Consider the following 72,089-nt stretch of genomic DNA (forward strand, 5'->3'; position numbering starts at 1 on the left):
AATTGATGTAAAGCATGACAGTGTTGGCACAGGTGGATATGCCACCACTGTCTGCTGAAAATACCGACTCTGCTGCATAGCCTGCACGTAAGCAGCATTGCAGGCCTGCATGACACTAAGCTGGAGATCAGGAGTAAGGTGTTCCAACATGCCCTGTTCAATTTGATTGAAAAAATGATGTGCTGGCCTCTGGAGGTCGGCTTTCACTTGGTCAAGGCTGTTGGTGACCTCCTGGATACGTGTATTCATATTGTTTATGGCACTATCCAGTCGGTCACCCATCGCCTTGAGTCCATCATGAAAGACCGAGCTCAAGTGCAAAAACTCGGGCATGAGTGACCTGTCTGAGGCCCTCTGCCGCTGCCGGGAAGAGCCCAAAGAAAAGAGGCAGAGGACTGGGACAGGGGAACACTTGATGGACCAGCTTCCTGGTCTCCAGTTTGTGTGGCAGGCCCACTTGCTGCAGCGCTGCTGGATGGCTGGGACGGGTCCGTGGCTGTCTGATGAAGGACCGCTCCAGAACCAGGGTCAAGAGTACTGCTCCATGTGCTGTGAGAAAAGTGGAAAAAAAAAATTAATACTAAACATTTACAAAACACCAACTCCTGTGGAATAGAAACATACAGATTACGGCAATGCAACACAACCTAATACACCCCCCAAAAAATACTTACGTTCTCTGGGCAAAGACCGGTCTCAAAAATGCCAAAATGCGGTGGTATTTATATTTTCGTATCCTTGCTCCCGAACCACTAGGAACCCAGCTCTCTTGACGAAGGTCTTTGCTGAAGCAATCCTTTATCGAACGCCAAAGTGTTTTGACATTGAGCACTGTTGTAAAAACCAAAAACAATGGTTAGACAATGGACTTTTGGCCGTGATCACACATCTGTGTGTGATGATAGAAACTCCTGAGAGTTTCTCTCATCACACACAGTTGTGTGATCACGGCAAAGGTCACTGCTGCATCACACTGCATTGCAATACTTACAAAATGCATTTCGGACCAAGTCAGGGCATTATCCCAGCTACCCCACATCGCTTTGGCCACCTAATTCCATAGCCGCCGGATCGTCACTTTGTCTGAGTGCTGCAGAATCCGGGTGTCCCACAACGGGACTCGCTCATGGACCAGGGAGATTAGGAGGTCACTTTCAATGAGGTCCTCATCCCGTTCTGGAACCTAAAAAATAAAAAAAGACATTAATGTTGGAGAGATTAACATAAGGAAAAGAAAGAAAACAGACAGAAAACTGGCATGAATATTGAAAGTCAAGAAAAAAAAGGAGTCAAGAAGAAAAAGGTAAAGAAAGAGGAAAGTAATAGAAATGAACATTCAAGAATAGTAAAGAGAGGATACAATAAACAGTCAGCCAGGTATACTTACACGCTGCCGCCTTGCCACCCGACCGTGAACCCGCTGCTCCTGCTCAGCCTTTGCCGCAGTGGAAGAAGTGCTCTAAAAAAAGGAAAAAAAAATTGTAACATATGTAGATGTGACAGTGAATACTTAACAATCTTGGGAGGTGAGTACTCACTTCACTGACATGTTCGGCTTGTGCAGGCCCAGGACGTTGCTTCTCAGAAGAAGAAGATGACATTCTGATGCATGCAGAAAGAAAAAAATGGCAGAAATTAGGACATATAGAGACCGAAAATAGAAAATAAAGACATTGGCTTTGATACTCACATTGTTCAGAGTGTTGATTCTTCCCAGGTTCCTGCGTCTGTCTGGTCTTGTTCCCAGTCTGCTGAGTTGTGGACTGCAAATGCCCACTCCATCCTTTTATCAGTTTGTATGTGGGGAGTGGCTAATCAGTGTCTAGACATGTTTTCCTGTGGTGCAACGCATGCGTTCACAAACGCAAGCAAACGCATGTGCTTGCAAACGCATGCGTTCACGTAGTGTTGCCATCAGTCCCTGTTCTGATGGTTGCCCGTTTAAAGTGGCTTGACACAAGTTCATCCTTCAAATTACGGGACCCCTTAGCCACCATCCTGGGGGTGTTTGAGAGTCACTGTAAAAGCTTGGATTCCGTCAGAAGAATGTCCCAGTTCTTTTGAAGGATAGCATAGACGTCATTCCACTGGTTGTGATATGTTGCGACAAGATCAATTGTCCAAATCGGAGTACTCCTTTTTGGTTTTAATATCTCCTCCCGTATAGCCTGTTGAGAATGTTGTTATGCCTGGGATACAATCTTTCGAGGATAGACTCTAGCCTGAAATCTATTCGGTAATTTACGTGATTCCTCTTGGAAGTCGGTGAAGGTAGAACAACTCCTCCTTAATCTGAGGAATTGGCCTTTGGGTATACTGTTTCGTAGATGGGCCGGGTGAGCACTAGTGTAATGAAGCAAACTGTTCATGGCCATTTTTTCCAATTTAAACCTGTCACTAGACAATTCCCTCTGATGGTGATCTTTAAGTCCAGAAAATCGACCATAGTGGTAGAAATGTTCGAGGTCAGTTTGATTCTCCAAGGATTGTCATTAAGTTGGACAATGAATAGATTACACTCATCAAGGGTTCCAGTCCAAAAGAACAAAATATCGTCTATAAATCTGTGCTACTTGGGTATTTCATACTCACTAATTTGTTCAGTGAGATGCATGGAGTTTCTGATATAAGAGCCTAGGGAATAAACAAGAGGTTGCAGAAAATAATCAAGGTAAGTGCATGGTCTTTCAAACAGGCCCCCAATTCCCAATATTATTGGCCTACCTGGGGGGTTATCCAGGCATTTATGCACTTTGGGGAGCATGTAAAAGGTCGGTACTCTTGGCATGTCTGTTGTTAAGAATTCCTTCTCCTTCTTGTTTATTATCCCCAAGTCAAATGCAGTTAGGATCAAGCGATCTGATGATGAAAATTATTGGACAGCTGACACTTTGCCTCTAACACATAAAGTTCTTTAGGCCAAATAACCACATTACCTCCTTTGTCAGCTTCTTTGATGACAAAGGAGTCCTGTTTTTTAAGCTGTTGGAGACAATTCCTCTCTTCCCTAGTAAGGTTATTCAAACCCCCACTCTTCAGTTTAAGATTACTTATGTCCTTACTAACGGTGTCAAAAAGTATTTGAATCACCGGAAAAAGGGAAAAAGATGGAGTAGCCTGTGAAGGTATACGTCCTGTAAATCTGTTTGACTTACCAGGTCCCCCTTCGTTCTCCTCCAGAAGTTCCAATAAGTCACGGAACACCTGTCTATCTTAATCCGGCAGCATGTCTATCACTGATGGTTTATGGTAAAGTGATTTAGCTGCCTACAAAAAAGTTATAAATCCTTTGTGAGTTCAAATTTGTTTAGGGGGTTAGTAGGTGAGAAAAAAAGCCCCTTGGAAAGTAAAGAGACCTCCCCAGGTGATAAAAGATAGGAGGACAGATTGATAATCTGCAACTTAACTGAATCTCCGACCACATCCTGCTCGTTCTCGTGTTTTAATATCTCCGGTTGTTCCTCCTCGGGTACCTCCTGTGATTCGGGGACCAATCCTGGGTGTTCCTCACCTTGGGTCTCACGCTTGCGCGGTTTGTGCCTACCCCTCCTGCTGCGCCTTCCTGGTGGCTTATGTCGGATGACAAAAAAATCACTTGACACAGGTTCCACATGTTCAACCTGTATCTTCTCCTCAGCTGGCACTACCGCCGTTCTTCTGGTGTTACCATGATGCGACCACCTGTACACCCTCTGGCTGTCAAAGTCAGATTTATCACATTGAAATTTGCATTTCTTCCTCCTAATAACTTCTCTTTCAAATGTGTCAATGGAGGTTTTCAAACGTTCCTTAAAGGGGATCACCTGTTTATCAAAAGCATCCAACTTCTGCTCTTTAAGCCTAATTTCTTCTTTAAATTGGACTATAAGAGCATGGTCATGCTCCAACAGCATCTCAATCAGCATAGAGGAACATTTTGATTGGCCTGTCTCCCAGGATTTCTTGAAAACTGAATCAACCTCCCAAGCCGGGAGAATCTGAATCCGCAAACCACACGATACAAGCCCAAGTCTTTTATATTCCTCCAGACTCTTGACATTCCACCAAGTCAAAGATTTATGCAAGTGAGTAATATCCCCACAGAGTTTGGAAAAACTCTCATCATACTTTGTGGTCGCTACCATACTACCATCTGTACAGCCAAAGATACCAGAAACCTGATAACGCCAAGCAGCCTCACGGGCCTCCAAATCCATCTTAATCAAACAAATGGCGTGCCACTGCTTGGAAAACTGGTCAAAAGATTACACCAGATATAAACATGTATATGTTGAGAGAAAAAGAATAGCGGGCACCGCATATATAGGCCAGGGATCAACCATATGCATATAAAAGAACAATAGAAATAAAAAAAAAGAAAAAGATATGCATACCAATGGGATCAACCTTAGAAAATAGTTTTTATTTGTACAAAATATAACAGGGCAAGACACACAATATTAAAAACATTTAAAAGCCAAAAAGAAACATGGCTGATGGATCCAACAGGCGGATAGAAAAATACTATTTAGGCACCTAATAACATACAAATTGTCCAGACAATAGGAGTACAACAGTATAGACCAGCTATACCTTGTGATACCTAGACATAATATGTCATAAATCACTATAATCCAAATATTGGGTGTAAATACCACATTATAGGCATTTTTACCAGAGTTGCTGTGCAGAAGTAAGAGCCAAGAAATAACACAGCACCACCCGAGAACCTATAACCATAATATGCACCGTGGTTCAAAGCCCTAAAGGTCCGGATGGTCAAATGAAAATGTGATGACCAATAATCAGGTGCTAGCCCTAGAGGGAGAAGAAAGACTATAGCCCACGCGTATTGACGCTATAGAAGCGTCTTCATCAGGGGAATTGTGAGGGACACAGCCCCGCCCTTTAATGTTAAAGATAGGAATACACGAAGCATGCGGATAATTGTGGCACAAACGCTGCGGACACAACCGCAAATGTGAACCCAGCCTAATGCAGAATTGTTATGTGTCAGATTAAATTATTACTTGTCTAAACTATATTTTTCTAAATTTAAAATTTAGGTACAAATTTACTTTAGGAATATTTACATTTAAAACATATTTATAACACAAAATTGGCAAAAAAATTACTCTTACTATGTTTACAATCATGTAGCTGCTTATCATTAACCCCTTAATCCCATATGATGTACTATCCCGTCAAGGTGACCTGGGACTTAATTCCCAGTAACGGGATAGTACGTCATATGAGATCGGCCGCTCTCACGGTGGGAGCGTGGCCGATCACGGCTGGGTGTCAGCTGACTATCGCAGCTGACATCCGGCACTATGTGCCAGGAGCGGTCACGGACCGCCCCCAGCACATTAACCCCCGGCACACTGCGATCAAACATGATCGCAGTGTACCGGTGGTACAGGGAAGCATCGCACAGGGAGGGGGCTCCCTGCGTGCTTCCCTGAGACGATCGGTACAAGGCGATGTACGCACCTTGTACCAAGCGTCTCCTCCCTGCAGTCCCTGGATCCAAAATGGCCACGGGGCTGCATCCGGGTACTGCAGGGAGTACTTCCGGGTCCACAGCAGGCACTGGTAAGCCTGCAGCGCTGTCAGTCAGATCGCTGATCTGACAGAGTGCTGTGCAAACTGTCAGATCAGCGATCTGTGATGTCCCCACCCGGAACAAAGTAAAAAAGTAAAAAAAAAAAAATTCCACAAGTGTAAAAAAAAAAAAAAAAAATTCCTAAATAAAGAAAAATATATATATTATTCCCATAAACACATTTCTTTATCTAAGTAAAAAAAAACAACAAAAGTACACATATTTAGCATCGCCACGTCCGTAAAGACCCAACCTGTAAAACTGCCCCACTAGTTAACCCCTTCAGTGAACACCGTAAGAAAAAAAAAAAAAAACGAGCCAAAAAGCAATGCTTTATTATCATACCGCTGAACAAAAAGTGGAATAACACGCGATCAAAAAGATGGATATAAATAATCATAGTACCGCTGAAAACGTCATCTTGTCCCACAAAAAAGAAGCCGCCATACAGAATCATAAGCAAAAAAGTAAAAACGTTATAGTCCTCAGAATAAAGCGATGCCAAAATAATTATTTTTTCAATAAAATAGCTTTTATCTTATAAAAGCGCCAAAACATAAAAAAATGATATAAATGAGATATCGCTGTAATCGTACTTCGACGAATAAAACTGCTTTATCAATTTTACCAAACGTGGAACGGTATAAACGCCTCTCCCAAAAGAAATTTTTGAATAGCTGGTTTTTGGTCATTCTGCCTCACAAAAATCGGAATAAAAAGCGATCAAAAAATGTCATGTGCCCGAACATTTTACCAATAAAAGCGTCAACTCGTCCCGCAAAAAAGCAAGACCTCACATGACTCTGTGGACCAAAATATGGAAAAATTATAGGTCTCAAAATGTGGAGACGCAAAAACTTTTTTGCTATAAAAAGCATCTTTTAGTGTGTGACAGCTGCCAATCATAAAAATCCGATATAAAAAACCGCTATAAAAGTAAATCAAACCCCCCTTCATCACCCCCTTAGTTAAGGAAAAATAATAAAATTAAAAAAATGTATTTATTTCCATTTTCCCATTAGGATTAGGGCTAGGGTTAGGGTTAAGGCTAGGGTTAGGGTTAGGGCAAGGGTTAGGGCTAAGGTTAGGGCTAGGGTTAGGGCTAGGGTTAGGGTTAGGGCTAGGGTTAGGGCTAGGGTTAGGGCTAGGGTTGGAGCGAAAGTTAGGGTTGGGGCTAAAGTTAGGGTTAAGGTTGGGGCTAAAGTTAGGGTTAGGGTTTGGATTACATTTACGGTTGGGATTAGGGTTAGGGGTGTGTCAGGGTTAAGGGTGTGGTTAGGGTTACCATTGGGATTAGGGTTAGGGGTGTGTTTGGATTAGGGTTTCAGGTAGCATTGGGGAGTTTCCAATGTTCAGGCACATCAGGGGCTCTCCAAACGCGACATGGCGTCCGATCTCAATTTTAGCCAATTCTGCGTTGAAAAAGTAAAACAGTGCTCCTTCCCTTCCGAGCTCTCTCGTGCGCCCAAACAGGGGTTTACCCCAACATATGGGGTATCAGCATACTCAGGACAAATTGTACAACAACTTTTCGGGTCCAAGTTCTCTTGTTATCCTTGGGAAAATAAAAATTTTGGGGGCTAAAAATCATTTTTGTGGGAAAAAAAGAATTTTTATTTTCACAGCTCTGCGTTGTAAACTGTAGTGAAACACTTGGGGGTTCAAAGTTCTCACAACATGTCTAGATAAGTTCCTTGGGAGGTCTACTTTCCAATATGGGGTCACTTGGGGGGTTCTACTGTTTGGGTACATCAGGGGCTCTAAAAATGCAACGTGATGCCTGCAGACCAATCCATCTAAGTCTGCATTCCAAATGGCGCTCCTTCCCTTCCGAGCTCTGCCATGCGCCCAAACAGTGGTTTCCCCCCACATATGGGGTATCAGCGTACTCAGGACAAATTGGACAACAACTTTTGGCGTCCAATTTATCCTGTTATCCTTGTGAAAATACAAAACTGGGGCTAAAAATCATTTTTGTGAAAAAAAAAAAAATTATTTTCACGGCTCTGCGTTATAAACTGTAGTGAAACACTTGGGGGTTCAAAGTTCCCACAACACTTCTAGGTAAGTTCCTTGGGAGGTCTAGTTTCCAATATGGGGTCACTTGTGGGGGGTTTGTACTGTTTGGGTACATCAGGGGCTCTGCAAATGCAATGTGACGCCTGCAGACCAATCCATCTAAGTCTGCATTCCAAATGGCGCTCCTTCCCTTCCGAGCTCTGCCATGCGCCCAAACAGTGGTCCCCCCCACATACGGGGTATCAGCATACTCAGGACAAATTGAACAACAACTTTTGGGGTTCAATTTCTCCTGTTACCCTTGTGAAAATACAAAACTGGGGGCTAATAAATCATTTTTGTGGAAAAAAAAATATTTTTTATTTTCACGGCTCTGCGTTATAAACTGTAGTGAAACACTTGGGGTTTAAAGTTCTCTCAGCACATCTAGATAAGTTACTTGGGAGGTCTAGTTTCCAATATGGGGTCACTTCTTGGGGGTTTCTACTGTATGGGTACATCAGGGGCTCTGCAAATGCAACGTGATGCCTGCAGACCAATCCATCTAAGTCTGCATTCCAAATGGCGCTCCTTCCCTTCCGAGCTCTGCCATGTGCCCAAACAGTGGTTCCCCCCACTGCTTGTATGCATCATCATTTAATCTACCTGTCCAGTATTATTGGGTTTTATTGTGTATACTTATTTGCCTGTTTTTTGTATACGATGTGCTAATAAAGCTTTGTATACATTTTTCTAAAAAATATTTTCATGGCATTTGTTATTTATTTGATATTAGTAGCTACTTGGGAATTGTAGGCTCTTTTTTCTTTCTTATGGTTACCAAGTTCCTTAAGGGGTCTACTTTCCAAAATGGTGTAGCTTGTGGGGGGTTTCAATGTTTAGGCACATCAGGGGCTCTCCAAACGCAACATGGCGTGCCATCTTAATTCCAGTCAATTTTGCATTGAAAAGGAAAATGGCGCTCCTTCCCTTCCGTGCTCTGCTATGCGCCCAAACAGTGGTTTACCCCCACATATGGTGTATCGTCGTACTCAGGACAAATTGTACAATAACTTTTGTGGTCTAATTTCTTCTCTTACCCTTGGGAAAATAAAAAATTGGGAGCGAAAAGATCATTTTTGTGAAAAAATATGATTTTTTATTTTTACTGCTCTGCATTATAAACTTCTGTGAAGCACTTGTTGGGTCAAAGTTCTCACCACACATCTAGATAAGTTCCTTAAGGGGTCTACTTTCCAAAATGGTGTCACGTGTGGGGGGTTTCAATGTTTAGGCACAACAGGGGCTCTCCAAACGCAACATGGCTTCCCATCTCAATTCCAGTCAATTTTGCATTGAAAAGTCAAATGGCGCTCCTTTCCTTCCGAGCTCTGCCATGCGCCCAAACAGTGGTTTATCCCCACATATGGGGTATCAGCGTACTCAGAACAAATTGTAGAACAACTTTTGGGGTCCATTTTCTTCTGTTACTCTTGGTAAAATAAGACAAATTGGAGCTGAAATAAATTTTGTGTGAAAAAAAGTTAAATGTTCATTTTTATTTAAACATTCCAAAAATTCCTGTGAAACACCTGAAGGGTTAATAAACTTCTTGTGGTTTTGAGCACCTTGAGGGGTGCAGTTTTTAGAATGGTGTCACACTTGGGTATTTTCTATCATATAGACCCCTCAAAATGACTTCAAATGAGATGTGGTCCCTAAAAAAATGGTGTTGTAAAAATGAGAAATTGCTGGTCAACTTTTAACCCTTATAACTCCCTAACAAAAAAAAATTTGGGTTCCAAAATTGTGCTGATGTAAAGTAGACATGTGGGAAATGTTACTTATTAAGTATTTTGCATGACATATCTCTGTGATTTAAGGGCATAAAAATTCAAAGTTGGAAAATTGCGAAATTTTCAAAATTTTTGCCAAATTTTCTTTTTTTTCACAAATAAACGCAAGTGATATCAAATAAAATTTACCACTATCATGAAGTACAATATGTCACAAAAAACAGTGTCAGAATCACCGGGATTAGTTGAAGCGTTCTAGAGTTATAACCTCATAAAGGGACAGTGGTCAGAATTGTAAATATTGGCCCGGTCATTAACGTGCAAACCACCCTCGGGGCTTAAGGGGTTAAACCTGAAATCTACTGGCTTTGCCGTAAATGTGTGTCTTGTTTTTATCTGTTACTAACATGAGTGTAGAGTAGCGCCTTCTGATGTTATCGTCTACTGTGATAATATACATAGAAAGTGATCTATTGGGGAATTGCAACCAGAATTGTGACATGAAATGATCTAATTCCTCTGTAGAATACTACTTTGCAAGCTAGCAGGAAAAGCAAGTCATTATAAAAAAAAAATGAAACACAATGAAGCAATTGTCAGTCATGTGTTTTGATATTGGCATCACCTGGGGCCTTACAGCAGAGACAGCAAAATATTTCCAGCTGTGAACTGTTACCAACATATATAGCTGCAAAGATAGGAAGAAAACTTCCCATGGAATAAAATAATACCTTCCAGTTGGTTTCTGTTACCACCTGGAGAGGCTTCAACAGCAGGCAAGCTATTTCTTTCTTGGTAGATTGCTATTGATGCTCTTAATTGTCTGCAAGGTGTTTGTGTCACAAAATAACACTTATAGTGAATTACAAAGTAGAAGGACAATTGCAATAGTGTTCTGCAATCAATGATACCTATAATACCCTGAATGACTACAGGCTATATCTGTAAAGTCATTTAATTGTCTATTTACTTGGCTTCATTCACTATGTGTTTAAATCACTTAAATTTAAGATTGACTTGAATATATTCAAACATTCCTTAAGTGTTCAGAAAAGACTATAAGAGACTCAGTCTCGCTTGGCTGCAAAATAACAGCAAAATGATCAATACACATACCATATCAATTGGAACTCATCTTAATTAGTATTCAATTTTTTCTGTCCAATGCATTCAAGTTGGCACATTCATTACCAAACTATCGCCAGTAAAGTCTAAATCAAAGAAACAAAAAAGAACTATCTGCGCTGTGTTCAGAGTTTTTATGTGAAAAACCTAAATGAATGCCTGTTAGAAATCAATCACTTTATAGGGGGAATCAATGTTTAAATGAATGTCAACAATCAAGAGAAGAAAGGGTAAAAAGTGGTTAAAAGATATAAAAAAATATATATATATAAATCCTGCTTCCACTATAAAGTTCAGTAGTGGTGCACTTACGTGGCCCGGACGAGGATGGCGATATCAAAAAGGTGCCGTGTGCTAGCTTCAATCTTTGTCAGGTGAAGCTGTAGTGGCCGCGCACGATCCTCCACAGCCCCGGATCAGCTGTCTGCAGATGATCTGACCCAGAAGGGGGTGACGGAGCAAAAGGGGGCCGTGTGCTGCCTTCGGATGTATCAGAAAAAGCTGTCGTTGTTGCGCACTACCTTACGTGGTCACCGTGCACTTCCGTTGTTAGAAGAGGGTAATATCCAATAGATCCCGTGTTTTGCCTTTCAGATGGCGGGCTGCAGGCACTGCCCCGGCCGGTGGCAGAAGATCCTGCGCTCGCATGCAGTGTAGAAAGGATTAATAATGCTGGGCTAAGCCGTTAGGTGCTCTGCTACTGCAGGACCTTACGTGACGTCACGGTCACGTGAGTATTCACGTAACAGGCTAAGGAAGGCGTGTGAGACCAATTCCTACGCGTTTCGGAGACAACCGTGCTCCTTCATCAGGGATGGTCCGTCCTATGCAAAGTTTACCTATATAGCCATCAGCAATCACATGATCCTTACTCTGAATTAAAGGCAAATAATTCGATCTCACTATTCAGACCTTTGGGAATTAGGGTATCAAATTCAAAAATCATTTTTGTCTCTTCTCTGGACATTTTCTGAATGAAATCACCTCCTCTCCAGCCTTCTTTTACCACTTTCAGGCCAGTTATAACGGTGCCACGTATTTGGCCCCTGTGATGAGTCAGGAAGTGTTTAGAAAGCGGGTGTCCCTCAAATTTCTTATTGATGTTCCTAATGTGTTCATTAATCCTGACTTGGAGGGCCCGCTTCGTTCTTCCAATGTAAATTTTATCACAGGGACATCTAATTGAATAAATGACACCCTTCGTTTCACATGATATAAACGTTTCAATTCTCCAATCAATATTCCCCTTTTTGAAAGAAAGTTGTTTTTTGGTTTTAAGTAATTTACACGATTTGCATTTTAAACAGGGAAAAAAACCAGGATATTTTTGTAAAGATGGTTTTTCTGTTGGAAAAAGACGTGGCACTGTGGGAGCTATTTCATTTCCCAGATTTCGAGCCTTCTTAAAAATAAACAATGGATGTTGGGGAAGTTTATCGCCAATAACTTTGTCTTCTTTTAAAATGTCCCAATGTCTTTTCACAATCTTTCTAAAAAGATATGTGTTGGCACTGTATCTAGTAATAATCGGGACTCGTTCCAACCATAAGTTAGTATTACGTTTCTCTTTAGTTTGAAGAAGGTCTGATCTGGGTATTGTCTCTACCTGATTTTTAGCCAAGGACAAAGAGTTAGGTGAATAACCCTTCTTGACAAATTTCTCTGTGAGAGTTTTTACTTCATAATTAAAATCTTGTACTCGAGAACAGTTTCTATGTGCCCGGATCATTTGGCTTTTGGGGACATTTAGTAGCCAATTGGGAAGATGGCAACTATCTAAAGTCTAAATCAAGGAGACAAAGACATTTTACAGTTTACTTTTAAAAGGCATTATAAACAATAGAGAAGAAATAGATTCAATGTGAATAAAATCTGTGTCCAATTTTTTGTGATCCGTACAACCCAACAAAATAAAAAAATAGTAATTTGCTTCACTTGAATGGCCCAAAAATGGCTGCACGAAAAAAAAACCCATTTAGTCATGAGACTGCCTCACAAAGTGTGCACATCGCGCATTGCTGTTTTTTTGCACACCTGTTACATTTATTTAATGTATTTAAGCTCTAAGACAGTTCATTTTTTAGGTTAAGTTTCAGGTTTCTCAGTGCAGGTAAGGGTCTGACCTCTTTGAGCTGGAGGCTACTTTTATGTAACTTCTTATTTTGCTGACATCACTATGACACATGGTATTGTAATATAAGAGATTAGGACCACTGGGAACACTTTTGGAAGGATGGCTCTTATGCTTTTTTTTATTATCAAAAATGTTGTTCACTAAGTGCCCTATGTTATTTATATGCATTATTGCTTTCACTTATTTACTTGCAGCAGGGTAAGCATTAATTTTATTTCTATCTTAAGTTTTGTTTGTTTAATGGCCTGTGTGAACATGTGCTTACATTTTGCATGCTTACCAACACAACCCTATTTACAACACAACCATATTTTTAACCCCTTAACGTTCAATGATGGGCATAGCCTGTCATGGCAGGATGTCATTACCAGCATCAGGATGGGCTATGCCCGTCATGCTGTAAAAGTCGGCCAGGGCAGTAGTGCGTGCCTGAGCTTTTCGGGTTTCTGATACCCTGGCCTCCCTCTACAGGAAAATGGTGTTTCTTATATTGCATCTTGTGCTCAGCACTAGAGATGAGCGGTGTTCAAGTCGAACTGTTCACCAATTTCAAATTCGAGCTGTTTTAGGCGGTGTTCGAGTCGTTCGACGAACCCGAAAAATTTGCTTAAAATTCGGCTGTTCGAGTTTCTGTTCGATAACTGTTCGTTCACCAAAAACCTAGCTTGATTTGCACATTAAAACTGTTTATCATTGTTAATGGACTGTTTCAGTGTATAGTGGGTGGGGGATAGATCTGTGCTGAAATAACACCGATCTCCATTTTTTTTCCCCCGCATTTACAGAGGGGAGGTGCAGTCTCTCAGCCTATCAGCAGTGCACAAACACACAGCAATGTACATGTGATGCACACAAGCAAGGGCTTGTGTCATTGGCTGTGTATGTCACATGTCCTTGCCCTATAAGAACCAGCCATTTGCCCCGTTGCCACCATTTCCTCACTGCTGCAGCTTAGTGTTAGACGGCACCGCTGCTGTGGGCGCTATACAGACTAAGAGTGTTTTTTTGGAGCGAATTGTCAGAGAGATAGGTTTAGGGAGTCGAGAGGAGTCGGGACTAGCTGTAATATCAGCCCTTTTCAGGGTAGGTTACAGCAGTTCATAGCACTGTTTGCCAGGCAGGTCTGAGCCAATGCTGTGCAAGTGTTTGTCACAGCATTTGGTGTAATCAAGCTCAGCCAATCCTTTTGGGCTAGTAGCATTGTCTGATAGTCATCTGAGTATCCCGCCTGTGAAGCTAGCTAGACCGCCTGTGTATCTCAATTTTTACTGCATCTAACCCAATAAATCGTTTTGGGGTTTTGGGCTTAGGCCGGAGTAACACTACAGCGAGATATGGCCGAGTCTTGCAGGTTAAAACTAAGCTCTGGCACTGGCACTCCGGAGCGGAGCGTGCGGCTCCATGTATTGCTATGCGGCCGCACGCTCCGCTCCGGAGTGCCGATGCCAGAGCTTGGTTTTAACCTGCGAGACTCGGCCGTATCTTGCTGCGTGTGATCCCGGCCTTAGTAGCAGTGTCTGCACGTCAGCAGAGTAGCCCTCCTGTGAAACTAACTACACTGCCTGTGTATCTCTATTTTCACTGCATCTAATCCAGTTAATAGTTGAAGGCCTAGGAGCAGTGTCTGCATGTCAGCAGAGTAGCCCGCCTGTGAAACAAACTATACCACCTGTGTATCTCACTTTTTACTGCATCTAATCCAGTTGATAGTTTAGGGCCTAGGAGCAGTGTCTGCACGTCAGCAGAGTAGCCAGCCTATGAAACAAACTATACCGCCTGTGTATCTCAATTTTTACTGCATCTAACCCAGTAAATCGTTTTGGGGTTTTGGGCTTAGTAGCAGTGTCTGCACGTCAGCAGAGTAGCCCGCCTGTGAAACTAACTACACAGCCTGTTTATCTCAATTTTCACTGCACCTAATCCAGTTAATAGTTTTGAGCCTAGTACCACAGTTTGGCCACTCAGTTCTGCTTGGTTTTCATCCATCGGTTGTTGTGCCAACAACTACAGATACAGAGTTGCCAATTAGTTAAGCACTAAAATGAGTGGCAAAAGGCCTGCTGCTGGTGGAAAGGGGAATAGGCTTGTTGGAAAGGGAAAAAAAGGTTGTGTCCGTGGGGTAGGTGTAAAGCAACAGTAACATGTGCAGAAGAAAGACCATCTTCCAGCCGAATTAAGATGTCTACTTCTTTTCGTGGCAATCTGATATGATCCCTTTCTTACGACCATCGCTACAAGCATTGCCAAAAATTCCAGATGAGGCACAAAAACAGCAGGTGCTTAAATGGATATCAAGTGCTCATTCAAGTGGGCTCTCCTCCATGTCAACTTCAACATCACAACTACTCCAGTCCTCAGAGTTGTCACCCCAATCGCACTTGCTTCCTCACAGCTCCCAAGTCTCCAGCTGCCCGTCTGAGCATGGGGTAACACACATGGTTGAGTCTGTAGAGCTGTTTACGCATACTATAGCCTGGAAATCAGAGGTCTGCTCCAGAGCTTCTGTGAATCCAGATGAGGAAATGATCTGCACTGATGCCCAGAATCTTTGTGAGTCGGATCCAGGCCCAGATGAAGAAGGTTCTGAGCATAATGTAGACCCTCGTTCCCAAACTGTAACTCCTGTTGGTGGAGACAATGAGGAAGATGATGATGAGACTGAGATACCTGATTGGAATGAAAACTTGACTTTTTGGTCGGGGCAGGAAGAGGTTGGCTCTGAGGACGACGGGTGTGAGAACACACAGGATGATGATGACAAGGTTGTAGACCCCACTTACTGTCAACCCCCAGTCCGCCAGTCCATGAGGTCAGCAGAGGAGGTGGAGGAGGATGCTAGTGATGAGTCTGACGATGAGGTAATGGTGCACCTTCCTGGACAGAGACAGAGCACTGGAAGCACATCAACGACTGCATCCTCAACCCCAACTGTGCCTCAGACCAGAAGTCGTGGTAGATCTTCAGGTCGCATGGGCTCTAAGCCTTGCATAGCCTGGGCATTTTTTGACATCGCAAAGGATGACCCAACTCATGTTATCTGTAAGATTTGTCAACAAAATCTCAGTAGAGGCCAATAAATCACTAGCTTGAGTACTTCATGCATGAACCGTCACATGCATATGAGGCATAAGTTGCAGTGGGAAGCTCACTGTGCTACAATGTGGCCTAGTGGGCCGGGTCAACCACCGTCTGTTTACCTAAGTACTCTTTTTAATGGCATCTGGCCCAGGAAATCCTTTTGGGCCTAGTAGAATTTAGTGCTACTCAGCAGCGTACCGCACCCATGAAGCAAGCTACACCGCCTGTTTACATAAGTACTATTTTGTAATGGCATCTAGCCCAGGAATTTTTTATGGGCCTAGTAGAATTTGGTGCTACTCAACAGCGTACCCCACCCATGAATCAAGCTACACTGCCTGTTGATCTAATTACTAATTTTTAACTGCATCTAGCCCAGGAAATCGTTTTGTACCTGATAGCATTTTGTGCTACTCAGCACAGTACCCCACCCATGAAGCAAGCTACATCGCCTGTTTACCTAACTACTATTATGTAACGGCATCTAGCCCTGGAAATCCTTTTGGGCCTAGTAGAATTTGGTGCTACTCAGCAGCGTACCCCAGCCATGAAGCAAGCTACACCGCCTGTTTACCTAAGTACTATTTTTAACAGCATCTGGCCCAGGAAATCCATTTGGGCCTAGTAGAATTTGGTGTTACTCAGCAGCGTACCCCACCCATGAAGCAAGCTACTCCACCTGTTTACCTAACTACTATTTTGTAACGGCATCTGGCCCAAGAAATCCTTTTGGGCCTAGTAGAATTTAGTGCTACTCAGCTGCATACCCCACTCATGAAGCAAGCTACATGCCTCTTTACTTAAGTACTATTTTTTAACAGCATCTGGCCCAGGAAATCCTTTTGGGCCTAGTAGAATTTGGTCCTACTCAGCAGCGCACCCCACCCATGAAGCAAACTACACCGCCTGTTTACCTAACTACTATTTTGTAACGGCATCTAGCCCAGGAAATCCTTTTGGGCCTAGTAGAATTTAGTGCTACTCAGCAGCGTACCCCACCCATGAAGCAAGCTACACCGACTGTTGATCTAATTACTAATTTTTAACTGCATCTAGCCCAGGAAATCATTTTGTACCTCATAGCATTTTGTGCTACTCAGCACAGTACCCCACCCATGAAGCAAGCTACACCGCCTGTTTACCTAACTACTATTATGTAATGGCATCTAGCCCTGGAAATCCTTTTGGGCCTAGTAGAATTTGGTGCTACTCAGCAGCGTACTTCACCCATGAAGCAAGCTACACAGCCTGTTTACCAAGCTACTATTTTGTAACAGCATCTAGCCCAGGAAATCCTTCTGGGCCTAGTAGAATTTAATGCTACTCAGCAGCGCACCCCACCCATGAAGCAAGCTACACCACCTGTTTACCTAAGTACTATTTTGTAACGGCATCTAGCCATGGAAACCCTTTTGGGCCTAGCAGAATTTGGTGCTAATCAGCAGCGTACCCCACCCATGAAGCAAGCTACACCGCCTGTTTACCTAACTACTATTTTGTAACGGCATGTGGCCCAGAAAATCCCTATGGGCCTAGTAGAATTTGTTGCTACTCAGCATCGTACCCCACCCATGAAGCAAGCTACACCACCTGTTTACCTAAGTACTATTTTTAATGGCATCTAGCCTGGAAAATCCTTTTGGGCCTAGTAGAATTTAGTGCTACTCAGCTGCATACCCCACCCATGATGCAAGCTACACCGCCTGTTTACCTAACTACTATTTTGTAACGGCATCTAGCCCAGGAAATCCTTTTGGGCCTAGTAGAATTTAGTGCTACTCAGCAGCGTACCCCACCCAAGTAAGCAAGCTACACCACCTGTTTACCTAAGTACTATTTTGTAACGGCATCTAGCCCTGGAAACCCTTTTGGGCCTAGTAGAATTTAATGCTTATCAGCAGCGTACCCCACCCATGAAGCAAGCTACACAGCCTGTTTACCAAGCTACTATTTTGTAACAGCATCTAGCCCAGGAAATCCTTTTGGGCCTAGTAGAATTTAGTGCTACTCAGCAGCTTACCCCACCCATGAAGCAAGCTACACCACCTGTTGATCTAATTACTAATTTTTAACTGCATCTAGCCCAGGAAATCATTTTGTACCTCATAGCATTTTTTGCTACTCAGCTGCATACCCCACCCATGAAGCAAGCTACACCACCTATTTACCTAAGTACTATTTTGTAACGGCATCTGCTCCAGGAAATCCTTATGGGCCTAGTAGAATTTGGTGCTACTCAGCAGCGTACCCCACCCATGAAGCAAGCAACACCACCTGTTTACCTAAGTGCTATTTTTAATGGCATCTATTCCTTTCCTGGAAACCCTTTTGGGCCTAGTAGAATTTGGTGCTAATCAGCAGCGTACCCCACCCATGAAGCAAGCTACACCGCCTGTTTACCTAACTACTATTTTGTAACGTCATCTGCTCCAGGAAATCCTTATGGGCCTAGTAGAATTTGGTGCTACTCAGCAGCATACCCCACCCATGAAGCAAGCTACACCGCCTGTTGATCTAATTACTTATTTTTAACTGCATCTAGCCCAGGAAATCATTTTGTACCTCATAGCATTTTTTGCTACTCAGCACAGTACCCCACCCATGAAGAAAGCTACACCGCCTGTTTACCTAACTACTATTTTGTAACGGCATCTGGCCCAGGAAATCCTTTTGGGCCTAGTAGAATTTGGTGCTACTTAGCAGCATACTTCACCCATGAAGCAAGCTACACCACCTGTTTGCCTAACTACTATTTTGTAACGGCATCTGGGCCAGGAAATCCTTATGGGCTTAGTAGAATTTGGTGCTACTCAGCAGCGTACCCCACCCATGAAGCAAGCTACACCACCTGTTTACCTATGTACTATTTTTAATGGCATCTAGCCCGGGAAATCTTTTTGAGCCTAGTAGAATCTAGTGCTACTCAGCAGCGTACCCCACCCATGAAGCAAGCTACACCACCTGTTGATCTAATTACTAATTTTTAACTGCATCTAGCCCAGGAAATCGTTTTGTACCTCATAGCATTTTGTGCTACTCAGCAGCGTACCCCACCCATGAAGCAAGCTACACCGCCTGTTTACCTAACTACTATTTTGTAACGGCATCTGGCCTAGAACATCCTTTTGGGCCTAGTAGAATTTGGTGCTAATCAGCAGTATACCCCACCCATGAAGCAAGCTACACCACCTGCTTACCTAAGTACTATTTTTTAATGGCATCTAGCCCAGGAAATTCTTTGGGGCCTAGTAGAATTTAGTGCTACTCAGCAGCGTACCCCACCCATGAAGCAAGCTACACCGCCTGTGTACCTAACTACTATTTTGTAACGGCATCTGGCCCAGGAAATCCTTTTGGGCCTAGTAGCAATTTCTGCTACTGAGCAGATTACCCCACCCATGAAGCAAGCTACACCGCCTTCTTTCTTTCTCAATCTAACCCCTCGGCTCCGGAGTGTCCACTCTTCCTACAGCTCTCTCCTTCTCACAGGTGGACTACCACGTCTTTTCACACCGTGGCAAATCTTTTGGGCCCAGGCATAAGAAGTCATCGAGGTAATGGATAATATGTGCCGCGTTACAAACGTCCATGATGACACATTCGAGGAAGCAACTAAACGCCTCAAATAGTGAGCAGCATATGGAGCACCCCATGGGCAAACAGCGATCTATGTAGTATGCTCCTTCACAGAAGCAGCCCAATGGGAGGACACTATTCGGAGGCACAGGTAGTAACCGGAACGCCCCCTCAATGTCTGCTTTGGCCATTAGGGTGCCCCTTACCAACTTTTTGACCCACCTGATTGCCTTGTCAAAGGAGGTACAGTACATAGTACTGTACTTGGTTCCGCATTGATGTTGTCGTTTACTGACCTGCCCCTTGGATATGACAAATGGTGGATTAGTCTGAATGTATTGGGTTCATTTTTTGGCACAACTCCCAACGGGGGTACCACTACGTCTTCTAAGGAAAGTGTTCTGAATGGACCCGCTGCCATTCTACCTAAAGATATTTATTTTTTTATTTTTTTTGTCAAGACGTCTGGTGGTTGGTAGAGTGAGTTTAGATTTTTACTCCAGCCTTTCTTGATTTTAGAAGGGCATGACATGCCTATATCTGTGTCTCCTCCTCCTTTTACTCCTCCACCTCTTTTCTTTTCGCATGACTATGTGTAGTTGTTACTTTTCCATGTATTTGTTGTGTCTTCTGAACAGTTTGTCAGCTTTTGGACACCTTTTAAGGTGTTTTCTATGTGTTTTCCATGTGTTTGTATGTGTTTGTGTTTGCCTGCCATTGGTTTCAATGGGGTTCGACAGTGTTCGTTGAACGTTCGTCAAACAGTTCGTCGAACACGTCCCTGTTTGACGAACCGAACCCAAACACTAGGGAGGTGGCTCATCTCTACTCATCACTCACTGTGCTGCCAATTTCCCCTTTTCTGCACTAGCAAATGGCTTCTTCTGGATCCCAATGAATCCAGACACAATCCAGGGCAACTCTCAACTGAACAAATGTATTTACTTCAGGCCACAGCACATCCAAGTAGTTTCCAGCATTTCCATCACAGTTGATATAGCTTATCGCTTCATCTTTCCCTTCAATGTTTCCTGTATCACTAAGTGTTTCTGCGGGTCGGGGAGTCTCAGACGGCCCCTCAGTGTCCTCCCTGTGAAGCGTCACTACGGTGAAGCATCCGTTTTCCCATTTTGCCCCGGACATCATATACTTAGCCCATGAAGCTATCCGCCACATTCTGGAGCGACCTGCCAGTACACTTTTACGGTGACCTCTTTGTCTTCCTCTGCTTCCTTCCTTTCTCTACTGTAGGATCTGCTGCATGATGCCCTTCTCTGTATACCCTGCATGGCTGGGCACATGCTTGAACGTTATGGGGTTATGTGGCAGCTCGGGCATGTTGCCCACCTGAGCACTAGGGGGTCTGACCCCCAACTGACTAATACAGGAAGACCTTCCTGACTTATTCCCAGTTAACAGTTATTCTCTCCTACAGTTAACTCCTACAGTACTATATAGGGAGTAGCGACCTCTTTGTCCCCATCTAGTGGTCATAACCCAAACTGCACTGTCCCTATTAAATACATGGTGCAGCAACATGAAATATACATTGGTAATACAGTATAAATATACATATACACATGTACAATAGCAGTATGGGGACTTAATGGGGTAAGGCTCTCAACCCCTTACAATGCATTTAAACTATCACTGTGTGTATTCACGCAGTGATAGTTCAATGCCGACAGCTGTCTGTGACAGCTGAAAAGCATGGGAAGAGGTGCAGGGACCATTGCTGCCAGTCCCTGCGCCCAGAACACTGTGATCGGTCAGTCAATCTTACTGACCAATCACAGCAAGATCACACAGCAGATGTTGAAATATCAGCCCCTCTTGCCCGATCAGTACACCAGCTCAGCTCTGCCAGTGGCTGTGCATCTACACAAACAGCCAGGAGCGGTGTCAACGCCACCCCTGGCTGTTAACCCCCTAAATGCTGCAATAGAGTGCGATCACAGCTTTCAGAAGGGAGAAAGAGCTCCATCTGCCTTGAGATCGGGGCCCAATCATTGCCATAGTGACCTCTGGGTCACCAAGCTACAGAAAGCTTCTGAGACCATGCTCACAGCATGGTGTCAGAAGCTTTCAGTATAGGTATAATGCACTGAAATGCTTGAGCTTTGCAATGCATTACACCTGCAATCAAAGTGAAAAAAATGAAAGTCCCATAAAGGCACTAGGTAAAAAAAAATATGTAAAAAAAAATATTACAAAATAATAATAAATACACATTTTTATGTAAAAATAAAATGTACATGTTTGGTATCACTGCATCCGGAATAATCTGGTCTATAAAATTGTTATAAAAGTTAAGCCTTTCAGTGAACGCCATAAAAAAACACACAAAAAAAGTAGCAAACAATGCTTCGTTATCATACGACTTGGAAAAAGTGGAATAAAATGCAATCAAAAAGACCAATGTAAATAAAAAATAGTATCATTGAAAACGCCATCTTGTCCCGCAAAAACCAAGCCACTAAACAGCTCGATCAGAGGAAGAAAAAAAAAGTAATAGCTCTCAGAATAAAGCAATGCAAAAATATTTTTTTCTATAAAAGTTTTTATTGTGTAAAAGGGCCAAAACATAAAAAAAACTATATAAATGTGACATCGTTGGATTTGTACTGACCCAAAGAATAAAGAGGCCATATCAATTTTACCACATGCCGAACGGAGAAAAAATTCTGAATTGCTGGGTTTTGTTCATTTTGCCTCCACAAAAATTGGAATAGGATGTGATCAAAAAATGTCATGTGCTTGAAAATGGTGCCAATGAAAAAGTCAACTTGTCCAGCACAAAACAAGCTCTCACATGACTCTTTCGGGCTGAAATATGGAAAAATTATAGCTCTCAAATTATGGTGCTGCAAAAACTTCCCCTTGCAAAATAAGGTGTCTTTTAGTGTGTGATAGCAGCCAAACAAAAAAGGATATAAATCTGGTAACGCTGTAATTGCACCGACCCCAGGAATAATGTGGCCTAATCACTTATACCGCACGAGGAGCGTAAAAAATGAAATAAATAAAACCAATTCTTCACCTACTGTGGATATGTTCATTCTGCCTCCCTAAGATCGCAGTAAGGCTCAGTGCACATTTATTCTGCGCTGTACACAAAGCGCTTACACTGGGGTTTCCATGTACATCTCTGAAATACGTGATTGAGACAGAACGCCTGTGGAAGATTTACTATAAAGAGGCAGATGGAGGCACTGTGACTGCCAAAGGACCTGTGATCCGGTGGTGTCCGTCTTTTAAGGCGTGCTTACAAACGCAGTCCACCATAGTTTTTTGCACCTCTGAAAGGAAGGACAACACTGAACAGAAGCCAGGCGGAGTTCAGAGAAACTCTGCTGCCTCATTATAGTGATTGGATCCCTCGGGGGTTTCATCTGTCATGTCTCTCGGACATTTAGATGGAAACCCCAAAGTACAGTCGGTACGGAAAGTAGACCCCTTTAAGTTTTTCACTTTTTGTTTCATTGCAGCCATTTGGTAAATTCAAAAAAGTTCATTTTTTTCTCATTAACCCCCTTTAACCCCAATGGTGGTTTGCACGTTAATGACCAGGCCAATTTTTACAATTCTGACCACTGTCCCTTTATGAGGTTATAACTCTGGAATGCTTCAATGGATCCTAATGATTCTGACATTGTTTTCTCATGACATATTGTACTTCATGATAGCGGTAAAAATTTCTTTGATATTACCTGCGTTTATTTGTGAAAAAAATGGAAATTTTGCAATTTTCCAACTTTGAATTTTTATGCAATTAAATCAAAGAGATATGTCACACAAAATACTTAATAAGTAACATTCATACAAGTCTACTTTACATCAGCACAATTTTGGAACCAACATTTTCTTTTGTTAGGGAGTTATAAGGGTTAAAAGTTGACCAGCAATTTCTCATTTTTAAAACACCATTTTATTTTTAGGGACCACATCTCATTTGAAGTCATTTTGAGGGGTCTATATGATAGAAAATAACCAAGTGTGACACCATTGTAAAAACTGAAAAAAAATGGACCACAAAAGTTGTACAATTTGTCCTGAGTACGCCGATACCCCATATGTGTGGGATAAACCACTGTTTGGGCGCATGGCAGAGCTCGGAAGCAAAGGAGCGCCATTTGACTTTTCAATGCAAAATTGACTGGAATTGAGATGGGACGCCATGTTGCGTTTGGAGAGCCCCTGATGTGCCTAAACATTGAAACCCCCCACAAGTGACACCATTTTGAAAAGTAGACCCCCGAAGAAACTTATCTAGATGTGTGGTGAGCACTTTGATCCTCCAAGTGCTTTACAGAAGTTTATAATGCAGAGCCGTAAAAATAAAAAATCATATTTTTTCACAAAAATGATATTTTCACCCCCAATTTTTTATTTTCCCAAGTGTAAGAGAAGAAATTGGACCCCAAAAGTTGTTGTACAATTTGTCCTGAGTACACTGATACCCCAAATGTGGGGGTAAACTACTGTTTGGGCGCATGGCAGAGCTCGGAAGGGAGGGAACGCCATTTGACTTTTCAATGCAAAATTGACTGGAATTGAGATGGGACGCCATTTCGCGTTTGGAGAGCCCCTGATGTGCCTAAACAGTGGAAACCCCCCAATTATAACTGAAACCCTAAACCAAACACACCCCTAACCCTAATACCAATGGTAACCCTAACCACAGCCCTAACCCTGACACACCCCTAACCCTAATCCCAACCCTATTCACAACCGTAAATGTAATCCAAACGCTAGCCCTAACTTTAGCCACAACCCTAACCCTAACTTTAGCCCCAAGCATAACTGTAGCCTTAACCCTAGCCTCAACCCTAAACCTAGCCCTAACCCTAACCCTAGCCCTAACCCTAACCCTAACCCTAGCCCTAGCCCTAACTCTAGCCCTAACCCTAGCCCTAACCCTAACCCTAGCCCTAACCCTAACCCTAACCCTAGCCCTAATCCTTACCCTAACCCTAGCCCTAACCCTAGCCCTAACTCTAACCCTAACCCTAATGGGAAAATGGAAATAAATACATTTTTCTAATTTTTTAATTTTTCCCTAACTAAGGGGGTGATGAAGGGGGGTTTGGTTTACTGTTATAGTGGGTTTTTTAGCTATTTTATTTTTATGATTGGCAGCTGTCACACACTAAAAGACGCTTTTTATTGCAACAAATATTTTTTCCGTTACCACATTTTGAGAGCTATAATTTTTCCATATTTAGGTCCACAGAGTCATGTGAGGCCTTGTTTTTTGTGGGATGAGTTGACATTTTTATTGGTAACAGTTTCGGGCACGTGACATTTTTTTATCGCTTTTTATTTCGATTTTGGTGAGGCAGAATTACCAAAAACCAGCTATTCATGAATTTCTTGTGGGGGGGGGGGTCGTTTATACCGTTCCGCGTTTGGTAAAATGGATAAAGCAGTTTTATTCTTTGGGTCAGTACGATTACAGCGATACCTCATTTATATCTTGTTGTTGCTTTTATGCGATAAAAACTATTTTATAGAAAAAATTATTATTTTTCTATCGCTTTATTCTGAGGACTATAACTTTTTTATTTTTTCACTGATGATGCTGTATCATGACTTGTTTTTTGAGGGATAAGATGATGTTTTCAGCGGTACCATGGCTATCTATATCCGTCTTTTTGATCGCGTGTTATTCCACTGTTTGTTTGGCGGTATGATAATAAAGCGTTGTTTTTTGCCTCGGTTTTTTTTTTACAGTGTTCACTGAAGGGGTTAACTAGTGGGACAGTTTTATAGGTCGGGTCGTTACGGACGTGACAATACTATATATGTGTACTTTTATAGTTTTTTTATTTAGATAAAGAAATGTATTTATTTTTTTTAGGAATTTTTTTTTCTTTTTTTACACATGTGAATATTATTTTTAACACTATAACATTGCCCCAGGGGGGGGGGGGCATCATGCTATAGTGTAAGATCGCTGATCTGACACTTTGCTGTGCACTGTGTCAGATCAGCGATCTGACGTGCACTCCTGCAGGCTTACCAGTGCTTGCTCTGAGCAGGCGCTGGTAAGCCACCTCCCTGCAGGACCCGGACGCAGCCCCGTGGCCATTTTGGATCCGGGGCCTGCAGAAAGGAGGAGGTAGGAGACCCTCAGAACAACGCGAACACATCGCGTTGCTCCCGGGGTCTCAGGGAAGCATGCAGGGAGCCCCCTCCCTGCGTGATGCTTTCCAATACCGCTGGAATACTGCAATCATGTTTGATCGCAGTGTGCTGTGTGATAATGTGCCGGGGCGGTCCGTGACCGCTCCTGGCACATAGTGCCGGATGTCAGCTGCGATAGTCAGCTGACACCCGGCCGCGATCAGCCACGCTCCCCCCGTGAGTGCGGCAGATCGCATATGACGTGCTATCCCATTGGTGGTCATACGGGCCCACCCCACCTCGACGGGATAGTACGTCATATGTCAGAAAGGGGTTAATGTACACTCGGCATCCCATCTTGACTGAAAAAAAACAAATGTAGAAATTTTTGCATATTTATTGAAAAAAAGAAACTGAAATATTACATGGTCATTAGTATTCAGACCCTTTGCCCAGACACACATATTTAAGTCACATGCTGTCCATTTCCTTGTGATCCTCATTGAGATGGTTCTACTCCTTCATTGTAGTCCAGTTGTGTTTAATTAAACTGATAGGACTTGATTTGGAAAGGCACATACCTGTCTATATAAGACGTTATCCCTAACAGTGCATGTCAGACCAAATGAGAATCACGAGGTCAAAGGAACTGGCCAAGGAGCTAAGAGACAGAATTGTGGCAAGGCACAGATCTGGCCAACATTACAAAATAATTTCTGGAGTACTCATGGTTCCTAAGATCACAGTGGCCTCCATAATCCTTGAATAGAAGAAGGTTGGGACCACCAGAAGTCTTCCTACACCTGGCCATCCAGCCAAACTGAGCAATTTTGGGAGAAGAGCCATGGTGAGAGAGGTAATGAAGAACCCCGAGATCACTGTGGCTGGGCTCCAGAGATGCAGTAAGGATATGGGAGAAAGTTCTACATAGTCAACTATCTCTGCAGCCCTCCACCAGCTGGGCTTTTATGGCAGAGTGGCGAGACCGTAACCTCTCCTCAGTGCAAGACATATGAAAATCCGCATATAGTTTGCTAAAAAAACATGAAGGACTCCCAGACTATGAGAAGTAAGAGTCTCTGGTCTGATGAGACGAAGAAAGACCTTTTTGTTGATAATTTTAAGCAGTATGTGTGGAGAAAGCCAGGCACTGCTCATCACCTGCCCAATACAATCCCAAAAGTGAAACATGGTGGTGGCAGCATCATGCTATGGGAGTGTTTTTCAGCTGCAGGGAAAGGAAGACTGGCTGCCATTGAAGAAAACATTAATGTGGCCAAGTACAGAGATATCCTGTATGAAAATCGCTGCAAGAGTGCTCTGGACCTCAGACTTGACCAAAGGTTCAACTTCCAACAAGACATTGACCCTAAGCACACAGCTAAAATAACAAAGGAGTGGCTTCATAACCACTCTAGCCCAGCCAGAGCCCTTACCAAAAGCCAATTGAGCATCTCTGAAAATGGCTGTCCACCAATGTTCACCTTCCAAACTGACAGAACTGGAGAGGATCTGCAAGGAAGAATGGCAGAGGTTCCCCAAATTCAGGGGTGAAAAACTTGTTGCATCATTCCCAAAAGACTCATGGCTGTACTAGATCAAAAGGGTGCTTCTACTAAATACTGAGCAAAGGGTCTGAACACTTATGACCATGTGATATTTCAGTTTTTCTTTTTTAATAAATATGCAAAAGTTTCTACATTTTTTTCAGTCAATATGGGATGCCGAGTGTACACTAATGAGAAAAAAAATGAACTTTTTTGAATTTACCAAGTGGCTGCAATGAAACAAAAAGTGAAAAAAGGGGTCTGAATACTTTCTGTACGCACTGTAGCAAAAGGGCTGTACTCAGAGTCACATTTATTGTTTCTTACCAAAGTCAGCTAAACAATAAATTATCCAAATGCAAATAATAAGAAATCTAATATTTACCATAAAAGGGAAGCCAAAATACCCATACCAGTATGTGTGTTATAAACTCATTTTCCATTAATACTCCTTCCAGTACCAATGCTTTCTGGCTGATGTTTTGGTCACTTTTGAATGTTGATTGTGCTTTCACACTCGTGGTAGTATGAGATGGACTCTACAACCCACAAAAGTGGCTCAGGTAGTGCAGCTCATCCAGGATGGCACATCAATGTGAACTGTGGCAAGAAGGCTTGCTGTGTCTGTTAGCATTGTGTACAGAGGCGCTACCAGGAGAGAGGCCAGTACACCAGGAGATATGGAGGAGGACGTAGGAGGGCAACAACCCAGCAGTAGGACGGCTACCTCAGCCTTTGTGCAAGGAGGAACAGGAGGAGCACTGCCAGAGCACTGTATAATGACCTCCATCAGGCCACAAATGTGCATGTGTCTGCACAAACGGTTAGAAACCGACTCCATGAGGATGGTCTGAGTGCCCGACGTCCAAAGATGGGGGTTGTGCTCATAGCCCAACACCGTGCAGGACACTTGGCATTTGCCACAGAACACCAGGATTGGCAAATTCGCCACTGGCGCCGTGTTCTTCACAGATGAAAGCAGGTTCACACTGAGCACATGTGACAGACCTAACAGAGTATGGAGATGCTATGGAGAGTGATATGCTGCCTGAAACATCCTTCAGCATGACTGGTTTGGCAGTGGCTCATTAATGGTGTGGGGTGCCATTTCTCCATGTGCTTGCCAGAGGTAGCCTGACTGTCATTAGGTACCGAGATGAGATCCTCAGACACCTTGTGAGACCATATGCTGGTGTGGTTGGCCCTGGTTCCTCCTAATGCAGGACAATGCTAGACCTCATGTGGCTGGAGTGGGTCAGCAATTCCTGCAAGATGAAGGCATTGTAGCTATGGACTGGCCCGCCCGTTCCCCAGACCTGAATCCAATTGAACACATCTGGGACATCATGTCTCACACCACCAATGTCACGTTGCACCACAGACTGTCCAGGAGTTGGTGGACGCTTTAGTCCAGGTCTGGGAGGAGACCCCTCAGGAAACCATCAGCCGCCTCATCAGGAGCATGTCCAGGTGTTGTATGGAGGTCATACAGGCATGTGGAGGCCACAAACACTACTGAGCATCATTTCTTTGTCTTGAGGCATTTCTACTGAATTTGGATCAGCATGTAACTTAATTTTCCACTTTGATTTTGAGCATCATTCCAACTCCAGACCTCCGTGGAATATTAGTTGTGATTTAGGTTGATCATTTTTATTTTTTTTTGTTCTCAATTCCACTATGTAATGAATAAAGATTTACAACTGTAATATTTCATTCAGTGATATCTAAGATGTGGGATTTTAGTGCTCCCTTTATTTTTTTGAGCAGCGTACAAAAGGCAATCATGACTGAGGTGACTGTGGAAAATAAGAAGGAGCTACAAATCAGGCACATAATTGCATTAGTTTCCATTTGTGCACAACTGAGTTAGGTTGCTCACATTCTGCTTTGAATAGCGCCAAATGAAAGGAGAAACTGGGTGCTGAAAGAGGAGTAAAATTTTATTACATGAATAAAATGATTTGACATTTCTTAAGGATTTAGAAAGATACATGGTGTTTGCGAAAAGCATCCTATTGTAGGGAACCCCCTTTAAGGTATTAAACTATTGTAGAGTTTTACTCACTCAGCTGCTGTTTGAAGTAGACACAGGAAGTGGTTTTATAAGAAAATGTCTGGTGAGATTTATTAACTCCATAAACCTGTTTAAGCACAAGCAAACAAAGATAGCCTTCTCCGGAACATAGTGAAACAAACTGAAAATAAATAGTCCATATAGTACTGCGGGTCTTTAGGAAAAACACTGGAGGCTGCCACACCTCCAGCCACAGGCTCTGGATAAGACACTCGGCCTCCATTTTACCTGCCAAACCATGCCCCTGGGGTTGCAATATGTGAGCAGTCATTCCCACCCACCTCTTATGACTGCTCGTAAAACTCGGCCCTCAAATGGCCTAATCACTCTTTCAGCACTATATGTGCTGGAGCATACTTCCAAGCTCACATCACCACAGCTAATAGCTGCAATGACACAAATCTCCCCTCAAACACTCGTCCGGCGGCCGTCTTACACTATTTAGAACATAAAACAAGCAAAATTATTTGATGCTCTTCAAATTCTTTTTATGAAAGAATCCAAGATATCCTGATGCACAGTGTTATAAAAAGTATAATGGGCACTTTCTCTAAAACCTTGTATCATGTTCCACTCACTTAGGACTTGCAGAAGTCTAAAAAGTGTATTAATTCTGCTTGGAATATTTATTTAGCTTAGCTACATATAATTTATTGCTTGCAAATATATTTTATATAAAAATATTTTTATATAAAAAATGCCTTCATTTGCTGTGTAAAGCACACAAAAAAATATTCTGCTCTATTGCAGTACCTAATTATACAAAAACAATGCAGTTTGCCTTATACAATAAGGAAGTTCATGGGTCAGTCTCTAAAATGGTCAAATCAATAATTCCTTCAACCTACTAATTCTGAGAAGTGAGAGCCTCATACATCTTAGGTAGCATAATTGCATTCTTATACTTTTTTTTAAGTATTAAGGTTGTTGCTTCTTAATTGAATTTGTACACTGAATTGGTGATTTGAAAGTAAAAATGGAAAGGAAACTTGATTTTCAAAGATCTTTAGGAAAATTTTACTCATGTCTTAAGTAAAAAGAAATTTTAGATCCTCATGCTTCTCTTGAGAAAATGTTTAGGATGCTGTAACAAATTAAAACAAATGAAGTCATTCCTGAGCGCCTCCATCTGCTTCAGAAATAATTCTCGGACACTCCAGAGTGTGGAAAAGATCCAGATAATTAGGCTTGACTCCAAATTAAGCCACTCAGGTAACTTATAGCTTCATTAAATTGTTTTAAAAAAGGGCAAACATCCAAAACTAACCTAAATAGATCAGAATATGATTCAATGACAATCTGTTTCATATTAACATATGAACTTTAATAGTTTTGTTTCTTTTTTTCTTCTAAGATCAATTTAAAATTGTAATAAATCAGTCCAAATATCCTTAAGCTTTCTGGAATCTGCAAAGTGTTCTGCCACTTCTAATTTTTGTTTACACACCGTAATAAAATGCATTAATAGTATTTCCATATCATAAGTTATCTGAAAGACTCTGCCTTCAGTTTTCAACATGCATATCATTAAGTAATAACAAATCTTATTTATCTTCATAATAGCTAAATGACAAGCTGGTTAAAAATAACAAATGACTTCTCTTGGTTGACATTGCTGGATGTAACCTTGAGATGCTGTATGCAAATCATTTGCAATAATTCAAGCTATATACGTAGTATCGTAGAAATGAGAAAAACAATTTAGCTTCCCAAGTTTCTGGCCAGATGGCTACTGACAAGATCTAAAACAATAATCCTAAATTATTTGAAATATATAAAACTATTATTATAGAGTGCAGTACCTAAAAAATACAGTAAAATAAATTATTTTGCTGTGAGCCCTCATATTCTGTTTAGTGATTTAGCTTCTTCATGCCACCAGATCATTCTTTGGAACGGCGGATACACAAACAAATATGTTCCACAAATTTTCCATGAATGAAAAGTTTTCAAGAGGAAATTTTCCTGTTGTTCTATAACACCAAATGTTTAATTACCTCAAAGATAGTGATGGGATTTATATGAAAGTTATAATGAAGACCACTAATGACAGAAATATTTTAAGAATACAATTTAAGAGTATAACAAGTAACATGTATACTAACCTAAAGTCATACTTGCAAGAACAATGCGAGAAACTTGTACAAGTCTCTCACATCAATACCCGGCACTGCCGCTGGCTCTCGGGACCGGAGTGTGCGGCTGCATGTATTTCTGTGCAGCTGAATGCTCTGTTCCCGAGTGTCGGCAGAAGTGCCGTGTGTTGATGAGAAAGACTTGTCTAAGTTTCTCGCATTGTACTCGCAAGTGTGACCCCGGCCTAAAAAGAAGACTTTTGTCTGTCAGAAAAAAATGCAGAACTGGCATTTCTCACTAGTGCAGAACTATAATATATGGAGTGATTTTACCAGATGAGCAAAGAGGATCAGAGATGAACCTTCTATGAAGAAATAAAATATTACAGTAGCAGATTTTGTGTTAACATTTCTAATTGAACCATCTCCCTCACGTATTCTACTCCTTACAACTTGATGTGTGCACTTTCCAATGTCCATACTATGACTATTTTCTGATTGTCTTTACCAACAAAAGCCACTGAAGGAGTTGTATTCTGATAAGAAGCTGAACGGCCACACAATTTCAGGACTTGGGCTATTTCGCTGGTATGACAGAACTTCCAGAGCAGTGAAGGAAGAACATTCTTTTCTGATACTGCAATACAGGAACTGCTTTAAATTTTAAGGCAAACATAGATGCTGTTGCAGCAGAGTAGGGAGGTACCTACTATTTTTAGGCTTGCATAGTCATCTTCTTAATTTGCATGCTGTAGAATGAATCATATTAAAGTTTGCATGAAAGTTTATTTCAGTCACTGGATAAGGGAAGGAGATTGATATCAAGCTTGGTGTCATTCTCAGTGGTCAGTGACATCGTACACCTGAAGACTGAGAATGAACAGCGAAACATATCTGGGAGATCTTTTCAATACAAGCAGATTCAGCCTCATGGCAAATTTACTGAGCACTAATTTAAATGGAGCCTTGAGATTGGTCAGTCTGAGTAGTACTCCTGAACTAAAGAATGGTACAAAGTATGTTATTGTAGATAATGAACCAAATCCGCTTGGATTTTGGTGACATAAACTTTTTTCGATATTTGTTTTTAAGAGTGAAGCCTTACGTACAGCAGGGTATCAAAGAAATATGATGTAAAATTCTCAGTAAATCTTTCCTTCCAATTTGCCTTCGGGCAATTTGTATCTGAATAATATGAAACTACAAAACTACAGTGATAATTTTGTATTTAATTAGTTTGTACTGAAAAAAGTGCAAGCAATGCTTTTTTTCCAGTAAAAGTGAGGGAACACGCTGCAGAACCTTCTAATTTAATCTTTACTCAAGTATGTGTAACCTAGCCTGTACAGTGGACGGGGAAAAAGAAAAAGAAAAATCCAATGTCGAAATTTAAGTTTTTGCATTTATCTTGCTAAAAATAGAGTAAAAATGAATGTCGATGTCCGCTTACAGTGGAGCTGCTCACTTTGTTCACATTACTTATGTGTTTTTAATGTAGATGTTCTGCATGCTTTTTTTCAGTGGTTTATAATTATAAAGTTGTCAGTTAATATTAAGTGAAATCTTGTTCTCCAAACCTTTAGTACGAATCACAAATTCAGCCATTTAATTAACAGAAATCAAAGTGTCAAGAATTCTAATTTATTTCCATCATACCTGTCACATAATGTAGCTTCACTACGAGGAGCCAAATTAAAACAATTAGAGGTCTATGCAGGAGGAATATAAAGTTACCTGAAATAGAAATGAAGGGTATTACTAGCCTGATTGTAAGTCATAAATATGCCTGCAAAATGAGTACAACATCTAGATATGATAATATAGCACACCTTTCTGTGCAGAGTTGAAGAGTTAATAAGTCATTAGGTGAGCATTTTTTTCTTCATCAGCATCTGGCATATGATAAATTTGTCAAACTTTTTTTGCCAATCCGCAAACTTATTATTTTTTTAAGGATACTTTAGGGTGTGTGCACACGATCAGGAATGGCTCAGTGTTTGCTCTGGATTTGACGCAGGTGAAATTTGCACCAAACCTGCTTCTGAGGTCACTGCAGGTCACCTGCCTTTTTTACCTGTGTTTTTGATGCGTTTTTTCCGCATGCGTTTTTGATGCATTATTTCATTGCATGCGTTTTTTTGTCACTTGAAATAAAGTTAATTAAAAATTGGCTTCTGGGAAGGAAAAAAAAGTGATTTCCTATTTGCAGATATATTTCTGCCATGCCTCCAACTTTACTTCCAATCCAAAGATAGAGAATTATATTACACTTGTTAATTCTCATTATAAGAATGAATATGCTGCAAACAGTAGGTATATATTAATTATATCTGTCTTTGTTTTAAATATTTTAGTGTGAACATATTTAATATTTTAATTTTTCCTGCAGCAACAAGCACGACACAGGCACCGTTGCGCAGATTTGTTTTTTGACTTTTTTTGGACACAATGTTACTTTTTTCATTTATGTGTTTGTTGTTTTTTTTTGCAGATATCCAGAATTTTTTTGTCATTTTGCCGGCTTCCAATCAATGCCTTTGATGATTTAGGAATTTAAAAAATATATTTTTACACAGTATAATATTTTTTTTTTTTAACTTTATCCCAGGGTGGGACGTCACTATATAGTGTCAGATCGCTGATCTAACACTTTGCAGAGCACTGTGTCAGATCAGTGATCTGACAGGCAGTGCAGGAGGCTTGACAGTGCCTGTTCACAGCAGGCATTGACAAGCCACCTCCCTGCAGGATCCGGAAGGACCCCACGGCCATCTTGAATCCAGGGGCCTGCAGGGAGGAGGCAGGAGGAGACCCTTGAAACAAAGCGATCACATTGTGTTGTTCTGAGGGTCTCAGAGAAGCACGCAGGGAGCCTCCTCCCTGTGTGATGCTTCCCTATGCCACCGGAATGCTGCGATCTTGTTTGTTCGCAGTGTTCCAGGGGTTAAAGTGCCGGGGCGGTCCGTGACCGCTCCTGGCACATAGTCATGTCAGCTGTGATAATCAGCTGACACCCGGACACGATTGGCTGTGCTCCCCCCGTGAGCATGGCTGACTGCATATGACGTACTATCCCGTCGATGGTCATATGGGCCCAGATCACCTCAATGGGATAGTACATCTGATGTCAGAAATGGCTTAAGACTTGGAAATATAACATTTTAATGGTAAAAATGTATTTTTTGTATTTGCTGTATATTTTTCAGGTGTGCAAGGATTAATAGGTGAAACTAGACCCAACAATTTATTGTGCCCCATATGTTGTCAGAAATTACTGTTAGACCATATGTCCAGATTTCGCTAGTATAGTGTAGGAGGGACATTTGCAGAGCACCAAAGGTGCCAGAGTAGCTAGAAAACCCCAAAGTGACCCCATTGTAGGAATTGCGCCTCTCAATAAATTCATCTAAGGCTACATATGCAAATTGCCTCTGCTGAAAAAAAGAGGACTATAGAGTTAAGTCCTCTTTTTTTCAGCAGAGGCAATTTGCATATTTAAATTCCCAGAGGAGCATTGCACGGCGAATAAGCCTCCTTACCTTGACAAGCCAGCTGGTATGTCACTCTCCATAAGGAGAAACGTTACCCCTTAGACCCCACTCCAGAGCCTCTCACCTAGCCAAATCAGTTCTCATGCTTCGCACTGACGAGGGCCAACAGCCCGAAACACCGTGTCTGCGAATTGAGATACTGATTTGGCTTTTATCCTAAGTCATATTGCACGACTCGTTAAAGGGTTGATTGTGACTTGTAGGATCGCTACTTCCAATAGGTGGCGCTATAGAGTTAAGTCCTCTTTTTTTCAGCAGAGGCAATTTGCATATTTAAATTCCCAGAGGAGCATTGCACGGCGAATAAGCCTCCTTACCTTGACAAGCCAGCTTCATAAGGAGAAACATTATCCCTTAAACCCCACTCTAAGGCTACAATAGCTATTTGGTAATATCCACGCCAGTTTTTTTCTTCAGGATAATTGCAAATCTGCCAGTCACTAGACAGTTTAGAGCCCTCATATATTGTAGCACCCCCATACATTGTGCCCAGCTTGTGCTTCTGGTGATACACACCCAAAAATTAAGCATCCTCTCTCCATTACTATAATGCCAAACATGTGTCCGCTTTCTGTGATTTAGGAAAAAGTGATAATTCACCGCTCACTCTTTCTGTCACATTGTATTAGTAGGAAATCACTATTTTCTTGGCACTACTTAATTCCTTGGTCTATAGTTTATGTAATAAACTATTACCAATTTTTGCAAACAACTAGTGATGAGTAGTGTTGAGCGATACCGTCCGATACTTGAAAGTATCGGTATCGGAAAGTATCGGCCGATACCGGCAAAGTATCGGATCTAATCCGATACCGATACCCGATACCAATACAAGTCAATGGGACTCATGTATCGGACGGTATTCCTGATGGTTCCCAGGGCCTGAAGGAGAGGAAACTCTCCTTCAGGCCCTGGGAAACATATTAATGTGTAAAAGAAAGAATTAAAATAAAAAATATTGCTATACTCACCTCTCCGACGCAGCCTGGAGCTTACCGAGGGAACCGGCAGCGTTGTTTGCTTAAAATTCGCGCTTTTTCTCCCTTACGTGAAGTCCCGGCTTGAGATTGGTCGCGTGCCGCCCATGTGGCCGCGACGCGACCAATCACAGCAAGCCGTGACGTAATTTTAGGTCCTTCAGGATTTTAAAATTACGTTCTGGCTTGTGATTGGTCGCGTCGCGGTCACATGGGTGACGCGACCAATCACAAGCCGTGACGTCACGGGAGGCTGGACACGCGCGCATTTTAAAATGCGCGCTTGTCCTGCCTCCCGTGACGTCACGGCTTGTGATTGGTCGCGTCGCCCATGTGACCGCTGCGCGCTTGTCCTGCCTCCCGTGATGTCACGGCTTGTGATTGGTCGCGTCGCCCATGTGACCGCGACGCGACCAATCACAACGCCGGAACGTAATTTTAAAATCCTGAAGGACCTAAAATTACGTCACGGCTTGCTGTGATTGGTCGCGTCGCGGCCACATGGGCGACGCGACCAATCACAAGCCGTGACGTCACGGGAGGCAGGACAAGCGCGCATTTTAAAATGCGCGCGTGTCCAGCCTCCCGTGACGTCACGGCTTGTGATTGGTCGCGTCGCCCATGTGACCGCGACGCGACCAATCACAACGCCGGAACGTAATTTTAAAATCCTGAAGGACCTGAAATTACGTCACGGCTTGCTGTGATTGGTCGCGTCGCGGCCACATGGGCGGCACGCGACCAATCACAAGCCGGGACTTCACGTAAGGGAGAAAAAGCGCGAATTTTAAGCAAACAACGCTGCCGGTTCCCTCGGTAAGGTGCAGGCTGCGTCGGAGAGGTGAGTATAGCAATATTTTTTATTTTAATTCTTTATTTTACACATTAATGTTGTTTCGATACCGATACCCGATACCACAAAAGTATCGGATCTCGGTATCGGAATTCCGATACAGCAAATATCGGCCGATACCCGATACTTGCGGTATCGGAATGCTCAACACTAGTGATGAGCGAACGTGCTCGCAACTACTCAGTACTCACCCAAGTATCACTATGTTCAGTGTACTCGGCGAGCACCGAGTATTTCCAGGATTATTCGATGGGAGCTTGGGTCTCCGCCCTGCAATTTTGGTGCTCTTTAGAGTGCCAATTACCATGCAGGGATTGTTTGCCATGCACTGTAATGCTGCAGCCATCTTTGCTGTGATATTATAGTGATTGGCTGGCCGCACAGCGTCATCAGGTCTATAAGAGGCCTGGCGCCGCCCTGCTCGCCGCATTCTGCTCTGGACTCAGCTAGTGTAGGGAGAGATACTGCTGCGATAGGGTCAGAATCGTTCTTTTAACCCCTTTCTGACCTCAGACGGGATAGTACGTCCGAGGTCAGATCCCCTGCTTTGATGTGGGCTCCGGCGGTGAGCCCACATCAAAGCAGCGACATGTCAGCTGTCTTGTACAGCTGACATGTGCACGCAATAGCGGAGAGTGGAATCGCGATCCACCCACCGCTATTAACTAGTTAAATGCCGCTGTCAAACGCTGACGGCCATCCGGCCGGAAATGCGTGCTTCGCCAACCCCGTCACATGATCGGGGGTCAGCGATGCGTCGACATAGTAACCAGAGGTCTCCTTGAGACCTCTATGGTTGCTGATGCCGGCTTGCTGTGAGCACCACCCTGTGGTCGGCATTTATAGCAAGCCTGTAATTCAGCTACATAGGAGCGATCTGATGATAGATGCTATGTAGCAGAGCCGATCAGGCTATGCCAGCTTCTAGATTCCAGGAGGCTATTGAAGCATGGCAAAGTAAAAAAAAATGTTTGAAAAAATATGAAATGAATAAAAAAAATATAAACGTTTAAATCACCCCCTTTTGCCCCATTCAAAATAAAACAATAAAAATAAAATCAAATATACACATATTTGGTATTGTTATGTTCAGAATCTCCTGATCTATCAATAAAAAAAGATTAACTTGATCGCTAAATGGCATAGCGAGAAAAAAAATTGAAGCGCCCAAATTACGTTTTTTGGTCGCCACGACAAATGCAATAACGGGCGACAAAAAGAACATATCTGCACCAAAATGGTATCACTAAACACATTAGCTCAGAGCGCAAAAAATAAACCCTCACCCGACCCCAGATCACGAAAAATGGAGACACTACGGGTATCGGAAAATGGCGCCATTTTTTTTTTAGCAAAGTTTGGAATTTTTTTTCACCACTTAGATAAAAAATAACCTAGACATATTTGGTGTCTATGAACTTGTAATGACCTGGAGAATCATAATGGCAGGCCAGTTTTGGCATTTATTGAACCTAGCAAAAAAAGCTAAACAAAAAAACACACATGGGATTGGACTTTTTTTGCAATTTCACCGCACTTGGAATCTTTTGCCCATTTTCTAGTACACGACATGGTAAAACCAATGATGTCATTCAAAAGTACAACTCGTCCCACAAATAATAAGCCCTCATATAGCCATATTGATGGAAAAATAAAAAAGTCAGGGTATGTGCACACGTTCAAGAATGTGTGCAGAATTTTCCTTAGATTTTCCTGAGAAAAACCTGACACCACTCCCAGGAAATCCGCATGAGTTTTTTGTGCGTTTTTTGGTGCGTTTTTACAACAAAGTTGGTTTAAAAAAAAGGCTCCCATGAGGTCATTTCCTGGTCCAACCCCTCTTCTCCATTTTGCTTTTTTGTTGGATTCAACATGCCGCACCTTCGTCTTACTCCACAACAGAACCAGCTACTGTTGATAACGTCACTGCTTGTGCGGCACCACAACAGCGAGCAGGTAAGATAATGTCATTAGATGTGCACACTTTGCGTATTAGGCTGCGTATATGCTGCGTTTATGACGCTGCATATTTGCAGCAGTTTTCCATGCGTTGTACAGTACCATGTAATAATAAAGACTATATTCTCCCATAGGAGCAATCTCGGAGGAGAAGGAATAGAAGATGACAAAAATAGATGTGGGTTCATCCCATTATTCAGGAGCGGGAGAAAAAGGGACACTTCCATGTCCTTTACCGGGATTTAAGGAGGTAAGATATAGTGAGAAATGGTATATTGTCATTTTTTTATTTTTAATTGCTGTACACAACGTACATTATGTGTGTTTAAAATAATTTTTTCTTCCAGTTTTCCAGATAAATTTATTCAGTTTTGCCGGCTTTCCATTGAGGCATTTGATCGTCTTCTGATTATTCTTGGTCCACACCTCAGTTATGAAGATACGGTCATGCGAAGAGCAATCTCTGCAGAGGAAAGGCTGCTCATCACCTTATGGTAAGGCAATTTTTTTTTTTTACACATACTCCCAGACACATTGCCCCCATAATTAATGCTGCCAGTGCCCCCATAATGCTGCCAATCTGCACCACAATGCTGCTATTGCCCCCATAATGCTGCCAAAATGCACCACAATGCTGCTATTGCCCCCATAATGCTGCCACAATGCACCACAATGCTGCTATTGCCCCCATAATGCTGCCACACTGTGCCACAATGCTTCTATTGCCCCCATAATGCTGCCACAATGCGCCACAATGCTGCTATTGCCCCCATAATGCTGCCACAATGCGCCACAATGCTTATTGCCCCCATAATGCTGCCACAATGCTGCTATTGCCCCCATAATGCTGCCATAATGCGCCACAATGCTGCTATTGCCCCCATAATGCTGCCACAATGCGCCACAATGCTGCTATTGCCCCCATAATGCTGCCACACTGCACCACAATGCTACTATTGCCCCCATAATGCTGCCACAATACGCCACAATGCTGCTATTGCCCCCATAATGCTGCCACACGGTGCCACAATGCTGCTATTGCCCCCATAATGCTGCCACACTGCGCCATAATGCTGCTATTGCCCCCATAATGCTGCCACAATGCTGCTATTGCCCCCATAATGCTGCCACACTGCGCCATAATGCTGCTATTGCCCCCATAATGCTGCCACAATGCTGCTATTGCCTCCATAATGCTGCCACAATGCGCCACAATGCTGCTATTGCCACCATAATGCTGCCACAATACGCCACAATGCTGCTATTGCCCCCCATAGTGCTGCCACAATGCGCCACAATGCTGCTATTGCCCCCATAATGCTGCAACAATGCGCCACAATGCTGCTATAGCCCCCATAATGCTGCCACAATGCTGCTATTGCCCCCATAATGCTGCCACACTGCGCCATTATGATGACAGATATAGTGCCCATGATTTGTATTTTTTATCTTGCATTACATAAAATTAATTTTCTTAGGTATTCTAATTTTTTTTTTTTTATTCTTTAGGTTTTAAGCCACAGGAGAGAGCTACACATCTCTGCACCTCCAATTTAGGGTTGGCAAATCCACCATCTCTCAAATTGTGAGGTGCACATGTACCGTCATCTGGCAGAAGTTGCAGCCCATCGTGATGCCTTCCCCAACTGAGGAGACTTGGCTGCAGGTTGCAGCAAGCTTTCAAACTGTGGCCAATTTCCTCAACTGCATAGGTGCTGTTGATGGCAAACATGTGAGAGTGCTGAAGCCACCAAGATCAGGATCACGCTTCTTTAATTATAAGAAGTATTTTTCTGTGGTACTGATGGCGGTGGCTGACGCACATTACAAGTTTGTTGCCATCGACGTTGGTGCTTATGGCAGTTCTGGGGACTCTCGGGTGCTGCAATCATCACAGATTGGACTTCAAATTCTTCGAGATGGCGGAACGCTACCAGCCCCAAGACCTTTGCTGGGTTCCACACATCCAGTGCCCTTTGTGATGGTATCGGATGAGGCATTTCCCTTAAATCCCAACCTGCTGCACCCATACCCACGAAGAGCATTGGATGACCGGCGGAGGAATTTAATTATAGGCTGAGCAGTGCACGAAGATATGTGGAATGTACCTTCGGGATCATGTGTAGTCTGTGAAGGATCTTTCACACTGCCATCCAGTTAGATCCGGAGACCGTTGACACTGTGATAAAGGCATGCTGTGTGCTCCACAACTATGCTCGGGAATACAGCACAGAGGTAGTTGAGGAACCACAGGTGTCGGAATTAATTGCAGTGGACAACTTTGGTCGAGGAAGGCAATGTAACTCGGGTGTGCGTGTGAGAGAAACCTTCGCTGACTACTTCATGAGTCCTCAAGGTGCCGTGCACTGGCAATACTCCTGTGCCGATGTTGAGCAGCCTGAATTGCAGAGAAGATTGGATGCCTAAACAGAATCAAGGCCCCAGCCTGTACGGCTAAGATGATAACACCAGAGAACACGTGACACCTAATCTCCAATCTACCAAGGCCACAGCCTGTATGGCGAAGATAACACCAGAGAACACGTGACGCCTAATCCCCAATCTACCAAGGCCCCAGCCTGTACGGCAAAGATAACACCTGAGAACACGCGACGCCTAATTCACAATCTACCAAGGCCCGTTTCGAATCATCAATATCAAAGCAAATATTTGTAAATTAATACAAATTTTGATTGTTTAAATTTTCATTTCCATTAATTTTATTTTCACTGTCACTTCATCAGATCACATAACCCACTCTTCACATACTGTAACTATGCAAATACTACATGTTTTTAATAATAAAAATTCACAAAGTTGTTCAAAAAAACCTTTTTATTAAACTTAAATATAATTTTATTAAATACAAGAAACAGAAGCAGATGTAGTACCAAAAATTACAAAGCCGATACTTTTCATGGTTTTATGAAATTAAAATGAACATTGAATTGCACTGAAATTTTCAGGGTTCGCCAGATTGTTTCATTTCCCACTGCCCACTTATGCAGATGGACGGGAGGTTAACAGCGCGAGGCTTTGGTTTGTTTGATCTCATCAACTTGACTGTTCAGGAGGAACCCACTCCCCAATTTTTTTTTTTTTTTATCATTTTTTTAATTTTAAAACTTTTTTTCTGAAACAGACATATACTGTAACTAACAATAAATAAATTTTTCATATTTGTTCTGGAACACACTTGGTCAAACATTGTCCAAACAACCATCCCAACGCCTAACAGAGGAAACGTCAAAACTCAAAATTGGTGATATTCAGGGTCATATCCATAACCCGGAAACAAGTCTTGTTGGGAGGACAGACTTGAATTTTGCGTACTTATACGATGGCCAGTTGCAGTAGGTACTGGTGTATGGCCATAACTGTAGACGTCAACATTGTTGGGCCTGTATGGTGCCACCTGCCCAAAACGCTGCGATACAGCTGCTGGTGGTGGTGGTGAAGGCACAAATGGGGTTATTAAAAATGTTAAAAATACCCATCATTATATGTTGTGCTGGGGGTAGGGTGGATGTCCCATCAATAGCCGTTGACAAACAATTGGCTGCTGTCATGTATATTTGCTGCTTGTCCCGTGGCAGTGTCCGTAGGCGGTCTGCCAATAGTGACCCAAATTTGTCATGCTCATCTTGCTTCCCCGAATTGTCAAGTAGATTGAGCGTTCTGGTAGTTAGATTTTCAAGAACTTGTGTTTTTTTTAACTTCTTTGGTGCCGCCCTTCTAAATGACACAGGATGGGCAGAAGCAGCCCCCTTCACCATGTGCCTCGACACACCACCACCAGAGCTGGATGCAGCGTCCGAGGCAGTAGTAGCATCGTTGGACTCCGACACTCCACGCGTATTGGCTGGAATGGCCATATCTGCAAAAGTATCTGACAAATCTTCAGACGTTCCAGCGGAAGACATGTTCCCCTGAGAATCTTGGCTGACCATCCTGCAGTCTTCAACATCCTCTCCTATAATGTGCTCCAAGGTGTCACCTTCATGGTCCGGTGGTGTTTGGCCATAGACGTTGCCTTCAGTTCTGTAGATCAAATAAAAAACCATATTAAGAAAATACTATTTGAAATCATGAAATAAACAAAATAAATTTTGATATATAATCTACCTCCTCAAACACCGGCTACTCAATATAAACTGAAGCTGGTCAGCAAATGGCACCCTCTTCCTTGGCCGAGAGCTGCCACTGGGAGTCTTCTGTGATTTGATGAATCGGTCTGTCACAGACCGCCATCTCTTCCTAACATCGTTCACTGAAATGAAATGATATAAAAAAAATTTCATTAACAAACCTTTCTTTTTACATTTTCCCAATAATTTTAATAATCAATACTTACAAATCATTTGTTGCCCCGCTTTCGGTAGATTTGGCCACTGAGGAAATAGAGAAGTAACAATTTTTGGCCAGGCATCACGCTTCGACCCCTTGCATTGTTCACTTGACCGGTCCCAGACCTCAGGGTGTTTTTCAATCTAAAATATATCAGATAACAAGGGACATTTTTTTTTAAATTAATTGTGGACTTTAAGAAATATATCGATATCAACAGTATCACAAAGACACACACTCAACACCACATACACAGAGCGTCAAACATAATCCACAGTACTAATTGTGAAGAAAATGTCCTAACATTACGGGTGAAATAGAGACACACAAAAGCATAACATAATGGACAGAGGCTGTGAAAAACTACCCATTCGAACTCATACACTAAACCCAAGAATCCCCTAAGGCCTCTTTCACACTTGCGTCATTTTGCATCCATCGCAATCTGTCGTTTTGGGCACAAAAATGGATCTTGAAAATGTGCTCGCAGGATGCGGTTTTTTCCATTAGCCTTGTATCGGCGACAGATGGTCACACGTCGCTTCCGTCGTGCAACGGATACGTCGTGTTTTGGCGGACCGAGGGCAAGAAAAAATGTTCAAGTGGCGTCCGCCATTTTCTACCATGCATGCACAGCCAAAACTACACCCCCTCCTCCCCGGACTTCAGAATGGGCAATTGATGCAGTTGAAATACTGCATCCGCTGCCCACGTCGTGCACAAATTTTACAACGTGCGTCGCTACGTACCCGTACCAACGCAAGTGTGAAAGTTGCCTAACCCAACACACAACCATAGACTCAACCTTAACCCTACATACAACCCGAACCCTAAACATAACCCTAACCCTACACATAACCCTAACCCTAGAAATAACCCTAACCCTTGACATAACCCAAACCCTAGACATAACTGCAACCCTAGAAATAACTGTAACCCTAGAAATAACCGTAACCCTAGAAATAACCCTAACCCTAGACAAAACCGTAACCCTTGACATAACCCTAACCCTACACAACCCTAACCCTAGAAATAACCCTCACCCTAGACATAACCCTAAACCTAGACATAACCCTAACCGTAGACATAACCCAAACCCTAGACATAACGTAACCCTAGAAATAACCCTAACCCTAGACATAACCCTAACCCTAGACATAACCTTAACCCTATAAATAACACTAACCCTAGACATAACCGTAACCCTTGACATAACCCTAACCCTAGATATAACCCTAACCCTAGACATAACCCTAACCCTAGATATAACCCTAACCCTAACCCTAGACATTACCCAAGCCCTAGACATAACCGTAACCCTAGACATAACCCTAACCCTAGAAATAACCCCAACCCTAGACATAATCGTAACCCTTGACATAACCCTAACCCTAGAAATAACTGTAACCCTAGAAATAACCCTAACCCTAGACATAACCCTAACCCTAGACAAAACCCTAACCCTACAAACATAAGGGTGAATGACCTCAGGGAGATCAAAACATCCAACAACACGGAGACACCATCATGTCTTTCTCAACGCAGTGATCCAGAGCACTGCCCCCATCCCTAATGGGAAATATGCAAATGCATGTAGAAAAGCCGTGGAGACACCATCACGTGTTTCTCAACGCAAGCAATGAAAGACCTGGCTATTCATTGCTTGCATTGAGAAACACGTGATGGTGTCTCCGCGGCTTTTCTACATGCATTTGCATATTTCCCTTAAGGGATGGGGGCAGTGTTCTGGATCACTGCGTTGAGAAACACATGATGGTGTCTCCGCAGTGTTGGATGCTTTGATCTCCCCGAGGTCATTCATCCTTATGTTTATAGTCCTTTCACTAGGCACTGCTCCTAATTGCCAGTTTCCTACTCCACAGTGATGAGGGGCAAATACCCAGAAACAGCTGTCTGTGGATGGATACCATGTTTTGGCATAGGTGGTTTTCCTTTATTGGATGCTGCCAAGGTTGTTCCTTCCTGGTGAAAGACCTGGCTATTCATTGCTTGTGTTGAGAAACATGTGATGGTGTCTCCACAGCTTTTCTATATGCATTTGCATATTTCCCTTAAGGGATGGGGGCAGTGTTCTGGATCACTGTGTTGAGAAACATGTGATGGTGTCTCCACGGTGTTGGATGCTTTGATCTCCCCGAGGTCATTCATCCTTATGTTTATAACCCTTACCCTAGACATAACCCTAACCCTAGACATAACCCTAGACATAACCCTAACCTTTCTTCTCAAACCTGACATGACATGAGACATGGTTTACATACAGTAAACCATTTCATATTCCTATTTTTGACTTATTCATCACTAGTAATGTAAGTAGAGTCAGTGTACAAAATTTTGGGCTCTAGCTGTTAAAATAAATGGTTAATTCGGGGAAAAAAATGGCGTGGGCTCCCACGCAATTATCTCCACCAGAGTGGGAAAGCCAGTGAGTGAGGGCAGATATTAATAGCCTAGAGAGGGTCCAGGGTTATTGGCCCCCCTGGCTAAAATCATCTGCCCCCAGCCACCCCAGAAAAGGCGCATCTCACAGATGCACCTATTCTGGCACTTGGCCACTCCCGAGTAGCGGTGGGATATGGGGTAATGAAGGGTTAATGTTACCTTGCTATTGTAAGGTGACATTAAGCCAGGTTGATATTGGAGAGGCATCTATAATACACCTATCCATTATTAACCCTTGAACATATAAAGGGTTAATAATGAAACACACACACGATTAAAATATTTTAATTACTTAATGACACCTAGGTTTTGACCACATTTTATTGCACTGGTAATCCAGGGGTTAACCCCCCCCCAAAAAAAATTTCCATTAGTTTACAATGGAACCGGTGCAAATGCACCAGCCCCGCTGTAAACATCACTGCAAAATGATATACATCATCTCTGCGCAGCCTCCCCGGCTGACCGGAGAAGAAATGATAAAGCGAGGGAAAATTTCCCACGCTCCAGAGTTCACCTCCGGTCAGCCGGGGAGTCCACGCAGCCGCAGTGAGTACCTACCGAGTTCTACCGAACAGCGCGAGCTGCATTCGGGAGAACTCGTGACAATGAACTGTGTCGCTTTACAATCCCATTCATTGTATCGGCGGCCGCGGTTTAGAGCAGCCACATGTTATGTGGCTGCTCTAAACTCAAGATCTTCGTGGGACACTTGTTTAATTGGATTCTGCGGAGGGCAGGTATACATTGTGGTTTGTTTTTTTACTTTTTTTCTGACGAGGGATTCGTGGAATTGGGTGTGTAGGTGAGTATGGGTTTGTTTTTTTTATTTATTTTAGGTGGCGATCGGCGGGGACAGGTATATATAATTTATTTCCACAGGTAACCACTGGCCACTAGGGTTGAGCGAAATGGGTCAGCCATTTTCAGAAGTCGCCAACTTTTGGCAAAGTCGGGTTTCATGAAACCCGACTCGACCCCTGTGTGGGGTCGGCCATGAGGTCGGCGATCTTCTGAATCTGGTATCGGAATTCCGGTACCGAGTTCAGATATGTTTGCGATATCGGAAATTGGTATCGGAATCCACATTTAAGTGTAAAATAAAGAATTAAAATAAAAAATATTGATATACTCACCTCTCCGGAGGCCCCTGGACATCGCCGCTGGTAACCGGCAGCCTTCTTTGCTTAAAATGAGCGCGTTTACGGCCTTCCATGATGTCACGGCTTCTGATTGGTCGCGTGCCGCTCATGTGACTGCCACGCGACCAATCACAAGCCGTGACGTAATTCTCAGGTCCTAAATTCCTCATTCTAGGAATTTAGGACCTGGGAATTACGTCACGGCTTGTGATTGGTCGCGTGAGCGGTCACATGGGCGGCCGCGACCAATCACAAGCCGAGACGTCATCTAAGGCCCTTCACGCGCTCATTCTTAAGAAGGAAGGCTGCCGGAAAGAAGCAGGGCACATCCGAGGGTGAGTATATACCTAATAGGAATATACTCACCCTCGGCTTCTTTCCGGCAGCCTTCCTTCCTAAGAATAAGCGCGATCAGGGCCTTAGATGACGTCACGGCTTGTGATTGGTCGCGGCCGCCCATGTGACCGCCACGCGACCAATCACAAGCCGTGACGTAATTCCCAGGTCCTAAATTCCTAGAATTAGGAATTTAGGACCTGAGAAGTACGTCACGGCTTGTGATTGGTCGCGTGGCGGTCACATGAGCGGCACGCGACCAATCAGAAGCCATGACGTCATGGAAGGCCCTGAACGCGCTCATTTTAAGCAAAGAAGGCTGCCGGTTACCAGCGGTGATGTCCAGGGGCCTCCGGACGGGTGAGTATATCAATATTTTTTATTTTAATTCTTTATTTTACACATTAATATGGATCCCAGGGCCTGAAGGAGAGTTTCCTCTCCTTCAGACCCTGGGAACCATAGTATCCCATTGCACTGCATTGGGTTTCGTGTTTCGGCCGACCCCGACTTTTTTATAGAATCGGCCAATTTCGCTCGACCCGACTTTTGAGAAAGTCGGGTTTCGTGAAACCCGACCCGATCCTATAAAAATAAAAGTCGCTCAACCCTACTGGCCACCAATGAAAATGAATTTAATAGACTATTAAAAAATAGGGACGACAGGGGGAAAAAGTAATTGATTTATTTTTACCACTGGCCACCAATGTTAATTACTACACACTGGCCACCAATGTAAACACTGGCCACCAATGTAAATTACTACACACTGGCCCCCAATGTAAACACTGGCCACCAATGTTTTTTAAGGGTCATTTTGTGGGGGAAATTTTGTTACATTTTATTAGGAAATTTAGGGTGAGGGGGCCACAACAACATTCGGGGACGTACATAACAGTAGGGACAGTTCGATGGGAAATACTGCTCCCATCGAGCTGAGCCTGCTGCCGTGACTTGGCGGTAACAGACATAGGCCGATGGGAGTAGTAGTCTCATCGGTCTATGTCCAAATACATGCACACACATACACACACATATATATATGTATATATATATATATATATATATATATATATATATATATATATATATATATACACACACGCACGCACACACACACACACACTTACCACACTTATTATCTGCAGCACATCCAGGCTCATCCGATCATACCACTCCATGTCGGCTGCCATGATACAGGAAGACTGGAATGATCTGGGAGTCTCGTCTTCCTGGATTATGGGATGCGCATGCATGGCATGATGGGATAGCCATGGGATGGACATTGTGTTGTCACTTCCTGTATTTTCGTGTTTTTTACCGCAAAATTTACACTTGAAATCCGCAAATTTTTATATGTTTGCGGATTTCTAGCATTGCAATGCAAGTCTATGTGTGCGGAAAATAATCGATTCCGCAAAATTATTAAACATGCTGCTTTTTTTGCCGCGATGCATTTTTTTCGCGGAAAAAAATGCAACATTTGCACAAATTTTGCGGAATACATAGAAACTATTGGGAGGCATATGTAAGCTTTTTTTGGCGCATAGCGAAAAAAACGCAAAAAATACTGAATGTGTGCACATAGCCTTATGGCTCTGGGAAGAAGGGGAGCGAAAAATTAACACAGAAAAACAAACTCCCAAGGTCATGAAGGGGTTAATAGTTAGTGTGGGTCTGCTAGTGTCCACAAATCCTGATAAACCAACAGTCCTTTTTAGGGCTAATTCAGCGGTAAATAGATTGCAGCGCTAGGTTGGCAGGGGAGTCTATGTGCACATATCCACATCAATGCAAGGCCTGCAGGCACTGTATGTCAGTACATAGATCTTACTGCATACCTCAAAAAGCTCCATTCCTGCCTGCTGCTGCTGCTTACTTTATATATACCTAGCTGCAGTTATCAGTGGCAATTTTTTTTTTTTTTGCAGCTTATACCTGCTCATTTTATTATATCGCAATCCATAGCCCTCTTTTTTCTACATTTATTTGCTTGGTCATGCTGCAGACTACAGCCAGGTCATTGCAATACAAGAGCGTGCAAATCTAAGAATTAAAAAAAAAATTTGTCACAGGCATCAGATGTGAGTGCGCCAAAAAATCTGTCCTTTTTTTTGGTACTATCTAATATTTTGTAGTGTCTTACAACATTTTTGGACACCATTTTACTGCCCCAAAAATCTGCAGCTGGCCCAAAAATATTTAGCTACAGTTCTTAGATTTAGCACTTTGAGTTGTACGCCACACGCATCGCATATCATTGCGCAAAATATCTTACAATTTTAGTACTCCAGTTTTTTTTAGTGTCATAGCCAACTTATTGACACCATTTTGGTATGCCCAAAAAAATCAAGGCCACATTTTGATCAGTCTGTTATCTCTGTCAGATGCCTGGTGTATCTGTGGTGTAAAAATCTTCCCTTTGCAGGCATACGTTGCATTGGTCTGTCTGCTAGCCTCGGTCTACTCATTATATAGTGTTTTAAAAAATTTGAAAAAAAATGTAAAAAATGTATAGTCTGTTATCTCCATCAGACGCCTGATGTATCTGTGGTGTAAAAATCTTCCCTTCGCAGACATACGCTGCATTGTTCTGTCTGCTAGCCTTGGTCTACTCATTATTTAGTGCTTTAAAAAATTAGAAAAAAAAATGTAAAAAATGTATAGTCTGTTATCTCCGTCAGATGCCTGGTGTATCTGTGGAGTAAAAATCTTCCCTTCGCAGGCATACTTTGCATATTTTTGCATATTTTCCTGTAGAATGTAAGCCCACAAGGGCAGGGTCCTCGTCCCTCTGTATCAGTCTGTAATTGTTAGTTTGCTTACTGTAAGTGATATCTGTAATTTGTATGTAGCCCCTCCTCATGTACAGCACCATGGAAACAATGGTGCTATAAAAATAAATAATAATAATATTTCTGTCTGCTAGCCTTAGTCTACTCAGTATTTAGTGTTTTCAAAAATTCCAAAAAAGCATTAACAAAATGTATACAGTCTTATCTCCACCAGATCCCTGGTGTATCTGTGTTGTAAAAATCTTCACTTCGCAGGCATACACTGCATTGTTCTGTCTGCTAGCCTTGGTCTAATTAGTATTTAGTGTTTTAAAAAATTACAAAAAAATGAAAGAAAATTTTTACAGTCTGTTATCGCCGTCAGATGCCTGGTGTATCTGTGGTGTAAAAATCTTCCCTTCACAGGCATACACTGCATTGTTCTGTCTGCTAGCCTTGGTCTACTCATAATTTAGTGCTTTAAAAAATTAGAAAAAAATGTAAAAAATGTATAGTCTGTTATCTCCGTCAGATGCCTGGTGTATCTGTGGAGTAAAAATCTTCCCTTCGCAGGCATACGTTGCATATTTTTGCATATTTTCCTGTAGAATGTTAGCCCGCATGGGCAGGGTCCTCGTCCCTCTGTATCAGTCTGTAATTGTTAGTTTGCTTACTGTAAGTGATATCTGTAATTTGTATGTAACTCCTCCTCATGTACAGCACCATGGAAACAATGGTGCTATATAAATAAATAATAATATTTCTGTCTGCTAGCCTTGGTCTACTCAGTATTTAGTGTTTTCAAAAATTACAAAAAAGCATTAAAAATATGTATACAGTCTGTTATCTCCACCAGATGCCTGGCATATCTGTGCTGTAAAAATCTTCACTTCGCAGGCATACGTTGCATTGTTCTGTGTGCTAGCCTTGGTCTACTCAGTATTTAGTGTTTTCCAAAATTACAAAAATAATTTTAAAAAATGTATAGTCTGTTATCTCCGTCAGACGCCTGATGTATCTGTGGTGTAAAAATCTTCCCTTTGCAGGCATACGCTGCATTGTTCTGTCTGCTAACCTTGGTTATTTAGAGTTTTAAAAAAAAATTACAAAAAAAATTACACAGTCTGTTACATCCGTCAGACACCTGGTGTATATGTGGTGTAAAAATTTTTGCTTCGCAGGCATACATTGCAGTGTTTGGTCTGCTAGCCTTGGTCTACTCAGTATTTAGTGTTTTCCAAAATTACAAAAAATAAAAAAATGTATACAGTCTGTTATCTCCGTCAGACACCTGGTGTAAAAATCATCCGTTCGCAGGTATGCGTTGCATTGTTCTGCCTGCTAGCATTGGTCTACTCAGTATTTAGTATTTTCAAACATTAGAAAAAAAAGGTTGAAAAATATGTATACAGTCTGTTATCTCTGTCAGACGCTTACTGCATCTGTGATGGAAAAATATTTGCTTCGCAGGCATACGTTGCATAGTTCTGTCGGCCAGCCTTGGTCTACTCATTATTTTTTTTTTTTTAAATATTTTAAAAAAAGTATATATATTTTAACTGTCTGTTATCTCTGTCAGACGCTTTGTGTATCTGTGGTCTCCAAATACTTGCTTTTCAGGCATACTGATCACATAGAATTTTTCTCCAAATAAATCCATTTGTATTGAGCTTTTCAAATATTTTAGTATTCCATTTAAAATGGGCAAGGCAAGGGACGGGGAAGTGGACATGATTCTGATGGTGCATGTAGAGGACGAGGTCGTGGCCAAGCTGAAAGTGGGCCACAACAAAGACACAAATCTTTTCGCTTGACCTTCCTGTCCCAGTATCTAGGGGACCGCAGCACACCACTACTGAAGCCAGAGCAGTGTGAAACAGTTGCTGGATGGATAGCGGATAATGCTTCCAGTCACTTAGCTACCACCACCACCATCATGTCTTCCACATGGTCATGTCTGAGTAGCAGTGAGTGTGGCCAGGATTCTCCTCACCCTGATCCTCCTTCCTCCCACCATGTAGAGTGCCCTGAGACAACTGATTCCACACTTGGACACTCCGAAGACCTGTTCAGTTTTCCTTTTAAAGATTCCGGACTCTTGGACGGTCAACTTGAAGTGGGGCCAGTTGAGATCGCATGTAGCGGTGCCCAAAGATTTGACCAGCCATGGTCACACGAAGACGATTGTGGGAAAGTGTCACAATTGCCAGAAAATCAGGAGGAGGAGCAGGGTGCAGATGTGGAAGACGAGGTGGTGGATGACATTTGTCTGACCCAATCTGGCAGGAGGACATGCAAAGCGAGGAAAGCAGCACACATAGGGAAGGAGGCATATCACCACAACAGGCAGGAAGAAGCAGTGTGGTGGCCACAGACAGAAGGCGTGCATCCGTTCCCCGTAACACCAACATGACGGAAGTTGCAATTCCAACTGTTAGATCTTCCTGAGTCTGGTTATTTTTTAACAACTCTGCCGATAAACCCAAACAGGCCATTTGCAGCACCTGCCATGCCCGCATCAGCAGGGGTAGCAAAACTACCAGCCTGACCACCACCAACATGATTAGACACATGGCAGCAAAGCAACCGACTTTGTGGGCTGAACCCCAGGCTCCAGGAACACTGTCTGCAGGTGACATACACTAATTTTTCCGCTGTTTTGGGTGCAAGCCAATATTCAGTTCACCGTGCCAGGGAACATGCCTCAGGCCCTACACCTGTTGTTGCCCACAGTCAAACAGCACCATCAAGCCTGTCCACGTACTTGTCCCAGCCCAGCCTTCAGTTGTCAATACCCCAGTCATTGGAACGCAAGCGGAACTACCCAGCCAATGTCCCACAGGCCACAGTGCTAAATTCTAACATTTCTCGTCTGATTACACTCAAAATTTTGCCTATTAGGCTTGCTGAGACAGAAGCTTTCCGCAACCTGATGGCAGCAGCCATCCCAAGGTACTCAGTCCCCAGTCACCACTATTTCTCCTGGTGTGCTGTACCGGCATTACATCAGCATGTGTCCTGCAACATTACCCATGCCCTCAACAATGCTGTTACTGGGAAAGTCCACCTAAAAACGGACACGTAGACAAGTGTTTGTGGGCAGGGATGGTACATCTCACTGACGGCACACTGGGTTAACATAGTGGAACCGGGACCCAGTCGAACCATGGTATGGAACACATCCTCCCCATGCCAAGGATTGCGGGCCCTACGTCAATCAGGGTTGTCCCCACAGTCTACAGCTCCTGCACCTTCTCCTCTGCAGACTCCATCTCTGAAATGAACACATCAGTCAGAAGCTGGAAGCACTGCAGCACTGCCTCAGACAAGCAGCAACAGGCTGTGCTTAAGCTAATCTGCTTAGGTGACAAACCACAAAATGCTGAAGAGTTGTGGACAGCGCTGAACGAGTAGTCAGATACTTGGATGACAGCGCTGAACCTACAGCCAGGCATGGTTGTGTGTGATAATGGCCAGAAACTGGTGGCAGCTCTGAGGCAAGGTGAGCTCACACACGTACCTTGCCTGGCCCATGTGCTCAACCTTGTGGTTCAATGTTTTCTGAAAAGCTACCCGGAGGTGCCAGATCTGCTATTGAAAGTATGCCATCTGTCTGCTCATTTTATAAAGTCAGCTACAGCTTCCGCCGCCCTTGCTGTTCTTCAGCAGCGTTTGCAGCTTCCGGCTCAGCGACTGGTGTGTGATGTCCCCACGAGTTGGAACTCTACACTGCATATGTTGGAAAGGATTTGTGAGCAGAAGAGGGCAGTTGTTGACTATTAGCATCAACAAGGCTGTCAATATTCAGTTCAGACTCAACACATAAGACCTCAGGAGTGGAAATGGATGTCAGACATATGTACCATCCTCAAAAACTTCGAGGACTGCACCAATATGGTGAGCGGCGATAGTGCCATAATTAGCGTCACCATCCAGCTTCTTTGCATTCTGAAAACCTCTCTGCTCACAATTAAAGAGGATACATTGCAGGCAGAGCACGAGGACATGGAGCAAGGAACCATACAGGGGAATTACACTCAGCCCAGGTCGTCCCAAAGTGAATTGGTAGACAATGAGGAGGAGGAAGAACAGGAGCTACTTTCATGCACTATAGATGATACTACAAGCACAGCTGTCATTCCGTCTAGGGTTGAGCGAAACGGGTTGGCCATTTTCAGAAGTCGCCGACTTTTGGCAAAGTCGGGTTTCATGAAACCCGACCCGACCCCTGTGTGGGGTCGGCCATGAGGTCGGCGATCTTCTGAATCGGGGATCGGAATTCCTATACCGAGTTCCGATATGTTTGCGATATCGGGAATCGGTATCGGAATCCATATTTAAGTGTAAAATAAAGAATTAAAATAAAAAATATTGATATACTCACCTGTCCGGCGGCCCCTGCAACTTACCGAGGGAACCGGCGGTCTGCTTTGGTTAAAATGAGCGCGTCCAGGGCCTTCCGTGACGTCACGGCTTTGTGATTGGTCGCAACGGCCCATGTGACCGCCACGTGACCAATCACAAGCCGCGGACGTCATTCTCAGGTCCTAAATTCCTAGAATTCTAAATTCTAGGAATTTAGGACCTGAGAATGACGTCCGCGGCTTGTGATTGGTCGCGTGGCGGTCACATGGGCCGTCGCGACCAATCATAAAGCCGTGATGTCATCTTAAGGTCCTTCACGCGCTGATTCTTAGGAAGGAAGGCTGCCGGAAAGAAGCCGAGGGTGAGTATATACCTAATAGGAATATACTCACCCTCGGACGCGCCCTGCTTTTTTCCGGCAGCCTTCCTTCCTAAGAATCAGCACGTGAAGAACCTTAAGATGATGTCATGGCTTTGTGATTGGTCGCGACGGCCCATGTGACCGCCACGCGACCAATCACAAGCCGCGGACGTCATTCTCAGGTCCTAAATTCCTAGAATTTAGAATTCTAGGAATTTAGGACCTGATAATGATGTCCGCGGCTTGTGATTGGTCGCGTGGCGGACACATGGGCCGTCGCGACCAATCACAAAGCCGTGACGTCACGGAAGGCCCTGGACGCGCTCATTTTAACCAAAGCAGGCCGCCGGTTCCCTCGGTAAGTTGCAGGGGCCGCCGGACAGGTGAGTATATCAATATTTTTTATTTTAATTCTTTATTTTACACTTAAATATGGATCCCAGGGCCTGAAGGAGAGTTTCCTCTCCTTCAGACCCTGGGAACCATAGTATCCCATTGCAGTGCATTGGGTTTCGGGTTTCGGCCGACCCCGACCCCGACTTTTTTATAGGATCGGCCGATTTCACTCGACCTGACTTTTGAGAAAGTCGGGTTTCGTGAAACCCGACCCGATCCTATAAAAGTTAAGGTCGCTCAACCCTAATTCCGTCTGTTCAGCGGGGATTGCCTCAGAACAGGGAGAAGGAGGAGGATGATGAGGAGGAGGAGGACAGCATGGTCAGTCGTCCTGTTGTTGAGAACACGGAAGTCTTGTCTGTTAGCTGTCTGACAAGCATGGCTGACTTTATGTTGCGCTGCGTTTCCCGTGACCCTCGCATTATTAAAATTTTCGGTTTCACTCATTACTGATTGGTGATACTTCTAGACTCATGCTACAAGGAGAACTTTTAATCTCTTATTCCAGAGGCAGACAGGTGTACTAAAATGCTGCAGTACCAGAGGGCCCTTGTAGCGGAATTACTTAAAAACTTCCCATCTGAGAACGCTGGCAGTAGACGTCAGAGTTTGTTGTACAACCAAGGAGTCCAAGCAAGAGAGACAGAAGTACAATCCAGCTCAGGCAGGGGAACAATGACAAAGTTCTGGGACAGTTTTCTCAGACCCTCAAATAGTACCGGCACAGAGGCAAGGGGTGCTGTCACAAGAAGTGCAATGTTTGGGGAGATGCTGAGGGAGTACCTTGCAGATCATACAAATGTCCTCTGGGATTCCTCTGTGCTTTTAAATTATAGGGTATCCAAGCTGGACATGTGGCATGAACTGGCTCTCGATGCCTTGGAGGTCCTGGCCAGCCCTGCTGCTAGCGTTCTGTCAGAGCGGGTTTTTAGTGCCACTGGTGGAATTATAACAGATAAGCGCATTTGCCTGTCAACTGAAAATGCTGACAGGCTGACTTATAAAAATGAACAAGGACTGGAGTACGAAAGACTTCTGTACACCACCGAATGAAACAGCGAAACATAACCTCAAATGCATTGTCTTTTTTGTAGAGATGTATTCTCATGCACCTCTTCCCAACCAAACATGGGTATACGCTTCCTGATTTGGTTTGTTTGGTGTTATCCTCCTCCTTATCCTCATCCTCATTATTCACACCCACTAGAACACCAGGATGAACATATTCTGTGATGCCAAAGTCACTCAATTTTTGTGCAAGAGGGTGTTTTTCAGATGCCCATTACTAATTTGAAACCAAAACAAATGTTCCTCCCCCAGAGGGAAATGTCATAAAAATGAGATGTACGTATATTCTTCCCATTTATTCTTATATTTTCCATTTTTCCTATCTCTGGACCATCCTCTTATGACCTAGTGCAGTGTTCCCAAAGTTCGGTCCTCAAGAGTCACCAATAGGTCATATTTTCAGTATTTCCTAAGTACTGCACAGGTGAAAATTGCATCACCTGCACAGGCAATAATTCCATCACCTGTGCAATACTAAGGAAATCCTGAAAACATGACCTGTTGGTGGCTCTTGAGGACCGGAGTTGGGGAACACTGACCTAGTGTATACCTCTCCAATATAAAAATATTGAAATAATATTATATTATATTTTTATTTATATTCCTGTCTCTGAGATGTTGCTAGGAACCAACATATCTTGTTAGATACATTCTGGCTTCATATCTATGAACCTGTGTTCGCCCCTCCCTTTTGTTATTTTCTTTCATAGGTGGATTCACATCCTTTATTCATTTGTTTGATTTTAGTATGATTGATCATTATTACCGTATATACTCGAGTATATGCCGACCCGAGTATAAGCCGACCCCCCTAATTTTGCAAAAAAAACCTGGGAAAACTTATTGACTCGAGTATAAGCCTAGGGTGGAAAATGCAGCAGCTACCGGTAAATGTCAAAAATTAAAATAGATACCAATAAAAGTAAAATTAATTGAGACATCAGTAGGTTAAGTGTTTTTGAATATTCATATTGAATCAGGAGCCCCATAAAATGCTCCATACAGTTCATTATGGCCCCATAAGATGCTCCATACAAAATAGGCCCCATATAATGCTTCATACAGTTCATTATGGCCCTATAAGATGCCCCATATAATGCTCCATTCAGTTCTTTATGGCCCCATAGATGCCCCATATAATGGTCCATGCAGTTCTTTATGGCCCCATAAATGCCCCATATAATACTTCATGCAGTTCTTTATGGCCCCATAGATGCTCCATATAATGCTCCATGCAGTTGTTTAAGGCCCCATAGATGCCCCATATAATGCTCCATGCAGTTCTTTATGGCCCCATAGATGCTCCATATAATGCTCCATGCAGTTATGGCCCCATAGATGCTCCATATAATGCTCCATGCAGTTCTTTATGGCCCCATAGATGCCCCATATAATGCTCCATGCAGTTATGGCCCCATAGATGCCCCATATAATGCTCCATGCAGTTATGTCCCCATAAATGCCCCATATAATGCTCCATGCAGTTCTTTATGTCCCCATAGACGCTCCATATAGCATTGTGCCACATAAAATGCTGCTGCTGCACTAAAAAAAAATGACATACTTAACCTCTCATCGCTGCCCACTGCTCCTCAGCATCCCGTCTCTCCACACTGACTGTTCAGGCAGAGGGCAGTGCGCACACTAATACGTCATCGCGCCCTCTGACCTGAACAGTCACTGCCGAGGACGCGGAAGACGAGGCGGTGGCGGTGGAACGCGGAAAGGTGAATATGACATACTCACCTGCTCCCGACGCTCCTGGTGCGGTCCCTGCATGTCTCACGTCTCCTGGAGCGGCAGCTTCTTCCTGTAGTAAGTGGTCACGTGGCACCGCTCATTACAGTAAAGAATAAGTGTTTCCTTTCCACCCCTATGGGAGTGGAGCCCATATTCATAACTTTAATAAACGATACCAGTGACCGCTGAACAGGGGAAGAAGCTGCCGTGCCCGAAGACCGTGGGACTTGCGGTGACCTCGCCAGAGCACTGGGAGCAGGTGAGTATTTGACAGGCGTCGCTCCCCCTCACCCACCTTCCATGACTCGAGTATAAGCCGAGAGGGGCACTTTCAGCCCATTTTTTGGGGCTGAAAATCTCGGCTTATACTCGAGTATATACGGTATGTCTCCTAATTCTTCGCCACTAGATCACCAGGGTTAACATGTTCTGTGCTGCTACAGCCAGTCCAATTTTTGGCAAGGGTGTCTATGATGCCCATAGAATCTTTCAAAAAATGTACCCCCCATGAGTAAATGTTTGTCAGCCCATGCACGAAGTTTGGGAGACACGCTCCTTTACATTGGGCCTAGTTTTTAATTGTGCTAGTTAGGCAGGGGAGTCTATGTGCACATACCCACATCACTGCAAGGCATGCAGACACTGTATGTGAGTTTATTGATCTCCCTGCATACATCAAAAGGCTCCACTACTGCGTGCTGCTGCGTATTTTATATATACCTAGCTGCAGGTATTCTTGGCCATGATTTTTTTGGGGGGTACCTTATACCTGCAAATTTTAGTCAAAGCAATATAGAGCCCCAATTTTTACAACATTTATTGGCTTGGTCACAAGGCAGACTACAGCCAGGTAATTTTAGTACAAGGGCATTAAAATCTAACAATTTAACACTGTTGTTTTTGTCTCAGGCATCAGATGTGAGTGCGCATAAAATTCTGGCTTTTTTTTGTGTACTATATTTTTTTTTGGAGTGTCTTACAACATTTTGGACAACATTTTGGTGACCAAAAATATTTACCACACGCATCGCATATCATTGTGCTAAATATTGTACAATTTTAGTACTCCAAATGTTTTATTTTGGTGTCATAGCCTACTTATTGACACAATTTTGGTGGTCCCAAAAAAATCAAGGTCACATTTTGATTTCTCTGTTATCTTCATCAGACGCACGGTGTATCTGTGGTGTCCAAATCCTTACTTTGCAGGCATACATTGCATTTTTTTTTTCAAAATACAGGCCACATATTGAAACAGTCTGTTATCTCAGTCACACATCTGGTTTTTCTGTGGTCTTCAAATCTTGGCTTTTCAGCAATACATTATAGTTTTTGGTCTGATACCCTTGGTGTATACAGTATTTTGTGGTTTTAATAAAAAAAAAAATACAGGCCACATATTGAAACAGTCTGTTATCTCAGTCACACAGTCACACATCTGGACTATCTGTGGTCTTCATATCTTAGATTTTCAGGCATACATTCCAGTTTGTGGTCTGCTACCCTTGGTGTATACAGATTTTTTTTTTAAATGTACCCCCCCATGGGGAAATGTTTGTCAGCCCATGCACTTTGTGTATGGGCATTACAAGTCTAGGAGACCCGCTCCTTTAAATTGGGCCTAGTTTCTAATGAGGTCTTCCTCCACATATCATCATCCACTGCCACTAGATCATCAGGGTTAACGTGTTCTGTGCTGCTACAGCCAGTCAATTTTTTGGCAAGGGTGTCTATGATCCCCATAAAAAAAATGTTTAAAAAATTTACCCCCATGGGGAAATGTTTGTCAGCCCATACACTTAGTGTATGAGCATTACGAGTCTAGGAGACCCGCTCCTTTGTAATGGGACAGTATTTTTAGGAGGCCCTCCTCCATGTTTGTTCCAAGGGGGGATTGGGGTGCATGCAAATTTGGGTCAAGGTGGCTCTTGCATTCACTGCATAAGGAAACTGTATGGCAGGACCAACTGAAGACTGTGAAGTGGGTTTTCCAGTGGCCATCCAGTATCTGGGTTCAAAGGCTTATTGGGATGCATATGACTTGATAGCAGGGCAGTCCTTTCATTCAATGCAACATTTTTTATAAGGCCCCCCTATACCTTTCGTGAAAGGGGTATTGGGGTGCGTTGTAATTCTTGGCAGCCCAGCTACTCACTGCATAGGCAATAACAGCATAGGAGAACCACTGTTTAATAATGGCACTTTAAGAATATTAATGCTGCCTGATGCCTCTCTAAAATAGGCTCTGTGACTTTAAGAGTCCCTCCTTCATAAATGAAACAAGATGTGTCTGCTTATGTGTCACACACCACATGGCCAGCTAGGGTTGTTAAATGTTACAATGACATTTCCCAGTGAATGCATTTGTATTGGATGAAAGGAAAGTTAATGTTGAAAAAGTGGTGGAGGAACATTTTGGTCTGGGGTTAATTATTTTGCCTTATATATAAGTCATTACCCTGGAAAGGATGTACCTTAACGTATTTCCCAGCAAAATCCATTTTGGTTTCCTTTTTGTTTGTTTTTGGTGCACCTGTAAAAATGTTGTGAAACTCTGACAGCATTGCTTACAGCTGTGACCTATCAGTCAGAAATGCTACCAGGGGTGATCCCCATGATGTTCCTGTGTCATACGAGCAGTCATTTTCAGACATTTTTAGACCTTAAAAGGATGCACGGGGGACATCACGGTAAAAATACTTATGTTTCCCATAGACTTACATTGGGCTCGGTGCTCGGGTCGAGTAGCCGAGTATTCCAATTTCCTTGACCCGAGCAACAAGCACCCGAGCATTTTAGTGCTCGCTCATCACTATACAAAAAACCCATTTGAGTGTGCGGTGAATTATGACTTTTTCTATTCACGGACTTTCATTGTCCGTTGCATCAGCACTTTGCCTTTGTGACCTGAGTGCACACCAATTTTTCCCTCATTCTGTGATTTTGGCACAGTGGGGCTCAGAAGGAGGGGGGAATTTGGATTTGGGACTGCAGAATTAACTGGATTTTACTTGAGGGGGTGACAGCCATGTCTTTACCATAGTCTTTGTTCTAGCAGTAAAGTGGGAACTCCCTATAGTTCCAGATGACGGACCTAAAGGGGACTGTTATTGTGTGGGATAAATTAGGGATTATTATCTGTAACATTCTTGTGTTCTATGCTGAGCACTTTTGTCATGGTTTCTGTGTAACTTAGAAAGAAGGAATATAAACCAGCTCACCCGTGATGCATAAACCAATCTTCGGGAGCATGGACCCGCTGTGTCCAGGCTTATAGAATCCAAAAAAGAAAAGAATGTCCAGCTTCAGAATGTCCAGAATCTCACCCATATGGTTTGTGCTGAAGTCTGTATCCTCTATGCTTAAAAGTTTGTGAATAAAGAAAACTCTTTTTTACGGATTCAGTGAAGCTGGACATTCTTTTCTTTTTTGGTTTCTGTGTAACTCCCACAAAAATTGGATCCAATTTTTTAGGTGTTAACAGATCTGTTGTTGCAAACACTTGTGCCCTAAAAAGACACCTAAAATGATGGGATACCACCAGAACACAGACCAGTCCACAGTGTCTCTAACTGCCTCATAAGTGAGTGGTTCCGACTGGGGTTTTGTCTGAATCACGGTTTTGGGGAATCTAAGTGGAAACCCTGACTTAAGTGCTCAGTGGAGAGCGCTGGATAAATGTGAGCCGAGCCTTATTCGGATTTTCGGGAGATTGAATGAACAAGTAGACAGCAGTACAAGAATAGATCTTATTTTTATTTTTTCAGGGTACACCATGCAGTATAAGTGATGACGGATTATTCTTCAGGACGGTGCGATTACAGCGATACCAAATTTATATCTTTTTGGGTTTTTTAGGTTTTGCTGCTATAAAAGTAAGAATGCATTTTTATAAAAAAGTGGGGGTTTTTGTTGCTATATTCTGAGAGCTGTAACTTTTTTTATTTTTTGGCAAACAGAGCTGTACGAGGGCTTATTTTTTGCAGGATGAGTTCCAAATTTATTGGTACCATTTTGGGGTACATAATATTTTTGGATCGCATTTTATTCAGATTTTTCAGACACAGAATGAACAAAACCCAGCAATTCAATTTTGTTTTAACTTTTTTTTATTGCTGATCTCACAGGCCACTGTACACAGGCTCACATGACCTCAAGGTACAATGGTAACCATCAGGACCCGTGATTCTCATCACGGGGGTCCGATAGTTACTAAGGGGTCTTGTGAACTCATAGTAACAACTTAAATACCGTTGTCGTGATTGACAGCTGAATTTAAGAGGCTAATCGACCTCGATCGTTCGCAAAACTGGTCGAGTCTGATACTGCTGGGTGTCAGCTATCATGTACAGATGACACACGTGGGAATTACCGCCGCTGGAGATGAGGTAATAGGTACAATTATTGACAGACTTTTTAATGTGTATGACTGGTCATTAAGTGGTTAAAGTACTGTAGAGGTACTAAGAAAAAAGTAAAAGAAACTAGTAAAATAGTAAAAAAAAAGTAAAACTATTTTTTAAAAAAATCCCCAAATAATAAAAAATATATATTATACCTATAAATAAGTATAAATATAAATCTCTAAAATTCAGGATTCAGATGGAACCACCGGCAGAGGATTCCCTATAATGAACGATATGGAGACACTGTGGACGCCATTTGATCTACGATGCGGTGGTGTCAGTCTTTTTAAGCAAGGATAAAAGTGTAGTCGGCAACAGTTTTGTGCACTTCTGAAAAGAAAGACAACTCCAAACAAAGACCAGATGGAGTCCAGAGTAACTTTGCCGCCTCATCATAGGGAATGGATCTCTTAAGGGTGTCATTTCAATTATGTAATTCGGAGATTAAGATGGGGATCCAAGAAGTATTGTTTCTCGTTGCTGAGAGTGACATGTTAAGCATGTCGAGATGAGGAGACTTAAAGCCGCAATGCTCCTCTGGGAAAAATGCAAATTTTCTCTTCTGTGAGACTTCCAATAGGTGGCACTAGAGTTCTTGTCCTCTTCCTCTCTGAAGAGACAATTTGGAGATTAAGATGGAAACCCTGATGGAAGTGCTGAGCGTATAGCAGAGAATAAACATGATCTCTAATGTTATTTAAGCTTCAAATCTATACACGAAAAAGCAAGTCCCCACCAAGGTCTGACATCTGTCAATGGAAATATAGGGGGATTCCATATTACTGGTAGCACAAAAGCTCCGGAAAAGCGAAATGTCTTCTTGCCCATCAAAAGAAATCCAGCAAATGCTACACTCCCAAATCCAAATGCCCCAGATCACTTCTGAGCCCCTCCTGAGCCCCACACTGTGCCTAAACCACAGTTAGCATCCATGTTTTGGCATTTCTATAGCATTGAGAGCCTGCTTGAATTATGGTGTCCACAAGCATGAGCTGGGCACAAAGTATGGGCCATACAATGTATGGGTACTTGTTGTGATCCGCTTTTTGGGCTCCCCTAGTGGTGGCTGGTGGTACTGGAGACTTGTGTGTTCTTTTCTGCCTCAGCTCACCTGCTTCCATCAGTTTTGGGAGTTCCCTATTTAGCCTTGCTCTCCAGTCACTTCCTTGCCGGTCATCATTGTAACCTGAGTCTTTCAGTTGCATGTTCCTGCTACCAGTCTGCTGATCAGCTAAGTGGACTCTTGTCCTTTATGTTTTGTATTTTTTGTCCAGTTTACAGTTTGTCATTTCCTGTTACTGGAAGCTCTTGTGGACTGAAATTGCCACTCCTGTGTCATGAGTTGACACAGGAGTCTTAAAGTAATTTCAGGATGGGTTTTTGAAAGGGTGTTTCAGCTGACCGTGAAGTCCTCTTTTGTATCCTTCCTCTATCTAGTAAGTGGACCTCGCTTTGCTAAATCTACCTTCATACTGTGTATGTCTTTTCCTCTGAACTCACCGTTAATATATGTGGGGGCTACTATCATCTTTGGGGAATTTCACTAGAGGTAAGCCAGGTCTGTTCCTTCCTCTTCCAGGTGTAGTTAGTTCTCCGGCTGGCGCATGGCATCTAGGCAGCCATAGGAATGCTTCCTGGCTACTGTTAGTTGTGTGGTAGATTTAGGTCACGGTCAGCTTGAGTTTCCATCACCCGAGGGCTAGTCTGTTATTTTGTGTTTCTGATGTTCCCATGCCATTGGGGAATCATGACAGGTACTACACTGTCAGATTTGCAATTTTCACTCAGCAACATCCACTTCCACGGCTGCCTGTTTCTGGTAAACATCCATGCAGTCAAATTGTCACTGGACCTGTAGATAAATTCACAGAGGGGTATAATTTCCAAAATAAGGGTAACTTGTAGGGGGATTCTGCTCTTCTGGCACTTAGCAGCTCTATATATAGAGTCTGTAATCTATTGTATGATAATATGATATGTATGATAGTATGATAATTTTTCTTCACTGTCCAATGGTATAAAGCTTAGTGACACACCCATAGTGTCAATATGATAACTGCACCTATAGATGAATTTATTGAGAGGTGTAATTTGTAAAATGAGGTCACATATGGGGGGGTTCTACTGTTATTGAACTCAAGGGCTCTGCCAATGAGACACGGCATCTTCAAATCATTGCAGCAAAATGTGCACTGTAATATGGTATTCCTTCCCTTCTGAGCTTTTCACTGTGCCTTAAAAGTAGCATTCAACCTTGTTTGGCATATCATTGTACTCAGGAGAAATTGCGTAACATATATTGTGGTCTATTTTCTCCTATTATACATTTTGAACAGTAAAAACTTTAGGCCAAAGTAACATCAAGAGTCGAGAGTTACCCCGAGGCAGTGGATTTAAGATTTAAGGTGCAGGAGAGAGCGTGATGCCATTTACCATAAAAGATAGATCAGGTAGGGGGGATACGCGAGATGGGGGAAAGATGATGAGTTCAGTTTACATTGAGTTTTAGGAAGCAAGAGTTGAAGAAGGAGTATATGGCTGATAGACACTCCGGTATTCTGGACAGTAGACAGGTGAAATCTGGGCCAGAGAGGTAGATCTGAGTGTCGTCCACATACAGGTGGTACTGGAAGCCATGGGACTTTATGAGTTGTTCTAGGCCAAGGGTATAGAAGGAAAAAAGTAGGGGCCCTAGGACAGAGCCTTGAGGGACTCCAACAGAGAGAGGGCAGGATGAGGAGGTAGTGTGGGAGTGGGAAATGCTAAATGTGCAGTTGGAAAGGTATGAAGCAATCAAGGACAGGGCAAGGCCTTTGTTGCCAGGGGAAGATAGAATCTGTAATAGTAGGCAGTGGATGACTGTGTCAAAAGCAGAGGATAGGTCGAGAAGGAGGAGGATGGAGAACTGTCTGTTAGCTTTGGCTGTGAGTAGGTCATTAGTAATTTTGGTCAGAGCAGTTTTGGTGGAGTGGTGGGGGCGGAAGCCAGATTGGAGGTTGTCAAGAAGAGAGTTAGATGAGAAGTGGGAGGAAAGTTGAGCATGGACATGCTGCTCAAGAAGTTTGGAAGCAAACAAGAGCAGTTATATGGGGCGATAGCTGGGCATAGCAGTTGGGTCAAGGTTAGATTTTTTGAGGATGGGTGTGATGGTGGCATGTTTGAAAGCAGAGGGGAAGGTACAAGATAGAAATAGGTTGAAAAGATGGGTTAGGGCTGGAATGAGCATGTTAGTGAGGTTGGGGAGCAGGTGGGAAGGGATGTGGTCAAGTGCACAGTGGTGAGGTGTGATTTGGAAAGGAGCTGAGTAAGTTCTCCTTCAGTGATGTTGGAGAGGAAAGTTATTAGGGAAGGGCAGAGGTCTGGTATATGGAGTCATTGGGGTGGTGGAATAGTAAAGGTGTGCCTTGTTTGATCTATCTTGTTTTTGAAGTAGGTGGCAAACTCCTCAGAAGAGATGAGGGGAGTTGGAGGTGGCAGTGGTGGGCAGAGAGAGTTAAATGTGCTGAACAGTTGTTTTGGGGTGGGGATGTTAGCAGAGAGAAAGTGAAGAAGCCAAGTGGAGAATTGGTCAATGAAGGCAGTGGCTGAGCCCGGTGGTCAGTATATGACAGCCATTTGGAAATTAAAGGGAGAGTAGATATGGACTGAGTGAACCTTGAAAGAAGGGAGGATAAGGGAGGGTGGGGATTGGATAGGGTTGATGAAGGAGCAGTTTTTAGAAAGACGGAAACCCACTCCTCCACCATGTCTGTTGCCAGAGCGAGGAGTGTGGGTAAAGTGGAGGCCACCGTAACTCAGTGCAGCAGGGGAGGCCGTGTCAGGGGGGGTCAGCCAGGTATCAGCGAGGGCCAGGAAGGAAAGATTGCGGGAAGTAAAAAGATCGTGGATCACATGGAGCTTGTTGCAGACAAATCGGACATTCCAAAGTGCCCCAGAGAGAGGAAGCAGGTGGTGGGGGTTAGTGGCACAGATTTTAAGTGTGAGGGGTTGCAGTAGTTTCTCAGAGTGTGAGAAGGATAGGGATGAGGATTAGTGGGATGTAGGGGGTGGGGAGCAGGATTGGGGGATAAGTTGCAAGCAGTGAGAATGACAAGACAAAGGGAAAGCAGGTGGGTGAAGGAGAGTGATCGGCTTATATTATATTTTGGTAGGTGAGGTCTGAAGTTAAAGAGCAGGTCTGTGGATGAAGCGAGGTGGGGGTGGGAGAGAGGGGGAGATAGTTATTTGGTTCGAAGGTGCAGGGGTTTGGGGTTAGCGAAGGAGAGTGAGGAATAGTGGAGCAAAAACAGTGAGGGCAAATGTGAGCATGGTTAAAGAGCAGGGGAAGAAAAGATAGGCAAGGGAAATTAGAAGACAGGGATTAGTCTTACCATCTGGCTGATTTCTGGACTATTTCTGGTATATTTCTGATGATACATTTAAAAAGATGTCACTTTAAATGATGTCACATCTGACTACAGTCAGATCTGACCAACTCCATGCAACTTATACCATTCAGGTGTGCATGAAATGAAGCCAGGTGAGAGAGAGAGAGGGAGGAGGAAAGAGGTGGAGGACAGTTCACAGCAGGGGACAATTAGCAGATTGCAGTTAATACAACATTTGACTACCATCAAAGATGAAGACAGAGGCAGGATAAGATCGAAAGATGGGGCTAGGTGTGAGGAGCACAGACATGTCAATATGCATTCAGAAAGTTTTCAGTATGATACATGGAATTAAAGTCAGGGAAAAAGTAGCAGAGTACCAGGTAGAACAGAGGGAGGGAAGTGCATGAGATTCAGGGGTGCAGTGGGTATTCCAGGTTAGGAGACAGTTCAGATGTACCAGGCAGAACAAAGGCAGGGAAGTGCATGGGATTCAGGGGTGCAGTGGGTATTCCAGGTTAGGAGACAGTTCAGACGTACCTGTGGATGGAAGCAGATGGATCAGGGCATGACAGCATGAAGGAGAATATACCATGGGTTACCATTGTGGTATAGTTCTGATGATACACTTAAAAAGATGTCCCTTTAAATTATGTCACATCTGACTAATGTGAATGACAATCACATCGCAATACTCAGACTGGCTATCGGCTCTCCTGACCTGAGTGTGACAGCATATAGAATTTTAATGCAGCCATGACGCTCGGGTCAGGAGAGCCACCAACCATTACTTGCACTACGATGCGATTGTCATTCTTGTTATACAGCCGTTTGACTGGTCCCTAAAACTGTAATGTGCAATGCAATTCTTAATATATGCTGCTCTTATTTCAAGTAAATTTGCCTACAAAGTTCATTGTAACATATTTCTACAAGATAATTTCTTTTAATAGCAAGGCATACAGAGAAGGTTTTATAGAGAATCTAAACAAAAGTTAAATATCTGATTTCATAAAACAGACATGGGGACACATACTTAATATCTTACCCACAGAGAATCTATTCTTCAGTATACAGCTTTGCTGTTGCATGAATTTTATAGGACATAGTTAATGTTAGCAAATCATATACTTACAACCAACCAAAATATGAAAGCATAATGATAAAAAATAAATAAAATTGACATGCTTGAATACAATGAAAACCGAGCAAAGAAGAATTATGATTGGAAAACCAAATATATTTTTCTTACTGATAACAATGTTTATGTCTCACACTGCTCAGTCACCACCACATTTTTAAAATACAGATTTCAAGGCTCAAAGCCTATAATCTTCTCAAATGCAACACAAACAAATTATATGTTGTGTGTTGTTTATTGCTATAGTCCTTTCTGAATAATAGAATTTCTCCTCTAATTCCTAACTTTACCAAAAAACATATGACAAATTATTATTTTATGGATGCCAGTATACAAATAAGTCAATTATCATTTCTTTTTAATTTAGAAGGAAAGAGCAGCAGAACTCTGTCAGAGCAAAATTTGAGTGAGTTATGGAGGTCATAATAATAGAAAAATATTCGATACTAGAAAAATAATATCAAGAAACAATGGGAATAGAGGTAGTCCAAATAAATTGCATGAGTCACTAAAACTCTTTGAGGTCATATTAGATATTGGTTTGGGTTTGATTGTCCATGCCAGCAAGTCACAGCTAAGGTGTGGGAGAGATTGTATACATGAAAGGTTATAATTACATACCCTTCCATAAAAGCTTCAGTATGTTCAGAACAGTGGGTACAGGTTAAATTTAGTTGAATAGGTGAATATCACTTAACTATTGTTATACATTCATAATTAAGACTCATCAGAATTTTTACAGCATAAATCAATATTAAGATCATTTTAAAGTCTAGATACACCATTCTAAATGTGTATTTTGTGCATTTCATTAAGACATTAAATCAATGTTTATAGTTTAAAATAATGTCAATTTAACGTTAAACATTCTGATTAATTTCTTAAGGAGTTTCTGCAGACACTAAAAGTATTTTTTTTTTAAATCTTTAAATGCCGTAAAATAAAATAAGAGTCATTTCTACCAAATTCTTGTTGTTACTGTTCCAATGCCTACTTGGTCTCCTACCGATCTCTGTACTTCCTGACCTTGACAGACCTGTGACAACTGCACTCTATCACTCACTCAGTTATTGAATTTAATGACTAGCTATCTAATAATGGCTTAATTAATCATTCACATTTCTGACTGGGAAGGAACTACATTGCGTGTGGATAGTCAATAGGCATGGGAACAGGAGTATGGAGGACAGAGAGGAAAGCTGGGTTTAGATTGTGGCCATTAAAAACTGTCAACTGACTACTTGCAAGCTGGTCATTAGTCATTTCATGGCCTGTTTTATACAGGAATACAAGATTTCTATGCGGACAGAACAATTGTTAATGCGAAAATTCTAAAGATTATCAAACTGATCCTCTCCAAATCGACTTTGAATAAAATGTCATAAAATTTGCAGTTTTTGGCATATTCAAACAATTCATGATTTGATTTGTGTAAATTTACAAAAAAAAAGTTACCATCGCCATTGCACACATATCTAAACATTACATCATAAAGTGGGCTCATATGACATCAACCACAACCGTGCGGGATTCTGTATTATGCCTCTATCACAGCATATGATGTAGAGCAGCCAGTCTGGGGAGGACTATCACTATAAAAAAGGCAGGCAAGGTCATAGCCATTTTAGGGATTTACAGCCTATGCATTACAGATGAGCGAACCTCATTGAATTCAATGGGAGGCAAAACCCAAATGTATAGACAACACCTAAAAGCTACCAAAACAACTCAAATTAGGTGCAGACAGCAGGAAATGTGGCATCAATTGACCCATCAATTGCGCTATAAGTAATAAAATAAAATTGATGTGGGTTCCCTTTATTTTTGATAACCAGCCAGGCAAAACTGACAGATACAGACTATAACACTCAGCTGTCAGCATAAGCAAAGCTGGCTATCAAAAATAGAGCGGTCCCATGATGTTTTTTAAATATTTAAATAAATAATATACAAAAATGGCATGGGGTCCCTCCATTTTTGACAACCAGCCAAGCTGAAGTAGACAGCTGGAGGCTGGTATTCTCAGGCTGGTAAGGGGTGTAAGAATCATGTCGGTCTGGTAGTCGGGGGCAGGTATATCTCGCCCAGGTATTTGTCCTATGTGAATTAGGCTGCTCAGTATCTTCAGGATAATGATGGGTTAATGAGTGCAGGAATAAAGGATGACCAGCTGAGGGTTTCCGGGGTCAGCCTGGGGCACACAGATTGCCTGTCTGTGTGAGACAAACGTGAGTGAGAGCTGTGCTCAAGGACTATGTGTGTTGTTAGCTGGGAGGGAGAAGACCCCCAGTGGTTCAGATAGCAACGTATCTGTTTAGTTAGTGCCGGACAGGCTAGGATTTTTTTTTATATGTTTTGTTTTTTCTATGTTGCTTTCACGTTAATAAATCTGACCTGAGGTCAGTCAACTCAGAAACCTGCTGTCGCCTCAGAATTCAATGCACAAACCACGTGACCTTTGACCCCAGCAAAGGCGATCCTGGAGTGTTTTGTCACATTGTGGTGGAGAACGCGGGCATTTACGTGGCACAGGCGACATTATTGAAGATGTGGTGAAAGCCCTAGTACAGTCCACTGCCGTACAGCAGCAGGCCACTGCTGCACTGCATGAAGCTAATCGCTTGATGGCCGCACAGCTGAAGGAGTTAATGGACATGACGGTTGCAGACCGCCAGCTTCTCCAACAGGTGGCGCATCGCCTGATGAGCATGCCTGAGGCAGACCCGGAAGCAGAGTCCAGAAGGATCCATGTGAGTCGATACTGGCAAAAGTTGACTACAGAAGATGACGTCGAGGCATACCTGACAACGTTTGAGCGGACGGCATTGAGGGAGAAGTGGCCGAAGGCACGATGGGCCGATTTGATTGCTCCGTTTCTCTCCGGCGAGGCCCAAAAAGCTTACCATGACTTGGACCCGGAAGTCGCTCAGGACTTCGAGAAGCTGAAAGTTGAGATCCTGGCCCGGCTGGGGGTAACGACGGCTGTCCGTGCACAGAGGGTACACCAGTGGACATACCAGCAAGATAAACCGGCGCGGTCTCAGATGTTCGACCTGATCTGCTTGACAAAGAAATGGCTGCAACCCGAGGTACTGACAACACCCAAAATAATCCAGCGGATTGTCTTGGACAAGTACCTGAGAGTACTACCGCCAGCGCTGAAAAGGTGGGTAAGCCAAGGAAATCCCACGACCGCGGATCAACTTGTGGAGTTGGTCGAGCGTTATTCCGTGGCAGGAGGACTTCCCGACGAAACCGCTAGCACGAGGTCTGTGCCTTCTCCTCGTGGAACCGGTAAGACTGTTCCAGTGACTACGGGTGAAGGAAAATTGCCAAAAACTGTGGGGGAGGAACACGGGACTGCTCGCACTCCGAGACCGAGAGTGTTGGACGGTGGTCTTAGTAGGGGGCCTGTTAGGTGTTTTCGCTGCCGTGAGAAGGGCCATATTTCTGCGAACTGTCCTGTTACCACTGAACCCATGCAGTGCGATGTTACAGACTCTAAGAAACGCATGTCTTTGGTTACACGGCTAGTGAATGTGAATACGGGTCAAAATGATATAGCAAAACACCTGTGTGAATTATCTGTTGATGGGAAAAGTGTTGTGGTATTACTAGACTCTGGAAGTGTGGTGACTCTGGTGAAAGCTAGTCTGGTGGCACTTCCATCTGGTTCGTCTGACAAATTTTCTGTAACGTGTGTGCATGGTGACACCTGCTCGTACCTAACAGCGGTCATATCGATTTCCACTCCCTATGGGTCTGTGCAACACAAAGTGGGACTCGTTCCCGCATTGTTACAGGATGTAATCCTGGGCAGGGATTTTCCCCATTTCTGGCAGTTGTGGGAGAATCAGTTGCTCCTTCACGGTAGCTGTGAGTCTTTTCCCATGCCATCTGGAGGTCCCGAACTCCTAGAGGAGGACCCACAGGAAGACGTTGCTGGGGAGGTTATTGAAACTAACCTTCAGTTTCCCTTCTCAGTTCTGGCGGGGGAAACTGAGGAAACTGAGGAAACTCAGCGAGAGGCGGAGGCAGACAGCCATCTAGCACCTTGCCTGCCAGATTTGGGAGTCCAGTTGGATGACTTCCACAGCGAGCAAATGAAAGATCCCACCCTGACTCCGGCTAGGAAAAATGTAAAAATGATAGATGGGGTACCCGTAGAACCTGACACTAGGCTAGCGTGCCCGTACATGGTTCTTGAAAATGATTTGCTCTACCAGGTAGAGAAAAAAGGAGAAGACACTGTGCAACAGTTAGTGGTACCCAAACCTTATCGGCGGAAGGTACTGGACCTGGCCCACGGACATATAATGTGGGGACATCTGGGGGTACAGAAAACCGCAGAAAGGATATTGCATTGTTTTGTGTGGCCCGGAATACATAGTGATGTACTTAACTATTGTGAGTCCTGTCCAGAGTGCCAAATCTCTGCGCCTAAAACTCGGTTCTGTAGCCCTTTGGTACCCTTCCCTATCATTGGAGTCCCTTTTGAGAGAATTGGGATGGATCTGGTTGGGCCCCTTCCCCGATCCGCACGTGGGCACTGTGATATATGTGATGCAGTAACCCCTGTAACAGGTAGGGGGCGCTGCATGGTCTCCCCGGGATCTGCACGGAGTTGTATTGAGGCCGTGAGAATTGACCTGCAGTGATGTCAGGATCACGTGACCAGTCCATGTGATCCATTACTGTGGGTGTGGTTACAGGTACATAACGTGACC

The sequence above is a fragment of the Ranitomeya variabilis genome, chromosome 6 (genome assembly GCF_051348905.1).
Source record: "Ranitomeya variabilis isolate aRanVar5 chromosome 6, aRanVar5.hap1, whole genome shotgun sequence".
Lineage (NCBI taxonomy): Eukaryota > Metazoa > Chordata > Amphibia > Anura > Dendrobatidae > Ranitomeya > Ranitomeya variabilis.